At 35.5% G+C, this 53,695-nt stretch overlaps 7 protein-coding genes across 10 annotated transcripts in view; 2 read left to right on the top strand and 5 right to left on the bottom strand.

Moving 5' to 3' along the window:
• Nucleotides 1–472, top strand: part of Doa (CDC like kinase darkener of apricot) — a 117,716-nt gene extending 117,244 nt beyond the window's left edge. The window contains exon 15 of the mRNA XM_017612130.1: nt 24–472. The gene's annotated coding sequence lies outside the window, so the exon portion shown is untranslated. The remainder of the gene's footprint in view (nt 1–23) is intronic.
• Nucleotides 473–7,502: 7,030 nt separating this feature from the next.
• Nucleotides 7,503–10,226, bottom strand: LOC108359995 (protein MLP1 homolog). The gene is made up of 4 exons (XM_017612115.1): nt 8,687–10,226; nt 8,194–8,634; nt 7,853–8,125; nt 7,503–7,791 (listed from the first exon to the last, which is right to left on the bottom strand). The coding sequence occupies exons 1-4, from the start codon at nt 10,224–10,226 to the stop codon at nt 7,571–7,573; spliced, it is 2,475 nt and encodes an 824-aa protein (XP_017467604.1). The 3' UTR covers nt 7,503–7,570.
• A 124-nt stretch (nt 10,227–10,350) lies between these two features.
• Nucleotides 10,351–15,383, bottom strand: LOC108359999 (venom carboxylesterase-6-like). The gene is made up of 5 exons (XM_017612126.1): nt 13,582–15,383; nt 12,636–12,846; nt 12,243–12,560; nt 12,034–12,166; nt 10,351–10,625 (listed from the first exon to the last, which is right to left on the bottom strand). Exons 1-5 carry the CDS (start codon nt 14,389–14,391, stop codon nt 10,448–10,450), a joined length of 1,650 nt encoding a protein of 549 aa, XP_017467615.1. The 5' UTR covers nt 14,392–15,383; the 3' UTR covers nt 10,351–10,447.
• A 214-nt stretch (nt 15,384–15,597) lies between these two features.
• LOC108360000 (venom carboxylesterase-6-like) lies at nt 15,598–19,628 on the bottom strand. The gene is made up of 5 exons (XM_017612129.1): nt 18,779–19,628; nt 18,465–18,675; nt 18,080–18,397; nt 17,868–18,000; nt 15,598–16,144 (listed from the first exon to the last, which is right to left on the bottom strand). The coding sequence occupies exons 1-5, from the start codon at nt 19,586–19,588 to the stop codon at nt 15,970–15,972; spliced, it is 1,647 nt and encodes a 548-aa protein (XP_017467618.1). The 5' UTR covers nt 19,589–19,628; the 3' UTR covers nt 15,598–15,969.
• A 5,548-nt stretch (nt 19,629–25,176) lies between these two features.
• LOC108360002 (delta-1-Pyrroline-5-carboxylate dehydrogenase 2) lies at nt 25,177–28,217 on the bottom strand. The gene is made up of 3 exons (XM_017612131.1): nt 28,108–28,217; nt 27,148–28,041; nt 25,177–27,070 (listed from the first exon to the last, which is right to left on the bottom strand). The coding sequence occupies exons 2-3, from the start codon at nt 28,025–28,027 to the stop codon at nt 26,163–26,165; spliced, it is 1,788 nt and encodes a 595-aa protein (XP_017467620.1). The 5' UTR covers nt 28,028–28,041; nt 28,108–28,217; the 3' UTR covers nt 25,177–26,162.
• Nucleotides 28,218–28,457: 240 nt separating this feature from the next.
• LOC108360004 (uncharacterized protein C15orf61 homolog) lies at nt 28,458–29,987 on the top strand. Of its 3 annotated transcripts, XM_017612136.1 has the most exons (4): nt 28,493–28,944; nt 29,000–29,186; nt 29,256–29,416; nt 29,508–29,987. In XM_017612136.1, the coding sequence occupies exons 1-3, from the start codon at nt 28,843–28,845 to the stop codon at nt 29,384–29,386; spliced, it is 420 nt and encodes a 139-aa protein (XP_017467625.1). In that variant the 5' UTR covers nt 28,493–28,842; the 3' UTR covers nt 29,387–29,416; nt 29,508–29,987. The 3 variants fall into 3 exon arrangements, with proteins under 3 accessions (XP_017467626.1, XP_017467625.1, XP_017467624.1); XM_017612137.1 differs by lacking the exon at nt 29,508–29,987 and having other exon boundaries at nt 28,458–28,938; nt 29,256–29,497; XM_017612135.1 differs by lacking the exon at nt 29,508–29,987 and having other exon boundaries at nt 28,499–28,944; nt 29,256–29,497.
• A 1,894-nt stretch (nt 29,988–31,881) lies between these two features.
• Nucleotides 31,882–44,077, bottom strand: LOC108360003 (acyl-CoA Delta(11) desaturase-like). Of its 2 annotated transcripts, none has more exons than XM_017612134.1 (5): nt 43,946–44,077; nt 33,962–34,260; nt 33,195–33,531; nt 32,945–33,130; nt 31,882–32,886 (listed from the first exon to the last, which is right to left on the bottom strand). In XM_017612134.1, the coding sequence occupies exons 2-5, from the start codon at nt 34,251–34,253 to the stop codon at nt 32,568–32,570; spliced, it is 1,134 nt and encodes a 377-aa protein (XP_017467623.1). In that variant the 5' UTR covers nt 34,254–34,260; nt 43,946–44,077; the 3' UTR covers nt 31,882–32,567. The 2 variants fall into 2 exon arrangements, with proteins under 2 accessions (XP_017467623.1, XP_017467622.1); XM_017612133.1 differs by lacking the exon at nt 43,946–44,077 and adding an exon at nt 42,879–43,228 and having other exon boundaries at nt 32,465–32,886.
• Between the last annotated feature and the right edge of the window lie 9,618 nt (nt 44,078–53,695).

Consider the following 53,695-nt stretch of genomic DNA (forward strand, 5'->3'; position numbering starts at 1 on the left):
TAGGCGCAACCAGCAAACAACAGGTGATGATGACAATGGTGCAGCGCAACAACCACCGTACCAGAATCAAACTTTGGTGAAGAGAAAAAGACAAGACTTCTTCATCATCACACAATGTCAACCACAATTAGGTAGCAGTGAAAATAGCAACAACACACTTCCATAAACTAACTAAATTATAGAAAAAAAAAATTCGCAAGCATACAATAACAATAGTAAGGAACACAAATAACTTATATACAGCAACAATTAGAAGCAGACAGACATACATACAAGTTCAAGGTTGTACTATATAACATAGGTACAAGCGCAATTAATATTGCAGGTACTTTTTATAAAAGTATAATTTCCTTTTTTGCATGCAACTCAACATCTTTGCTATGCTAAAGAAATCGTAGAAACTGCGAAAAGAGCTGAGCAATTTAAAGCGCTACACATGCACAACCAAATTTGGCGAAAATAGAAAAAAAAACACATACACACACACAAACAGTAACGCATCCGTGTTTGCTTTTTTCGCTTTTGCGAAATGGATGTTTTACTTAAAACTTTTATGTGAAACTTAATTCTTCTAATTTGAAGTTACTACCCGTGCGCCATACTTTGGAGCGTCACTTGCAGCATACATTCATATACACTGCATGTACTATCATCACTATTTTGCGCGTACATACGCATGCATATGTACGCTTACTTTGTACTTTACACAGATACATATATATTTTGTATTTTTTGCCCCCTCACTTTACCACAGGCAAATTTCAATGAAATTTGCTGTCTTTGCTTTTAATGTGCGCGAGCTTGTGTGTGTGCGTGTGCAAATAAATATGTAATCACTCAACGCCCGTCCCCGTGGAAAAGCCTACGAAAATTTTTAAACAATAAACACTAGCAGGGCAATTATTTTTAAAACCATTATTTGTAAATTTTATTACAAAAAATTGAGATAAATAGAAGGCTATACAGCATATCCCATTGAGTTTGGTTATTTTTTTGTGTGCTCATCTGACGCAAATCTAGATTTTTTATCAAGAAAGAAAATAAAGGAAAATTAAGCTTTAATTGCATGCGTCACCAACTTTTCATTTGAAGAAGTTATTTTATTATTTATATTGGCTTTACAACTAATTTCGGTTTGTTNATACATTCATATACACTGCATGTACTATCATCACTATTTTGCGCGTACATACGCATACATATGTACGCTTACTTTGTACTTTACACAGATACATATATATTTTGTATTTTTTGCCCCCTCACTTTACCACAGGCAAATTTCAATGAAATTTCAATGAAATTTGCTGCCTTTGCTTTTAATGTGCGCGAGCTTGTGTGTGTGCGTGTGCAAATAAATATGTAATCATTCAACGCCCGTCCCCGTGGAGAAGCCTACGAAAATTTTTAAACAATAAACACTAGCAGGGCAATTATTTTTAAAACCATTATTTGTAAATTTTATTACAAGAAATTGAGATAAATAGAAGGCTAAAAAGCATATCCCATTGAGTTTGTTTATTTTTCTGTACTCATCTGACGCAAATCTTGATTTTTTTTTATCAAGAAAGAAAATAAAGGAAAATTAAGCTTTAATTGCATGCGTCACCAACTTTTCATTTGAACAAGTTATTTTATTATTTATATTGGCTTTCCAACTAATTTCGTATTGTGTATGTAGATGTTATTTTAAGTAATTGTGCTGCTAATTTTTACTAGGGAGAAATTTCAGTTTAAGATTTCATAACAAACTAGAGCTACACTAGACACATACAGTGAATCAAGTTTGTTCAGGTGCAAAGGCAATTTCACTGATTAAACTGGTAATTCTTCATCAAAGCCCTATCTTGTATATTCAGGTTTTTTTTAAAGCTCTTTATAGGTACGTCTACGAACGTTATGCTCAGCGCCATCTGTAAATGTAACAAATATATATCTCTACCCGGAATGTCAAAGCATTGGTTCTCTCTGTTCTCCGCTAGTACGTTGAAATCCATTGATTTTAGATTTTATAGACACTGGAGTAGCTTCTTAAATTTGCCCATTTCTCAGAAATAAAAAAATTAATTTCTTGCAATACATGACGAATTTTTTGAAATTGAATATGTAGAGCTGCTGGGAAAATTGAAAATTTTAAAGGACGTTTACATATAAAAAAAAAAAAAAAATCACTACGATACTACCAAATGAGGATGATCTCTGCATATGTACATAAGTTAACGTACTTTTATTGTCTCTAAACTTTATTGATTCACTATACATATGTATGTATTTGGTTAAAGCTTTTGCTCAAGATTTCATACAAACTGTTTGTGAATGATTTGAGTGAGTGTTGTATTACCATTAATAAACGAAAACGACACGTTGCCCTGGAGTATACGATCGCTAAAATGCATCGTCGTGTTGTTGCATGTAGGTACATAAATATGTTTGTATTAACAATTGTAGCTCTGCGCATTAAATCAGTTCGTATGTATGTAAATATATTCCTAATATATCGTTCGATCAATGCATGCCTGCATACGCACATCCACAATCACACTTATGTACATACACAAACATTTACTTGTCGTCATTTGTGTCACATGCCGTTTAAAGGGTTCTATGTTGTATTACAATTATAATTAAGAGTAACCAAATCCAGAGTCGTTCGTAATTCGAACTAAATTATATCCCATTTTATTTGTATGTTTCTTTATGTTTGCGTATTGATTGTAAATGTGCATACATATACATAATTACATGGCAAAGCTCCAAACTAAACTAAAACTGTACTGTATCAAGATCGAAATGGGAGTGAATGGGAGTAGAAACTTTATTTGCAATATTGCAGAAGAATCTATGGAATCGAATTGCAGCACTACGGCTATGTGGGTATATAGGTATGTATGTATATGCAAACTCAAGTACAAGACCATCACCTATATGTACATATGTTTCAAACAATTTGAGCTTAAAATTTTATTTAAGAAAACACGCAATCTAAAACTTATGTAATTTGTTTGAAGCCGAGCGTGTTAGGTACTTGTGTTTGCGTTTTTTTTTTTTTTTGCATATGTACGTATGTATTCATGTAAGTCATATTTTGTAAACTTAAGCAATAGATAAGACAAATATGTATAAGAACAGGACACGCACACATAATAAATTACGCATATACCCGTACGTATAATGTATGTATAAAACTACATATACACACACAGCGTGCGTTTAAAACGCGTACATATGTATATGCGATGTGTATGCGCATATCGTTTGCATATATTCAAGAGATACCCTCTATTTGCAATTTTCACGAAAACTAATCTGCGATGTTAGAACCCATCTGGAGCTTAACCGTCACCACTAAGGTCATCATCGATAATGATAAAACTCGTTTTGAGCAAATTGCAGATAAGAGGGTATTGAATATAAAGCCTCCTCGATATGTTTATGAATGAATTGACTTTTAAAGAGTTTTTGGTTTGGCTTAAATTGCCTTTTGAACATTTCTCTATATTGATTGCACTGAAAATTAGTGCAATTGTTGGTTACAGTAGCACGCGTCGTAAATTTGAGTTTCGTTTGAGTTGAACTGCACTTTCGTTTTTAGATAAAAGAAAATATAACAATTGCACTTAAGTTAAAAGCAGAGCGTGTGTTCAATAATGGATTTATATAATATTTAAATATGAATAATAAAATCAAATAGCAGAACTGAGCGTACCGTACTGTAACATTTTAAGTAAACTAGTAAAATCTAACAAACAAAAGTGGAATAAAGTTTAACAAAATACAATTACAATGAGTAGTTAAATGTAAAGTCGTAAAACGAAGGTGATGCGCTATGCGCTTGCGCGTGTTTTAAGTAAATAAATACATGTGCACATAAAAGCAAGTGAAATATTTTCATAAATATGTATGTAGATCACTGTTTGGTACAGTTTATAAATAGAATTTCAGTTATCGCAAAATGAAAATATTTAAATGCTATTCAAANACATTTTAAGTAAACTAGTAAAATCTAACAAACAAAAGTGGAATAAAGTTTAACAAAATACAATTACAATGAGTAGTTAAATGTAAAGTCGTAAAACGAAGGTGATGCGCTATGCGCTTGCGCGTGTTTTAAGTAAATACATGTGCACATAAAAGCAAGCGAAATATTTTCATAAATATATACATACATATGTATGTATGTAGATCACTGTTTGGTACAGTTTATAAATAGAATTTCAGCTATCGCAAAATGAAAATATTTAAATGCTATTCAAAATATTTAATTCTTACAGATAAAAGAACTTGACTTGCGTTTTTTTTTTTTAATCAAAAAGTGGAAAGAAAATTGGCATATAAATCGTCATATGTACATATATAATGAATTGTGGTTATATAACAATTTATATCTGAAATTTTAATAATCACAACAATTGTTTTATTTCGCATTTTTGTGATAAACTAAAGCATACAAGTTTATTAAAATTACCTCTTGCAGCGAGAAAGTGCTCGCAGTATGGCACCAGTGTACATACACACCACCCTAAATGAAAGATCCAAAAAAAAAAAATTAACTATTTGCCAATTTAAATGCAAATTTTGTATGTAAAACAAAAGAGAAAAGAAAGAAAAATGAGTAATGAGTCAACTAGAAATCGTTCATTATTCTACAATGGAGCGAAGCGCAAATACCCTCTCCAGACACACTCACATACATATATTATACACACACAAAAAACAAAAAACTTGCATACATAGTCGTTTCTAGTTTAGTTTGTTTTTTAATGTTTATTATTTAATATGTCATTAAGTCATAAACAACTGAATAAATAGCACATACTATCGAAAAGTACGCGTGCAACCATTTAAGTCCAAAATGTAAAATAATTTAACTATATTTTATCTAATGTGCTTATGGAAAAATGTATGAAACAAAAAGTAAGCAACCGCCAAATCAGACAAGAAATTGCTTATGCTAATGTCATATGAAAATGGTATAATGTATGCAAATATATTGCAATGCAAAAAAAAAATTTTACTAATAAAAAACATAAATATTGACATTTTGATTCTCAATTCAAATTTGACTTTAGTTTTTAGCTGCATACGTATGTTCTAATTTCATATAAACATTAAACATTATAAACAACACATACACAGTTAAATATACTATATCTATATTTAATAATACGGAAAATCTTATTATTAAAGTTTATGATTATAAAATGAATAATTATTAAAAATAAAGAATTGACAATGAGAAATTGTATATCGCTGATTTATTTATTGCATAACTACATACCTACTACGAGTATATTGATTGGTTAGTGAGCAGTATTAAGCGATTAATACCAAATGACATGAAATTCAAAGTTTTTGTTACACAACGCTCCTTTCTTGCCTTGCCTAATCTATATATTAATACGCTAATATTAATTTTGGCGGCCCTACTGGACTGATTTTGAAGTCGAAAACACCACTGGAAAGATATGACGAGCTTTTATGGTCCCAAAGTTGATTACGGCTACAATCGCCATGTCAAAACCCGCCGTATTTGGGCATCGTTGTTGTTGCAAGCTCTTCAAGTTGTTGCATTTTGTTTTGCTTCGTAGTTGTGAACACGTAGAGCAACCGCAGACAAAGACGAATACGAATATATCACAGTCGGTCTCCCGAGGTACACAAAGGTGCTACAATAACTGTAACAGACTTCAGAGCAAGATCGAGGAGATAACCGTCTGCATTACGCACCACACCGTGCAGTATCGTCTTATCGAAGCAGACATCGGCCGCAGAAATACCATCTTAGAATGTCGGGGTATTGCTATCCGGTCAGGCGATTTCGAGCTCGAAATATTTAATGTATATATACGCCCTGTCAGTAGCTGCCCGGCAGGATGTCACCCTGAAATAGGTGCATGGTAGTTGGTAACTTTAGCCCGCACCACGATCTTTGGCACCCAAGCCTGTCGGAACTATCGTACAGGAAGACACTTGGCTGAGCAGATAGACGATTCCGGCATTCTGCACAATGATCGACGACGCACCCACCAGGATTATGGGTAGCTGCTGTTATTAGGGACCTAGGCCAACTTTTCAAAAGCTGATTGGAAAGGCTTCGCGGAATTTACTGAAAGCGCCTTACCCACACCAACCGACGTTCACTCAGGTAAGCGTAAGTACCGCGGGGTTGTCACAGCTTCTGCAGCCCGCTTCATCCCAGCGGGATGCATTTCGGACCCCTGTCCGAATTTTCTAGCTGAAGCGGCTGTTCTCACCCATAAGAGTGAAAACCTGTGTCAGGTCGATCGCGGAAATCGCCGCATAAGGGATCTCAACATGGATATGGATGGCAACTTGTGAACGTGCATAAGTGGAAGAAGTGGGAAGAGCATCTGAAGACCTGCAACTTCTCTGTTGTGAGCAAGCTTTGGTAAACCGTGAGGTCACTGTCCAATCCGACGAAGCGTGACGACAGAGTCAAAATCTCTTTCGGTGACCGCGCCTTGTCGGATCCGGAGCGATGCGCGAGCGATTTTAGCCGACAGTTCACACCGTATCCTCTGGCGGGCAAAGCCAAACGTCGAGTGACCGGAAGGCTGCACAAACTGCCAACGCCTAGTGCGCCTCTTGTTTTCACGGCGAAGTGAGGGTAGCCATATGGAAGACGAAAGCGATAGGACTATTCAAACCGTCCAACAAAGAAGACTATTATCCTCCGATAACCCTCTTTTCCTCGGTTGCGAAGACACCAGAGGACCTTGTACTCCCGCACTACACTAACCACCTAACCCCAGCGAGGCATTAGCATGGGTTCCATAAAGTGCACAGCACAACAACTTAACGCCATAAACATCCAGATAACTCGTGGCCGTGGTCGACATTTGTCAATAGGTTTTAGGGGCAAAATTAGGAAAACGAGAAAAATTTAACAGGGGCACCACGGGGTGGTGTCCTATCCCCACTATTGTTTAATTGCTGTATTTCAAAGCTCTCTAACCACCAGAAGGAGTCACTATTGTCTCTGAAGCTGACGATTACTCGATAATGGCATCAAGGAATGGAATTGATGACCTGTGCTCGAAAGTATACGATTACCTTGCCGAGCTTTCTCGCTTCTTTACAGTCCTCCGCAACCTTGTTCACCACCTGAACGAAGGAGGTCAGGCTGCAGCTGGGTATTCACGTCGATGGCGAACCAATTCCGACGGTGAATAACCAAAAATCCTCGGAGTTACCTTCGACAGTATGCTATCCTTTTCGGCGCACACAACCGCAATTGTCGACAAAGTAAAGAGCCGCAACAAGGTCTTCAAGACAAAGAAACGTTGTTGGCAACATACAAGACAAATTGACCGGCCGGTTCTAAATTATGCAGCCGTCTCCAAGTGTCTTAAAAACTAGAGATAGTAAGTAACTGGCAGTCCTAGTCTCCGGTTAATATTAAGAATGCGGCAAAACCAAATATGGTGGTATGTAAAGACATATGTATGTGTGTATACTTATGTACAAAATTTTAATCACACGCTTAAAATAAAGTATCAGAAAATAAATTAAAATTGCTAGAACCATAAGCACAAATAATTAGCATAACAATTTATCCATTTTTATTGTCCTTGCACTCTGGTTTGGAGTATTTGCTTTTTTCAAATAGCATATCCTTGAAATGCTTATTCCGTTTACTTTCCATATTGTAACGTCGAAAAATGTCGCGCCTATTCTCCAGTGATGTCGTAACATCTTGGCAATCCTTAGATGGTTCCATAATTGTCCATGAACCGAAAATTGTATCGATGCCATCGCAGACACGACAATAGCCTGGAAGCCACGGACACAATATTGTACAAATCTCCCATGATTTAAAAAAAAAAAAACCTACCTATGAAAGTCGCCACAGTGTTAAGCTCGCGATTTTGCGTATAAAAATAGAACGGACCACCTTGCTGATTCAGTGCGCTGCCCATAAATTTCCAACTGGTATCAAGAATGTGATGTGCCTTCGGCGGTACACGTTCGCCAACATCAATCGTTAGCAGTTGGTTGTTCTTCTCAGCCATGCCCAGTCGCCTGTCTGCTGCCTTGCTTAGCGCAATATCGAAACGTAAGCCCATCGCGTAGGAGTTCCAGGAGCCCACAACATCGCAGGTTATACCTGGTATAAAATAAATACTCGCATAAAACCGAAGGCCTATCAGGTGCGTTGAAGTCTCATAGCATTACCATCTGGTTCACAGTTATCGTCTGCTGGTTCAGCACTAACACCCGTTCTGCATTGTTGCATGTGCTCCAGCTTACCCAGCACCTTGTCTAGTACACCCGCTATACGCATGGCCTCAGCTTCACTCGACTGGGCTGCACCGCTTACAGCCACTGGCGGAGATTTTGTTGCTGGCTTAGGCTGAGATGGATCTTGTGGCTGTGCTGAGGCAGCAGTCGATGCAGGCGAAACTGAAGATGTGGGCGCTGGTGCGGGTGCGGGAGCAGGCGCAGGTACGGACGCAGGTGCTAGTGCGGGAATGGCACCGAATAAGGCATCTTGCATCATAAGCGGTGTAGGCACTCCTGATGAGTCCGGGCCAAGTAAAGGTAAGCCCGCGACTACTGATACTTCATGTACTGGTGATTTTTTCGCAGTTGGATTTTGGTTGAGCTTATTGCTGACTGAAAGTAAGAAATTAATTTTTCATTCTTTGATTACACTATTCGAGCTTACTGCTGAAATCGATCAATTTTTGTATTTCTTCGCCCAGCTGCGGATCCCTTTTGGCTACATAATCTAACGGATTAGACATGGTCGCCAGCTTCTTGGCCAAATCCAGCGTAGTCATATTCATTTTTGAGGCAACCGTTGCAAGCATATTCTTCGGCGCTGTACCCAACAGTCCCAAATTTGCGTCCACCGTTTTAGTCAGCACCGCCGGATAGGAGGCGGCAGCTGTTGCACCAACTCCATTTGACGCGCCTGTAATAAAATTTAAGGAATCGGCACCGAAAATGGTGGTACCTAAATCGTAAGCACCCAAACTGCGCTTCTCCTCTTGCTTGTCGAAATTGTCAATAGCTTTGTCGATTTTAAGTAGAATATTTGATCCTTCAAAACTGCCCGGTGCGTCACGCGTGTCTGCCTTCATACTTTTCGCTTCATCTAGTTGCACTGCTTCGACTAANTCCTCTTGCTTGTCCAAATTGTCAATAGCTTTGTCGATTTTAAGTAGAATATTTGATCCTTCAAAACTGCCCGGTGCGTCACGCGTGTCTCCCTTCATACTTTTCGCTTCATCTAGTTGCACTGCTTCGACTAAGCGCTGCAATGTGGGCGAGGTAAGATCCTCCGCGGTCAGTTGGGTGTATGTGCGACAAATGCGTTCGTTGCTCTTCTGGTATAGTTCTCGCGTCAATTGATCTAGTTTTTTCTTGTACTCTTCATAGAAATCTTGCTGTGCAGCCTTGTCCGTTTCACTGCGCTTTGGTTTGTATTCAGGCTTCGTGTTTATAAATGGCAGCTTACCAGGAGCCTCACGCCCACTGCGGTCAAACACTTTTTCGCCATCAAACCAAAGCTCATTGCCAAGCTTATCGAGACGTCTCTTATACTCCTCGTATAAGTTCTCTTGTACAGTTGAGCGTTTTCCGGACCCACTAACCCCCGTGCTCTCGCTGCTGGTGCGCTTAATGGCTTTAGCCGGCTCCATAAATTCGTTGTTGAATTTATCTAAACGACGCTTGAACTCCTCATAGAGGCAATTGCTAACAGCTGAACGTTTCTTAGGTTTATCAGTTTCGTATTCGATTTGTGGTGGCGGTGCTGTAACCCCCGGACTATTTACGTTGTAGTAGAGCTCTCGAAAAACTTGGTCTAACCGTTTCTTGAACACATCATACAAGTTACCATGGTAACCCAACTCCGCCTCTTCGCGGGACTGATCCGGCTGGCCGGGTGAGTTCGAGTCAGTTGGTAAGCCAAACTCTTTGGGATAACTAAAGTCAGTGGGCAGGTTAAAGCGACCGGTTTGTGTGGCATTTGTTTGCTTCGTCTTATCGTCCTCTTTTATTGCATCGTCTGCACTAGGCAGGTCGTAGGGGACATTTTCCTGAGTATCGCTAGCTTCTTTGGGTTTTGTGACTTCGTTCGTCGGACTGTCCTGACTTGTTATGTTGTTCTTTTTTATTCCTTGTGTTTCCTTTGATTTATCCGCTGCTTGCTTACTTACTTGTCCCTTCTTCCTGCATTTAGCATTTCCCAAAATGTTCATTTGCATGAACGCGAATATCAAGAAACAAACAGTTAAATAATTCATTGAAACTAAATTTATTTCTTATCAAATATTTTTTTTTTGTTTTCATTTTTTCTCTAAAATCAAAATATTTTCAATAAAAAGAAACAACCAAAAAATTTGTGCACATGTTTCGTAACTGCCGGGAATTTGCTAAAGCTCCACTTCAAATGATTACTTAGGTGCATAAGAGATTTTACTTAGTTGAACGTCTTCGGTACGGGAAATAGCTCATCCCAGATTTGGTATCTTTCAGTGTAAATGCCACCTTCTGAAACAACCAAATCCTTTCCTATTACTAGGTAAGGCTTCTTATCTCTGGAATACAGTGGCCATGTCAAATTTTTCAAGTATTGATCGCTCTCATTATTGGGATCTCTGAAAAAAAAAAAACAGAACGAATTTAATAAATTTAGAAAATTGTTTCAAAATACACAAAAACTGTACCGTTAAATAAGTCAACGGATTCACCATCCGTATAGCGTTAAAACTTCAAAATTAAATTTAACTTTTAAAAATGTGGCAACCATCTTAAAACCCAAAAAACTCCAAATTAAGTTTACGATTAAAGTTTTAAACTAAACTCGGCAAACCATTTTTTCAGAGTATTCTGAACTGTAGAGATTTTTTTTTTGCCAAATTTTCTAAAATCAAATAAACTGTGCACACTTCGATTCTTTTACGAAATTTCGGAAGAAAATCGGTAAAGGAATCAAAATAGTGCTGCTATGAGAAGAATTTCTTGCAGAATTTTTTTCAGAATTTTATTTATTTTTCCTACAGAAATTTCTTTACGAGTTCGTGTCTTTGAACATTCGTAAAAAAATCGTTACAGAAATGGTATACTCCTAAAGATTTCGGGAACTTTGGTTTGCCGGGAAATTCTTGTCACCGTTTTTTTTTTTTTTTGTTTATGGAAAACTCTATGAAAATGTTTAAATTTGTCAGTTATAAAAGTTTTGTCACCGATACAGAATGGGGATATTAATTAAAATTTAATATGATATTTTAAACATGTGGTAACCCTTGTAAACATAGTTCAATTTCAAAAATTTTCAATATCGCGCTTAAAGGTCTATAAATCCCCTTTTCAAAACCTTTTCAAAACATGTTTGAATCGGATTTAAAATAGTCAAGCGGTTAATTGATAAGTGCATCAATTAAGAAAACAATATTTTTTTGGTTAAATAAAAAAAAGGAAGGAGTTTATTCGTACTTAAAACTGTCCAAAGGTTGAGAAAACTATCACAGCTTTTTCGTTATCGTACCCAAAAATAACTTGCAAAGTAGAGGAAATTGAGAGAGCAAACAGTCATTGAGAGCTGGAAAAATTCTGACTTGCGAAAACTTGCAAGTAGAAATTCAGCTGATCGCAAACATATATATAAATACAAGAAAATATATGATTTTTTGCAAATTTTGCGCTCTCTTACTTCTGTGGATAGTTTGCCTCTTTAAGAGCGAATGCTACTAAATTCTCAGAATTGTTGCTGCTGATTTATTTTGTCATTTGGATAATACGAGCACACACCTTATGTTGTACTCGACCCTACCTAAAATTTACACACTATTTAAAATTTTACCAAATTATAACCCTCAACAGTGACAGTGGTTACCTAGATGCGCATGCACTGACTGCTTGTTTTATGACAGGATAAACTTCGCTTTGTCCCTGTTCATCACCGAATTAATTAATAGAGGCTCGAGTTGGATATAAGTTTACTTGGAGTTTTGGATAATCCCAAATTAATAAAAATTAAGATAAACTTCACTTCAAGTGCCTTACCCCTTTTTAGCGAATTCCGTCCACATACGCGTTAAATTTTCAATAACCACGTTTTCGGGATCACTTTGCGTGAAAAGAGGCGTCATACCAGGTACCCGTAACAAATAGAGCAATTCGTCGTGATGTACGGCACCTTCAATTATAAATTGTAAAATGTTTTTGTTTTTACGATATTTTACATTGGATGCAAGTATTTATAAACAGCTTACCGTAAACTTCACCATTATACAGGAAATGGCTGTAACGCCCTTTGTAGGTGAAGAGGTACGTATAGACGGGCGTAAGTCGTGACATTAAATCCAGGAAACGATTATACGCAAAGATAGTGATACCATCAGAATACAGTTTTCCAAATGGGTCTAAAGATTCAGGCAGCGTCAAGGTAGAATTTCCTAGATATTTTGAGTGCAACGTATGGGTTATATTTTTCGAACGCGTGGTGTTACGTTCATACATAAGTGTAATTGGTGCATATTTTTCGAAATCCTCGTTCAACCAGTTCCTTGCGGTCTCATTATTGAGGAGGTCTAAAGAGACGAAACGAAATGAGTAGCCATGAAAGCCAAATTGTTTTTTAATCGAGATTTTGAAGAGGTTCTTACTGTATGCACCACCGATAAACTCATACTCCGTTATACCGATTATAAGTGGTACTGTGTAAAGATTTTCGCTTTGGATGGTCTCGAATGGGTCCTCCACCAAGAAACGCTCTTGTCCAAAATCGTCCTCAATCACGGGCATCCAATTTATAATAGGATTCCAGTTTAAATCAAACATTTGAGCTTCTGTGTTCACAAAGTCCAACATTGATTTCTATACAAAAATAATTTAAAACAAGTAAGAAGTTACATATATGTTTTTCACCTTTCCGAAAACTACTGCTACATGGTAAGCAGGGTTGGTTTTAACCCCTATTTTAAACATCTCCGATAGAACTTTCAGTTAGCAATAATGAGATAAACTTATATAGTCATATGTGGGCGGAATCACGCCATCATTTTCCGAAATTCCAACTTCAAGAGATTGTTATTAGTATCAGTTTGAGTAAAATTAGCATTCAAAGCCAATAGCTGTGCCAAGTTTGGGAGAAATCGGTGGAGCAGTTACCAAGACATACACAAGTGACCATTTTCCATTCTTTTTTTTGTCTAAAAGTTATCGTAAGTATAAATTTTGAGTGAATAATCGTCAGTAGTTACTGACATATCGCAGTTTTCGTATATCTGAAAACTACCGTTATCTGGGAGGTAGGCGTGGTTATTGCCCATTTTCAATACCATCCGTCCTACGTCCGAATGAAGTACACGTACCAAGTTTCGTTAAGATTTCTTAATTTTGACTGAGTTATCGTATACACAGACGGACGGACAGACGGATGGACGGACAGTCACCGCTTAATCGATTTCTCTTTTCATTCTGATCATTTATGTATACATAACCCTTATGTGAACAAGGTTATAATGCCCTTGTGCACTAGTGCGCTCGGGTATACAAAAAATATACATGAAAAATAGAAACAATGCTGCCGTTATCGTCTTGTCGTCCTACCTTCTTCAGACACTTCACCAACTCGGTTTCTGGCTCTTGGGGACAGTTTAACAAATCTGCCTGTCGATCGCTCAGTCTCTTCTGTTTGTTTTCGTATCCAAATTGCGCCAACGGTGAATCACTCATCATTATGCCGCGATGGAATAATCCTTTAGACATAGGCGACATCATGTGCAGACCAATACTAAAGCTGCCCGCACTGTAGCCCAGCAATGTCACTGAATTTGGATCGCCACCGAAATCACTAATATGATCCCGCACCCAACGTAAAGCTTCAACCTGATCTTTCAATCCCGCATTTCCAGGTGCTTCAGCACTGCCAGTGGCCAAAAAACCCAGTGTACCTAAGCGATAGTTTAAGGTCACCAAAACTATATCACGATCCATTAAATGCTGTGGACCAGCATAGTTCTTGCTCTGGCCCGACACACTGTAAAATCCCCCCGGATGCAGGTACACCAAAACTGGCTTCTTTGCTCCCACTAGTTCCTTGGAGTAAACATTCAAACGTAAACAATCCTCCGATGCATCGGTGATATTATCTGTGACTTGCGGGCACATCGGCCCATCTTGTGTAGCATCTAAAATGTTCGGTTTCCATGATGGGTAGGGCTTAGGATTTTGGAATCGTAATTCTCCAATTGGTGGTTGTGCATAACGTATGCCACGGAATGCATAGAAGTCGGCACCCAAACGGGATTTCAATGTTGTGCCAAGTATTTCACCCAATGAAGTGGTCACCTGGATTGCCGCTACGCAATCTAACACAACTAAGGTGAGAACAACACAAACTACAATGAGGCGCTGCATTTTTTAGTGCGATCACAAAGCAAATGCGAATGCCAACTGATTAGAGTAAAGCACGGCTTGGAGTATTTATGGCTGCGGAATATTAAGACAACATAATATTCACCCGCGCGAGCAATTATCTGTAGACACCGAAAAATAATTAAACATCGTGTGCAAACAAATGGCGGTAGTTAGAAACTTAATTAGGCAGTGCGGTTTGTCAGCACCTGCGACTTATACCCGGCTTCATAAACATACATGTGCGTAGGTGTGTATGTTTTAAAGAGTATGGGAAATACAAACACAGTTTGAAAAGTCAGTTCCTACATATATCAGCTCAAACTTCTGTTAGCTTGATACAGTAATACCGGTTTTTTAACCATTTGTATATCTCGCCCAGATAATAGTATTTCCTTAGGTTCTATATAGACGTTTTTTTTTTAATGATGAGTCAATCAATGATAAGGACTCAATCAAAATTGTGGTAAAAGCCGGGGCTTGCTCCTGCAAAGATGAAGACGGAAATTTGATAACACATGTCCAGAGTACACTTGAGATATGGAGGGAACGCTTGAGTGGCGCTTAAATGGCGACTGGGAAGGCGCGCTTGATGAAGAAGAACCCGAACCAATGCATAGGGACGAAACCCATGGCCCCAAAACGAGGTGAGAACAGCAATATGGCGGCTTCAGAACAACAAGGCCCCCGTAGCTGACGGTATACTGGTTGAGTTTTTCAAAGTGAAGTGTTGGTGGGGCGCATGTACCAGCTTTTAAGAAGAATCTGGCCTGATGAATACATGCCCGAAGACTGGAATCTCAGTTTCCTAACTAACTGAACGATTTTCCATTCATTGTATATTTTAACGATGAGTCTCCGCCTTATCTATAAGCCTGATTCTCCGTGCTATAGGTGGGTTGTTAAGACTTGACGCAAAATCCTTTTGGAAATAAATAAATACACTACTACTAAAATCGCAAAAAAAAAAATTAGAAAAAAGGTGTTTTCTTAACAGCGGTCGTCCCTCGGTAGGCTAAGGCAAACGTCCGAGTGTATTTCTGCCATGATCAATCGCCGTTCGTAAAACTATAGGTCCCTCCGCTTTGTGTGAAAACACGAAGGCAGACGCGACAAATCGGAGAAGCTCGGCTAAAAATTAACATATGTGTAAGCGCCAATCTAATATTATTATTATTAAATTTTTCATTGTTCTTTATTTTTTTTTGCATTAAAAATATATTTTAATTTTTTTTTCTTTTTCTTTTTTTTTTCTAAGTATATCGGGGGCTTATACTCAATACCCTCTATGTGCAATTTTCACAAAAACTACTTTGTGATGATAAAACCCATCTGGGACTTGCCTGTCATCACTGATGCTAATTCCGATTTTACAATTTAATAGTGAATTCTTCTGCCAAGCGTTATACAAGGTCAGCATTAATATTACCGATGACAGTTAAGTCTTAGGTGGGTTTTTAAATCAGAATCTCATTTTTGTGAAAATTGCAGTTGGGCGGTATTGAATATAGGCCCCCGATATTCTTATCAATAGAATAGGAACCTTCAAAAAAAAAGTCCGCTTGTATAAGATGTACATACTTAGTTGAAATTTGGCACGGGGAATAACTCATCCCAGATTTGGAATCTTTCAGTGTAAATGCCACCTTCTGAAACGGTGAAATCCTTTCCGATTACCAAGTAAGGCTTCTTATCTTTGGAATACAGCGGCCATTTTAAATTCTTTAAGAACTTGTCGCTTACATTATTTGGATCTCTGAAAAAATTATATAAAAATATTCGTATACGAAATTAATAAATTGAGAATAGATTCAAGACCATGCACTTAATAAAATTTATTTTGCAATACCCTCGGCAAAAAAATATCCAAAGTTAACTGTAAATTTTAGAGAACTGAATCGGCTAAAAACTGCATACTCGAAAATTCTCTAAAAATTCTGAATAAAAAGTTGCAATTTTTAAGACAATTGTGAATTTTGTGTAAGCTTTGGAACTTTTATTTAAGTGATTTCTATTATGGATTGAACTAGTTTAAAATGGAAATTATTAAAAATAAATAAATAAATAAACATAAATTTTGCCTGTCTCCAAACCAAATTCGACAAGTGATGACGGAAAATCGTTCCGCCGCATTACATCATACATTTTGACCTTTGAAACTTGCACATTATACTACTAAAATTTAATTGACTACAAAGTAACATACCTAAATTTTTGAAGCCATAAATTTGTATGCAAAATTTTTGTTGGTATTTCTAATTAAATGCTCATAGCTTCTACATTTATCATTCAATTTGGATAAACAGTAGTAGAATTCTGTTTATTCGTTATGTCTAGCGTAAGTTTAATTGGATGAGGGTGTGATTGTTGTTGCAACTGTATTTATTATACCACTAACAACAACAAATCACACGCTAATTACGTTACACTTTCGCAAGATGCATCTAATACACAGAAGCTTCTTCCATATATAGTACAAAGGAAAGTCGAAACCCCGAAAACTACTGAACGGATTTTGACGAGATTTTCTCTAGTATTGTATAAATAAAAGATCATACTTCTCGAAGTCTAAAAAAAATCGGAAGAAAGCAATGTTTATTACGGTGATATTTTTTATCGAAAGTAGACTTTCTCGGAAATTTTGTTAAAAATTTGGCAAACTTGTCGAATATCAAATTGCTTATAGGGTTGAAAATGTTTTTAACGCAGATGAAAGCAAGCTTTAAAGCCTTAACTAATGCGATAAGAAATTTAAGACTAGCCAACAACATCCAAAGAACATTGCAATTAAGTGAGAGCCCTTTTATCAGGTATAAAAACCCGATATTTCCACTTTCTTCTCCTAAAAATTCATATAGGTAAAATTGTGGCAAATGGCCCACGGTGTTTTAGGCTGAAATATTGGCAATCTTAAAATGCGCAAAATTAAACCTTGAAAATTTGAAAGGCACCTTTCTGGGCCCTTTCCAACCGGACGATGAAATCCAAGGTGTTTAGAGATTAATTTGACCCGCTTAGGAGCCAAAAACGAGGTAACACTTTGCTGGGTACCAGGCCATTGTGGAATCGAATGAAATGAGGACGCCGATGAGTTGGCACAAGAATAACGAGTTGACGATAACTGTCTTTTCGGGACCTGTGCCAATCTGGGGTGTCAGTTGGTCCTCTTTGAGAGTCATAACAACTGAGTGGCTAGACTCTGAACGCAGTAAGTACCAAAGGTATTTTGAGCGACTTGCATCTAACTCTGGTTTGTTGGATGCTTAGTTAACCCTCTATACATTTCGAGCTCTTTTCACTTCGAAAGTCTATTGGTAATGTTGAAAAAGCATTGTATGTTTATCGAGACATATTTATGTTTATAGGGTGCAGATGCACCTCAAGAAAATGACGATTGAGTTGGCTCGAAATTTCTTAGCACTTTAGATAATTTCAAACCTTTAAAAACTAAAATAATATCCTTCTTCAAAATATCTTACCCTTTTTTGGCGAACTCCGTCCACATACGAGTTAAATTTTCAATAACCACATTTTCGGGATCACTTTGCGTGAAAAGAGGCGTCATAACAGGTACTCGTAACAAATATAGCAATTCGTCGTGATGTACCGCACCTTTCAATTATAAATTGTAATTTTTTTTTGTTTTTGTGTGATGGTTTACTTTGAATGCAACTATTTATCAATAGCTTACCGTAAACTTCACCATTATACTGGAAATGACTATAACGTCCTTTGTAGGTGAATAGGTACGTATAGACGGGCGTAGCCCGTGACACCAAATCCAGGAAACGATGATATTCAAAGTTAATGATGCCATCAGAATACAGCTTCCCAAATGAGTCCAAAGATTCGGGAAACGTCAAGGTAGAATTTCCTAGGTATTTTGAGCGCAACGTCTGAGTTATATGTTTCGAACGCGCCGTGTCACGTTCGTACATAAGTGTAATTGGTGCATATTTTTCGAAATCTTCATTCAACCATTTCCTTGTAGTCTCATTTTTCAGGATATCTAAAGGGCAACCATACTTTATGAAATTCGAAATCTTATATGTAGAGGATGTTATGGATGTTCTTACAATAGGCACCACCAACGAATTCATACTCCGTTATACCGATTATAAGTGGTACTTTGTAGAGCCTTTCGCTTTGTATGGTCTTATATGGATCCTCCACCAAAAAGCGCTCTTGTCCAAAATCATCTTCGATCACTGGCATCCAATTTAAGACAGGATTCCAATTGAAATCAAACATTTGAGCTGAGCTGTTCACAAAGTCCAACATTGGTTTCTATATAAATATTAATACACAATAAGATCAAGCATCGAATGCTATGAAGAACTAATCACTGTCTAAGCGAAGCACAACACTAACGGCAATATTGTCGTCCTACCTTCTTCAGACACTTCACCAACTCGGCAGCTGGCTCTTGGGGACAGTTTAATAAATCTGCTTGTCTATCACTCAGTCTTTTCTGTCGTCTCTCGTATCCGAACTGTCCCAGCGGTGAAGCACTCATCATTATGCCGCGATGGAATAATCCTTTCGACATAGGCGACATCATATGCAGACCAATACTAAAGCTGCCCGCACTGTAGCCAAGCAATGTCACTGAATTTGGATCGCCACCGAAATCACTAATATGATCCCGCACCCAACGTAAAGCTTCAACCTGATCTTTCAATCCCGCATTTCCAGGTGCTTCAGCACTGCCAGTGGCCAAAAAACCCAGTGTACCTAAGCGATAGTTTAAGGTCACCAAAACTACATCACGATCCATTAAATGCTCTGCGCCAGCAAAGTTCTTGCTCTGTGCAGATACACCATAAAATCCACCCGGATGCAGGTACACCACAACTGGCTTCCTCGCTCCTACTATTTCCTTGGTATAAACATTTAAACGTAAACAATCCTCCGATGCATCGGTAACATTTTCCGTAACTTGCGGGCACATGGGCCCATCTTGTGTAGCATCGAAAACGATCGGTTTCCATGATGGGTAGGGCTTAGGATTTTGGAATCGTAATTCTCCAACTGGTGGTTGTGCATAACGTATGCCACGGAATGCATAGAAGTCGGCACCCAAACGGGATTTCAATGTTGTGCCAAGTATTTCACCCAATGAAGTGGTCACCTGGATTGCCGCTACGTAATCTAACACAACTAAGGTGAGAACAACACAAACTGCTATGTGGCACTGCATTTTTTAGTTCGACCACAAAGCAAATGCGAATGCCAACTGATTAGAGTAAAGCACGGCTTGGAGTATTTATGGCTGCGGACTGTGGGTTGTCAGTAGCTGCAACCAACACCGTAGTTGTATGTATATGTATAGGCCTGTAATAATGTTCATACAAGTATGGGAAACAGTTTACGAAAAACCCCATCAAGTTATGTATACACGTATGTTTGTATATATGTAAAAACATTATGAAACGGGTCAACGAAACAATGAGTGCAGATACCCTGCACGCATTAGGAACAAGCTTGCAGGATGAAGTCATGTTAAAAAGTAATAGTTGGCAAGTGTAGCTGTAAAGCTTCTATGGAATGTTACAAAAGCTTGTTGAGACGGCAGGTATGACACCAAACGTTTTTTTAAATCTGTACCATATATTTTGTAGGAATACTTCTAATTATGTAGAGGGTATATTTACGAGTGGAAAATTGTTGTAAAATCAAGTAGATTCCCCAAGAATCAGAACGTACAATACAATGACGTTCGTTTCGCTGGAAAATGCATTGCAGTTCATAAGAACTTGCTTGCATCCATATGTGCATAAATTCATATGTATGTATGTATGTATATTTGCAACATATGAATAGGATGGGAGTTCAAGATTTGTAGCATTTTAGGTGTAAGGTTACTACGCAACAATCTAGCATGTTGCTTTTGCAACAACAACAAAACGAGTGTTATATTGCTACGTACTTTACATCAAAAATAAATATGCAAGCTCATACGATGTTGTTACAAGTGTGTAAATACATAAATAAAATTAAAAAAAAAAAACAAAAAAAAACAAATGTAATATACCTAAGCGAAAGGAAGAATTAATTCCGTTTCTAAGTTCCAATGTTGTACACAAAAAAATGAACGAAGTATTAAAAATAATAAAATTAATCCAAATATCGCCTGAAGCGATAAGAAAACGTCGCATTCGGGTAATAAGAAAACGACTCCTCAGGCGAGTTGCCTTCGGCGGACGTTTTAGAGCAACTGGCAATAAGAAATCGATACGATGGCGATATTACCGACGATAAATTTGTTTCCGAGCCCACGTTTTCTTATTTCCGGCAACAAAAATTTTTTGGTGGGGTGTATTTCATGATGTTTTTTTTTTTTTGTAACACCGGGGTTTTTTTGTTGCAACTAGGCACAAAACAACGCGTGCTGGAACCAATACTTAGACTCAGGGTTCGTATTTGCACACACATGCGCAGCACATCCTAACATTTTACGCTCACACACGTGTGCTGTGCATATAAAAAATTAAAAACTTGCTCACATCACATGTGTGTGCTGTTTGGTAAAAAGCACGGGCTCATGTGTGTACTTTATTTTTATTAATATAAAGCACACGCACATGTGGGTGCTTTGCGTAGAGAAACTTATACACTTCGATTTCTATCTCAAATCTTAAAATAATTTTTATACCCGAGCGCACTTGTGCACAAGGGTATTATAACTTTGTTCACATAACGGTTGTTTGTAACAGGCAAAACGAATCGAGATAGATATAGACAAATGTATACATAAATGATCAGGATGAAAAGAGAAATCGATTAAGCGGTGACTGTCTGTCCGTCCGTCCGTCCGTCCGTCCGTCTGTCCGTCTGTGCACACGATAACTCGAGTAAAAATTAAGATATCTTAACGAAACTTGGTACGTGTACTTCTTTCGGGCGTAGGACGGATGGTATTGAAAATGGGCAAAATCGGACAATAACCACGCCTACCTCCCATATAACGGTAATTTTCAGAAATACGAAAACTGCGATATTTTAGTAACTACTGAAGATTATTCACTCAAAATTGATATTTGCAATAACTTTTAGACGAAAAATAAGAATATTATAAATTTTTGAAAAATGGGCGTAGCCACGCCCACTTATGGTTACATGTGTATATCTTGGCAACCGCTGCACCGATTTCTTCCAAACTTGGCACAGTTATTGACCTTGGTACAGGATACCAAATGGCTGAAAATTTTAAATATCGGACAATAACCACGCCTACATCCCATATAACGGTAATTTGGAGAAATACGAAATCTTCGATAAATCAGTAAATATTAAAGCTAATTTATTAAAAATTGATGCTTGCAACAATTCTTTACCAGGAAATACGCTTATCATAACATTTTGGAAAATGGGCGTGGCACCGCCCACTTATGATCACATATATGTATCTCGGTAACCGTTCCACCAATTTGTATCCAAACTCGGTATGGTTATTGTGCTTGCCACATAAAAGCAAAACGTTCAAAATTATTGAAATCGGACTAAAATTACGGCTTTTCATATAACGGTAAATTTAAAAAATGCTTGAAACGTCAATATTTCGAAATTTAAGGACGCTAATTTATTCAAAATTGATACACCCCGGCTTACCATGTAGCGGTAGCTTTCGGAAAGGTGAAAAGCCATATATGTAATACTTGCGCCGGGTATTTAATGTTCGGCCCCGCCCGAACTTAGACTTTCTTACTTGTTTAATATGTTTTCTGTCATATAAAAAACAAACAACATCTCACTTTTTATTGAATTGTCTTTCAAAAAATAACGTTTAATAAACAAATTCTTTTAAAAATATATTATGTGCACGTGCATGGGCTGAAATTTGGACAAAAATCGGCTCACACACATGTGCATGCTAATAACAAACAGCACACACTTTTCTGTGAGCAGAGTTTGTTTTCCACTTATGCACACACATGTGTATGAGCAGTGAGTACAAGTTGAATGTGTTTCTGGCGTGTGTGTGAGCAGAGCATGTGTGTGCAAATACGAACCCTGCTTAAGGTGTTCTTACACGATATGTATTTGCATGTGTACATGCCACTTTTTACATATGGAAATGTCAACATATCGTGTAAAGGCAAATTAGATTTGTTTCTGTACAAAGCAGATACAGGTACATACGAAATAGAAATGTTTCTGTTTTCATCTGACATACAGATAGAATCATCTGAGTTTAGTTTATGTATTTCGTTTTCAAAGAACGTATTTTTAAATAGTTAAATAAAGACTGTGAATTTAGACATACGCAATTACATATGTATTGAAATAGTCACATTTACAGATGCAAATACATATCGTGTAAGAACACCTTTAGACTACATGCCGTACATTGTAAAGTTTTCATGTCCCTTTTAATCTGTTTTAAATCTGGACGATTTACGAATAAACCCAAGCGTATTGTTGGGTGTCAAAGAGCTCAGGTGTTCGTCCTCTACACATCGCGGCCGAATGTCTCACACCTCATTCTTGCAAAGGCGAGACAAAAGCACAAAAAGTGTTCCACCGTCTCCTCCTCTGCAAGGTAGGATGGGCAAAAGGAGTTGTCATGTACGGCTATCACAGTCAGGTGTTTGGCCCACCTGCAGTCCCTCGATGCCTTCCAGTCATTGCTAAGCGAAGCATTCACGCAGTTTCTGATGGTGGTTTCAATGGCCGAAGGTTACGGACCGAGGAACACCTGGTCTGAGCCAGTTCTGGCCAAATGGTTAAATGTCGCAATACCAGGTACTCCCGAGTGACCTGGCGCCTAGTCGAGACCTGCGCTGCCGAACTAGTTTGGAAGTAGTTACGAGGGCTGGACAATGCCGTAAGTGCAGGTTGGCTATCACTATTTTCCACAACGTAGTCCATGGCCCTGAGGATTGGAAATACCTCAGCCTGGAAGACCGAATCATAATCCCCAAGAGAAAGGTGAAGAATATCCCCATTAACTTCGACGAAAACTCCAGAATCAGACACAGAGTCAGTTTTGAAGCCATCAGTGAAGATTCGATAATGTGTGAGTCCGGGCTCAGTGCTGGTATTAAACCAACATTAAGCCTCAGGGAATTCAACATTATAGAAACTCTTCAATAAAAGTAATGGTGGCCTAGTATCCTGTGGCATTGAAAAGACACAAGTGCTCAGATCTCTGCCGTCAGCAATTTCCGCCTCACCCCACTCAGTCTGTTATACCAACATCCGTTTCTTTTTAATCCACAGGTGGCCTTTAAGGCTTCCCCACATATGAAGACGCAAAGTGACGATAAGTGCAGCAGTTTTAAGACTGCAACTGTTTTAAGAGAACTATGAAGTTAATGCAAATTCGTATACAAATCATTTTTATTGCAAAATATTTTGTATATACCTGTGCCGTTTAATAAAAGCAGCCTAAGTCGGGGTAGAAGCTTAGTAAAGAAGTAAAAATAACAAATAAGGTCTTAAACTTTTTCGATAAGAGTTGCCACCTTTAATAACTTATATTCAAATTATTGAAAAAAAAATCAATTGTTATAAAATGGGTTTTGAAAAGCTTTGGTTCTTTAGCTGAACTATAGGAGGGTTGCCACCTGTTTAAAAATCATATAAGGAAAAAAAATATGTATCACCATAAAGGTAACAAACGAAAGGCGTTTCAGAAAGTAGTAGTTTGAAAGTATTTTGAAGAGGGTTGCCACCTGCTTGAAATGTCGAACTTAGTTTACTTATACACAAGTTATTTGAAACATCAAAATATGGATATCAAACGAAGGAGCGTTAAGAAATATCTAGTTTGAACGCTAGAATATTTTTAAGGTGTTGAAAAGTTAAATTCAAATTATTTAATAAGTTAAATGAATTATTAAAATATGGATATCAGTCGAAGGGATTTTGCAAAACTTTTATTTCTAAACTGTACTTAGCGTGGTCGCCGCACGTTAAAAAAATCAAATTCCATTTCATTCATCAGTTAATTAAAATATGTCTCGCAATGTCAGGCGAAGGAGAGTTAACAAGGATTTAGCTTCAAAATAGTTTTGAAGAGGGCTGCCACCTGTTTGAAAGGTCTAACTCAAATAACTAATACAAAAAGTATATGAAATATAAAAATACCGTAGTCAAACGAAAGAATGTTAAGAAATCTTTAGCTTGACCATTTGGAATGTTTGAAGGGGGTTGCTGCATGTTTGAAAAGATACATTAAAAATTTCCAATTATTTAGGAGTGTTGCCATTTGTTCGAACAATCAAATTCAAATTAGTTCTTCAGCTAAGATGTGTACATATCGCAATGTCGGGCGAAAGAGCTTTAAGACGATTTTTTTACGGTTTCTGAGCTACACATCCTAAATCTGAACGGAATGTCTAAATTGTATATACATATGTATATCTTAAAAACAATATGACTTTATCTGCAAAAGGTATCTGAATTTGAGAAATTTTATCGAGGTCGTTCCATATAAATCCTTATACCTCGTAACAAAACGGTATGTAAAATAAATAAAAATTGCGCATTAATAGCGGACGGATTGCTCCCTTAGATGGGCTAAAATGTACGACGATTTTGAAGGAACAAAAAAATTTACACCTTCCTAAGTATAATTGATGATTAATTCTTAATTTTTTGGGTACATTAAACTTTGAACGCAAACAAACTTGACTACGACGCAGTAGGTTATTGCAGTATCATCCGGCAAGTTGTTAAAAATTTATTAGCAGTGAGATTTATCACCCACGATGATAAGTCAACTCAACATAACTTTGCAATTTCATCTTTATCTTCAACGTTAATGCACTGAAAACCTTAAAATGACTTCTCATCTACCAGTACATTTTATTGCAATGAGCTTAAACAAATTAGTACACATACACAAAGTACATAGAATATGGTTATAAATAAATATAAGTATTAGAAGATACAATCATAGCATTCCAAAAGATTACTGCGTCAGCATATTTAAATGTTTGGACAAGCTTTACTTTTCATTTGTGACAAATGTTTTGATGCTCCACAAATGCATAATCACACAAGTTGTATGCCTCCCCAAAGGATGTAAACTTATAACGGTAATCTAGGACTAGCCGCTTGTTGATCACTCCGGATCGGTTTTTTTTTTGTAGTTTATCTGCCAATATGTATTTTCCCACTTAGAATACAAATACTCCACTTTATATGTATGTATGTAAGTATATATTATTTTTATTTAAAAGATTTGAATATTGTCCAATTATGTATGTAATTTGCAGACACAGAACTAATTCAAAATATATACTTTTATCAGTATTTATTCTGTGACTGCAATTATAGACACGCTTATGACTAGGCCTGACCTCTAAACAATTAATGATTATAAAAACAAACAAACAAAAAAACCATCGCTTATCGCAGATCTGTGTTCATTTTATTATATGTATGTACATACATACATGCATAGGTATGTGTAAACTGTGCCACCAACGAACCAGAGTTAATACAACTGATAACAAATGGAGGGCTTGACTTCCAATGCTAATAGTATATGTATGCTCAGGAGAGTTAAGCTTTCCAAACAGATATTCTATGTAATCTGTAAATATTCAAGTTCATTTTTCATTTAGGAGATTTCATCACATATATGTAAATACAATACACTGTGAAAATCGAGATTCATAATTTCGTAATTCATTCAGTAGACTTGTATTTCTGTATCCGCGGAATAAATTAGTTAGTAGCCACATAATTAAAAGCTTCTAATTTTTAACTGCCATTCGAGATTCGTTTAGTTTTAGTTACAGAGGAATATCATAATTAGTAATTTAATTGTTTGTTTTGTTCATATAAGGATAATAAATATCTGGTATTGGGACAAATGTCTCTTTTACGGCCTGCAATGAAGCCCAACGCAACAGATAAAATGGGCAACCGGCTTTATCGTTTGTTCCCGATTGGCGTGCACCACCGAATGGCTGTTGGCCAACAACTGCACCAGTCGATTTATCATTGATATAGAAGTTGCCGGCGGCGTCCTTGAACTCGTCTAACGCTTGTTTCAAAAATGATTCATCCGTGGCAAAAACGCTACCAGTTAATGCATATTTGGTGGTGTTCCTAACCAAATCAATAGTCTTCTTCAAATCGCCATCCTTATAAACATATACCGACAACACTGGCCCAAAGATTTCATCGCGTATAACACGCTTGTGCGGATCTTTGACTTCAACAATGGTTGGTTCCACAAAGAACCCTTTTACATTCGACAAATTACCACCAGCCAATACAGTGCATTCAGGATCTTCCTTAACCTCGTTAATAAATCCCGAAATTCGTTGGAACGAGTTGTCATCAATAACAGCCGAATAAAATGTATCAACTTCGCAGGCGTCACCCACTTTCAACTTCTTTACTTTTTCAATCAACGGCCCTTTGAACTGCGATTCCCATAGTGATTCAGGGACATATAGGCGAGAGCAAGCCGAACACTTCTGTCCACCATATTCGAAAGCCGAACGAATAGTTTGTGCAACGGCTGTCTCCACATGCGCTGATGGATGAATAAAATGGAAATTCTTGCCACCGCACTCACCAACCAAGCGTGGGTAATTTTTGTAATCATCAATTTTGTTACCCACCAACTTCCACAGAGTTTTGAAAGTCGCCGTGGATCCTGTGAAATTGATGCCAGCCAAATCGGGAGAACTTGTTATCGCATCACCGAAGTTCTTACCTATCAAATAGAGCAGATATTACAACAATACACAATACAAATTATAGGTAAAAATTAATTTTTTTTTATCAAATTACCAATGGCTGGCACGAAGTTTACTACACCATCGGGTACACCGGCTTCACGCATTATCTTGAACACCGTCCAGCTGGAGAGCATCGCCGTATCGGACGGTTTCCACAACACGCTGCAACCCATTAGTGCTGGGGTGTAGGCCAAATTTCCACCGATTGCAGTGAAATTAAAGGGAGTTATAGCTGCTACAAAACCCTCTAACCCACGGAAACGTAAATGGTTTTTGGTGACATCTGGAGTGGGGCTAAGCGGTTGATCATTGGCCAGCTGCTTCAAGTAACCAGCATTCATGCGCGTGAAATCGATTAATTCAGCACCAGAATCAATTTCGGCCTGTATAACAGTTTTTGATTGGCCCAACATGGTAGTTGCTAGAAGATCTGCACGGTATTTTTTGGACATAAGATCAGCTGCCCGCTCCCATATTTCGATACGCTTTGTGAGAGGAGTCCTATCCCATTCCTTTTGCTTTTTAACTGAAGCTTGAATTGCCTCCTTTATGGTGGCATCATCAGCATAGTAATACTTGGCAAGTTTATGACTTTTCCTGTGGGGAATAACCTGATATACCTCCTTGCCCTTCCTTATTTCCTTACCATTTATAACAATGGGGATGTCTTCGCAGTTATTTTGGTATCGCTCAAGAGCGTTCTCCAATTTTTTAATGTCATCGGAACCGGATAGGTATTGCGGAATTGGTTCATTATATATGCGAATGTCAGCAAATTTTTCTGACGATAATACTGAGTTTGTCAATTTAGCCTCCGAAATTTCCGCTTGCCTCGCTTGGCTTGATGAAGCACGGGAAGAGATTTTTAACGCATTTTCGATATTTATTTGAACTGCACTACGTCTAGCAGTAAACAATAAGCGGGGCCACATATTGAAGCTGTTGTCTAAAAGATTGTAATTTGATAAATGAATAAATTAACTGGCAAATTTGTATAAAGAAAAAAACCAACTTGAGTATTATCACGTAATCCGTAAGCAAACACTGCAGAACAATAGATATGAACAACGAATTAAGAACGATATGTATCTACTATTCTTTACTATTCGCAAATAATCTACAAAGAAAACACTAACAAAAAGTGGGCAATTGGCACTGGCAATGCTTTGCGACAACAGCTGAGTTGGCAGTCAGTGATGTGTAAATGCAACCGTAAAAATGGTTACAAATTTCTTGTTTGATGTTCGACTTGATAAAACATTTCTACTGACTTTATAGACTATATTTTATAGTGTGTTACGTCAATATTAAACATATAGAAATTATTTTGTTGAAAAAAGGTTATTTTAGTTGAAATTCTTCAGAAATTACATAGAAATGGCTTTAAATTTTTTATAACACTTTGTCGGTGTAGTAACAATTACATTGGACGCCACTGTCGTCAGCTGTTGCAAGGTCATCTGATTCACTTCAAGGTAGATATATGTGCTTGTGCTTATTAGAATTTGACCAAACATAAATAAAACAAAACCCAATTGGAAGTGAAAAATCAATGTTTTCGGCTTAAAAAGAACAGGTAAAAAAAAACACATTCGAAGGATGCAGACAGAACATCAAAGGAATGAGAGTATTGTTTTCCATTCTGCAACATCACGTGACCTTATCAACTGGCAAGTGGCTATTGGAAAACAAACCAAAACAAAAACTTACAAAAATGTTGAGAAGTGACGCAATGAGATAGTGAAAAATGCGTTTGACTGCAATTTTATTAAAGCCCAAAGCGTCGGAGGTCTTAACGGCTTACCTTAAACAATGCAGCGAACCCCCGTGGACGTCTTATTTTGTAAAGGTATTTGCCGCACACTGGTGTACATATGATATATTCGTTGTTACTGTATTTGCAGTTTAAAGATGTTGAGAATGATCAGCGCGGTTGGTCACACTTCAATTGGACGCTTGATACTGGAACTAATTATCACATACTTCGTACAGGATGCTATCCATATATGAAATACCACTGTAGTAAACGGGCTATTCAAGATCTCTCTTTGGAGGATCGATTTTTCCGGGTTCTGAAAGTTATAAATTTAGGTACATAAAAAAGATTGCAAGCCTATTGTTTTCTCCTAATATTTTTTTGTTTTAATATTCATTTTTTAGGATTGCCAATGTTGTTTTATGGGCTTGCTGCGATTCATCTTATAACTCACGAGGAATTAGTTCATTTACCAAATGGTTCTCGAATCCCTATATACTTTCTTTATGCAGAAGATAAAGGATCAATGCACTGATGCGATTGGCGTTGTTACTGTTTATGTAAAGTTAGTAGTGCTCTTAATATATTTACGCCGCTATTGATAAAAATATACATTTTTTAATTTTGAATACCTATGTACATACGTTTTATTTTAGAATGACTATACCACATTGCACCATTTTTACTTCCCTTTTTATTAGCTCGGGATGTATCTATGTAATATTGATGCGCCTAAAAGGTGCAGCGATTTCTATTCTCAAGTTACATACCTGATTACAGTACGAATGGAAATTATAATAGCGAGGTTTTAGTTTTTTAAACTAAAATTTTATTAATTAACTGCTACAAATAACAATAAAAAGTAACAGAGGAGTTGAACTGTTAAAATGATTTACGGATAAATTGTTCGTTAAAATTTAGAAAAAAAACAAAACTTTTACACTTTAAATAGATATTAAAATGCAGTGGCTCCGCTGGCTAGGAAATGTCGTTCGAATTGACGGAAACGCTCCAGCTCTGAAAGTATTCAACGCAGGTCTGCGTTGGAAAGACCAGGTGGAGAACGACTTGGCTTCACTTGGCTTTTAGACAAGCTTTTATTCGTAAAATAAATAAAAATCTTTCCAATTGAGTAATATATAAATGAACTATCCCATTGTGACTAGTGGGAAATTTTTCTCCTGAATGTGATCAGTTGTGGAACAACGACAACGGTGAAATATATTTTTTGACATAGAACTTTAGATTGTGTATAAAATCGCTTTAACAAAAACACCAAACGATTTCTTAGTTTTATGTAACTAACATTTGAGTGAATGTGACTAGTGGGACACTGAACTCTATTTTACTTTTCTGCACGCAGAGAAGAACATGCGAACTATACGCTTTCGTTTTCAATACAAATTAGGCATCATAGGAATATTAAAAGATATTTAAATTTGTGATTATTGGGACATATCCTTGTGACTGGTGTCAAGTAATTATGCATGAAGTAAAAGTTTGCACAGAGAAAAATTACAACTTCTTTTTAACCGACTTCCAAAAAAGGAGGAGGTTATCAGTTCGTCGGAATATATATATATTTTTTTTATGTATGTTACCGCATAACTTTGGACCACGTCAACCACTTTCGGAAAGGTAGTGTATCGGAGGTGGTCCCATACTAATCTGGTAAGATCCGATCAGTGGATCATGAGATATATATGTGGGATTAGTTTACGGACAGTACTTATGATGCTAGGACTAATTGGCCATTAAGAGTTAGTAACATAGAAATGCAGCCCTACATAACGAATAAAGGAATAGAACTGGTCTAATGATTTGACGAAAGGGACATCGCGTTAGAAGACGGACAAGACAAACAAGCATTCGCGTACTTACGATCGAACGCGTCGGACCACATAGACGGGCTTCAACCCTATTAAGTTGCAATTCATAAGTAAAAATGTAAACGGTTAATGTGAATAAAGTTTGTTATTATACTTAAACATTAAAAATGACTATAATTCTGAAGAGCCATCCTACATATCGTTGCCTTAATATAGAAACGCCCTATCTCACATCGTCGCTGAAATACACAAAGCCGTAACTAACTAAAATCTTTTATTGCATAAAACGATTTGGGGCCATATAATGCGATCAAATGCATCATAATCAATTAAAACGTAAATTTTCGATTTTTAGTTAGTTACGGCTTTTTGTATATCAGCGACGATGTCAGATAGGGCCTTTCTATATTAAGGCAGCGATATATATATATATTTTTTTGTATATTAGAGTTGAAGTAGGTTTGTTTTTTGCTAAAAATTACTTGTTATTTTTTAATATCGTGCAACTGGTTAATGAAATGTGGTAATTTTAAAAGAAGTTACTACTGAAATAAAGATAATTAGGGCATTTCAAAATTTATGTCGTTTTCCTCTTAACATGGAATAACCCAAATACGAATTTTCCAAATATCTCGACACCTGTGTGATGATGTGGGTTCTGAGATAAGTTGGAAGTTTCAAGTCTAGCTCATCGTGAAGTTGGTTAAAAATTGCTTGCAAGATTAGATTACACACAGGTGAAAAATAATAAATACTTGTAAAAATAAAATACGTTTAAAGAGCTCTACAAAGTGACGTTTCCACAAAAATTTGCGATTTCTAAATCAGTCAAAGTATTCTTTATTTTTTATGAATTTGGGTGTACATTATTACATGTTTGTATGTACATTTTTTTTCGTAATTTGATTAATTGTGATAATGCCACATAAACTTATAATAGAACTACTCCAAATTTCCTTTAAGGCCTTTAATGCACTCACCTTTAATAGGATGACTTCTTATAATCCGTGGCGATAGTAGAACTCTTCTTGATTTCCCCTATGCCCTAAAATGGTTGTACGACGTTGAAATTTATGAGATTGCATGTAACTCAACTGACTAAATAGACTAGATACTCACACCTTGCTGGTAATTGGGATACCTTGTAAAAAATTTCTGTGTAGGACTTTTATGACGATTGCATTTGAAATTATGTATTTAGTAAAGTCGTATAATCTGGTATTTAAAAATATACTACTTACATTTGCTTATAATTTCGCTAATAGTCCTTAAAGCAAAGCGCGAAAAAGATCAAAGGTATTTCCCTTTTGGACTACGTATAGCAAATGAGATTTATTTTTGATTTGTTTGTATATATAGGTAAGTATATTCATATTAAGAAATTTTTTTCCAGGATTAAACGTATGTATTAATATAACTAAATATGCATTCATATGCAACGTTTATATGTAAGTATGTACAAAATGAATATAAATTAATAAATACAATATCTCTTGGAGCTACACAAATTAATTTCTTCGCGCTTAGTGGCAAGGTAGCAAGGGAACGGGTGCCCAATTAGCATTTCTATAGTCTTATGTACATATATCAGAAATTTAGCTAAATGTTCCTACTTTTTAATAAATGAACTTAATGTATATTTTTCTTTGATAAGTATGTTTAATGATATTTGCATAAACCATCATTTTACAATTTTGCAAAAGACAGTAAAAAGACTATGCAAGTTCAGACTACTAAAGGTTTTACAATAATCACACTTCTAATTTTTATTGCTTTTTGCTTTTCCCTGACTTAATGACAGATTCGTTTTATGCTCAGGTAAGACAAATGTATATCAGATTCATACAAGTTATGTTGAATAATTTTTTATGTAGATTAACTAACACATTATTCAGATTTCTTATTTATTGTAATAATGCCTTGTTCATCTTCTTTGGTTATGTCCTTGTCACCATAGCCCCAAAGCTCGTGTGAGCCATCACCAGTACGGGCGACACGCTTCTCAATGATTTCCGAAGATACAGATTTTAAGTCGTATGCCCAACCGATTTTAGCAAAGAAATCAATGAAAGCCGTGGTTAAATTCATGGAATAGTTGCCCCATTCGGCGGTTTTGTAATCCCAGGGGAAAACGTGATGGTAATTGTGCCAGCCCTCGCCGAAGGCAAACAGCGCGACACCGGGATTTTCAGATGGGTTAATGTTCCTGCAAAATTAAATTGAATTAAAGATGTAATTTTGTGTTTGTTATATTTACTACTCACTTATCATAGGGACGACCGCCAAATTTATGCGCAGCACTGTTGACACACCAGGTGACGTTCAACAAAAAGCACCAACGGAACATGGTCGCAACGAACCACGAGTTAATGAAGGACTCATCCCAAAAGTACATGGGAATAACGGTGGGCAGAATAAAGCATGCCAATGGCATCAACAACATGTAGTGTCTAATAAAGAATAAATTAACAAATTTCTCTTTATATATATATAACCTTAGTCGAAGAAACTTACTTCAACTGGAACATCAAAATGCGATCGGCGTGTAAATCAGTCAAATCTAAGCTCTTGCCCTTGGCAATCACATCCGGATGTTTCTTGCATAGCAACCAGCCAACATGCGAGAAGAAGAAGCCGCGTGTAGCATTGTGTGGATCGGCATCTGTTTCGGAGAATTTGTGATGCACGCGGTGATCACGCGCCCAGTGGTAGGCAGCGTCTTGGAAAGCGCATGTATTGAAAGCAATCAAGATAAGACGCAATGGCCATTTAGCTTTGTAAGAGCGATGGGCCCACAAACGATGTGCGCCAGCCGTGATGCCCAAGACACCAATGGAATAGAGGAAAATCGCTGAAATATAAAAAACATAAATGGAGTTATAAATAAACATCGAATCAAGATAGCAGTTCATTGAATAAAAAATTGATGTGACAGTCAACTTTTGTGAGAATTTTTATTAAAATGCACCAACTACATATTCTCAACGTATTTTTATGGTAATTATGGCTGAGTTTGTAGCAGTGCATTAAACTTCCGGCAATTAGCTACCTTTACACTCGTGTGCCGCTCAGTAATTAAATCAATTGCAATACATTAGGAAATAGGGTTTTAAACCAACAGGTGTTGGAAAAAATTTACACGCAAGCAGCTTGCATGCAAATGTGCGGCTACTAAAAGTGAAATTAACACCTGGAACATTTTTTTTTTTTGCTGATATGTAGTAAATATTGAATTAACACTACCGTAACTAACTATTAATACTTAATAAAAAAATACTTACAAAAGAAAACTGTTGGCCATTTCGCAGAGGTGAAGAGTAGCCAAGCTCCATATAATGCCGCAACATGCAGGTATCCGAAGAGAATTATATTTCGCCAAACCAATTTTAGTTTACGTTTTTCTGCGCGCTTACGTAGATTCACATCAATGGCCAGCGCTCCATCGGCCGTGTCGGCATCACATTCAAACAAGACGCCAGTTTGCTTAGATGGACCCAAATTATTGCCATCGGCATTCTCAGCGGATAAAGTACCCAGAGTATTGTGATTTATTGATGCATCCCTTGGTGCCATGTTGATACTAAAAACGAAAGAAACAATTCGAGAAAAGTTTGTTAATTTTTTTTACAATGTCTGTGTATTTTTTTTTGTATATTTTTAATTAAAATTTTTTTGAATTATATTTTGCTTAAATTTAATTCGAAGCTTACGGCTTTTTCACTCAATATTTATTAAATATATATGTATGNAGTATTGTGATTTATTGATGCATCCCTTGGTGCCATGTTGATACTAAAAATGAAAGAAACAATTCGTGAAAAGTTTGTTAAATTTTTTTTTTACAATGTCTGTATTTTTTTTTGTATATTTTTAATTTTATTTATTTTTAATTATATTTTATTTTACTACGTTTCATTTAAAACATACTTAAATTTAATTCGAACGTTACAGCTGTTTTCACTCAATATTTATTTAATATATGTACATACATACATACATACATATGTATGCATATATGTATGTACATATCATTATCAACAAATTTGCAGTATTGTCCATTTTTTCTATGCATTATTGTGATATTTTGCCTAGATTAGCTGAAGGCATGACTTTTACTACCAAACAGCCACTTTTCTAATAAATCTGTATTTTTTTTTGTTTATATAGCAGAAGTAGACGACTGATCACGTGTGAATTGTTGCATATTGCATGCACATACATGCCTATCTTTCTTGCTAATGAAATATTTTTTGAAAAATTCCATGACAGCACAAATACTGCTCCATAAGAATGTGTAATGTTTATTAAACACACCCTGCAGGAAAATAAGCAATTTAGCGCACGTATACCGCCGCTGTGACTAAAACTGATTATTGAATACATATGGGACAAATATGGGACATTAAATTACGAACATTTTGCACCCCGTATAAACCAAATAAATAAACAGAAAATTGGTTAAAAGAGGACCGTTCCGAATAATATCGGACGGATCATCACCGTACTCGTTACGCTTACATAATCATTCTAAATCTGTAATATTTACATAGATATGTATGTATGTACATTAGGGTGATCATTAATATCAAATGAACGATTTTTTTCAGTCTCCCCTCCTCAATCACTAATACCACGGTTACAGATATCACATATAAATTTTGTTCAGATTCCTCTATAGAGACTCAAAAAATTAAAATTAATTTTTTTTCGACTAATACCCAAAACTACCTATACGAAGATATTACATATAAATTTTGATTCCGATTGGAGTCGGTTATGACGTCTTCATAGGGTAATCTGAACTTTGAGCCCTGTGCGACAAGCCTTAAACGATTTTAATCGGGATACAAATTTATATGTGATATCTTCGGCAATAGTAGCATCGACATAGGGGGGGAGGCTTAGGAAATCTGATGTAAAAATTTGCTTCCTACATTTAAGGCCCACCCTAATGTACACATCTACTAATATACGTAAATGCATTCAACGGATGAACTTAAGCTGATGACACAATGCTCTACATATGTATGTATGTATGTAAGAATGCTTTTAAATATGCACATATTTCAATTTCCAGCGTTTTGAGGGATTAGAAGTGATAAAGATAGTTTAGTGCAAAGGCAATGAAAGGGTGTGAATTAATATAAATTGAATGACCCTACGAAACCTATTTACATATATGTATAACTTTAAGCAGTGTTAATGCAAAGTGATTATATTAACTCATCTCATAAAGCGGTTTTGCCTCCCAGGTATAGTGCCGACGTACCAGTTGGAAATTTATCGCTATGTTTTTTTTGTTTAATAATATGTAACTATTTTCTTAAAATAAAACAACTTAACAGTATCCAATAACCCAAAAGTGAAGTTTTATGTTACAATTAACAATGGTTTCACCTGTTTTTCTTCATAAACCATGCTCGAATTCTAAAAGACTCTTTTGGGCGGTTGGTTTATAAAAACCTTCTGAGCTGATGAAGGGTTAAATTTTATTTTTATTTTTTTCCAGCTGTGATTTCTCGTTTATAAAGCATGTCTGTCGATTTGTATGTGACAATTCTAAGCACTCAATATATCTACATATCTGTCCATTTTTTCTGGAGCATACCTTGTTCATATGCCAACAATCTCAGAGGTCAAAAGTGTGCACCCGAATAGACACAAATTTTAATGAGCACCCAAATTCATGCGAGCAATGTTTTTGTTTACATATATAAAGAAATCCACGCGCCACCAGCGAAATTGAGGGTTTTAATCTACATTTTATGCGTACATATGTAAATAAGTACTTATTGGCAAGCCAAGTCGCACTTTATTTTACGTTGTTTTTGTTTTTCCATATAAGTATGTACATACAATTGTGTAAATGAGTGTGTGCATATTTTTAAGATCGGACTACTTTATCAGCATGAACCGAAATTTTATTATCTCCATAAACTTGGCAAGAGTGTTGGAGGGATTCTCCAGTGACATTTATTTGACATTTGTTGATAATTTTCAGAATATTAGGTGCAATCCCGTATTCCTTGGACTAATACTAGTAAAAAAAAATTTTAATTCGCTCAGAGCGAGAGAGTAACAAGTACGGAATCGCTTTCTAGTAAAAAATGGTAACGTCTGTCAACTTCAACATAACCTCATCGCGAGTCTTCCGAGTTTACTCTGCCACGAAAAATCTTTTAATAAAAAACCAGCTGTAATTTGAAGGCGGCACAAAACTGTCAATTTTCCAACCTCAGGTCGTACATAAAAAAGTTTTTAGTTAGAAGAACTCTTCAAACAATTTTCTGAGTGCTGAGAATCTATTAGTCTAAAATGAGTCTTTCATTTGTCATCCTGAGATCCGTCAACCAGTCGGACTCTTTCGCTCTCATAAATTACGAGTTAAACTTTACGTAGCGGAAAAGTATATTAATAACCAGAATTATAAAGAATACTTGTTTTTAAGAGCCTATTTCCACCAAAGGCTTAACTGCTGTTATTTTAACATGTGTTCATAAAAAAGGTTTATTTCTTAATGTTTGCTATTTTCCTTTCGTTTGCTTCTGCTTAATAGGTGGAACTACTCCCTTCGAGTTGTAATCTCCATTTTCCAATAGGCTTAAACTGCAGTTAAGGCTTGGTGGAAATCAACTATAAGTTATGCGGTAACATATATAAAAAAAATATTCGGACGAATTGATTACCCCCGTTGGTTAATAAAATGTCTAAAGTTTGTGCAAAACTCAGGAAAATTTTATATGTGGAAGGATATTTTCTTTCATGCAAAAAATATTGTCTAACATATTTTGCGTGGAAGAAGCGTTAAAAAATTGCTAAAAATCAACGCTATTTTTTAGCAACTTCAAACTTTCACTTTGTTATACTAAAATTGAATGGGCGAAAAAAATGCATATTTATCAGAATTTTTCTAAACAATCTGATTAGAAAGTTGCAAACTAGTACGCAAGTTTATTGAATTTTTCGGACTTTTGCACAAAGTTTGGAGATCTAATTTTTTATGTTTTTTGTTGTAGTATGCACTATCTATATTTTTATAAAAAAAAATAGCGAAAAGAACTTAGAATAAAAAGCTTTGCAAACATTGTGAAAAATTCTCTATGCCGATACTTTTGTCCGGCACTGTATGTACATATGTATGTATGTCATTAGGACAATTCCGGCATTACATAAGTTGTAACATAAGATTTGTTCAGTTTCCGTATGCAACTTACTAGACGTGCTGTTTAGTAAAACAGTGAACGGATTCGACCCATTTTCAGCATAATTAGTCGAAAAGTATCTACATTACAGCGCCTCCCCGTACTTTAAATTTGCCATAACATACATCCATATTTACTAAATGTTTTACGTATGTATGTGCTACTTTCAGTCATCCAACAATTAAATTTAATGGAGCACAATAGACCTACCGGTCGCAAAGCTATATCTAAATATCTACTGCATTACTGCATTTAATAAAGCGCAGTCACTAAAAAAAAATATGTGTATGTATGTATGTACATACATTTTAATATTAATGTGTTTTACTTACACGCATACATAGGCAAACTTTAATTGAAAATTCACATTAAAAAGTGTCATATAAAATAAATTTATGCAAAAGGCCACGTGCACTTGAATCACCGGCCGGTCGCAATTGAACGAAAGCCCTAGACTTTATTAGAATCGCTGCGAAATGCAGGACACGATTTCAATTGTTGCATGCCGATGCACATATTTGTATGTGAGTGGGTGACTAAGCTCTCACATATATGTACGTGTATATTTACATGAGGGTGTACCTTAACGGCAACGAAGTCAACTTTATCGAGTTTGCTTAATTAAATGAACTTTTTACCAAACTATTTTGTACGCTTATCACTATGATGTGATGCGAACTGTTATCGTCACATTAGCGAATTCGAACGTTAGGTAACTAGACGCCTTCATAAATATTAATGCTTAACAATCTTTTAATCATTTAATTATTATTCGCATTGATTAAAACAATGATTTATGGCTTACCGCATACTAGACAGACCTTCATATTACTAACATTAGGTTCTTTGTTATTATTTCGTCTTGAGGTGAGGTGAGTCACGAAAGAACAACGGCTTTAGGAGAAACCAGAGGCCAGATTTGGATTTCCCACGACAGTCTGGTCTACATTACTGGAACGATTTGGCTAAGGATTGTAAATTTGGCTGCATTTCCAAAAATTGTTTGTGTAATCTTTATGATGCTACAATAATATCAACAGATAAATACTTTTGCCATTGTTTAAAGAAAATCATTTTAATTAGACATTAAAGTTAGTGAAATGTAAACAAAATATTTTTTTTTTAGATTTCAGCCCATTCTAGCCCCCTATTAATGTTTTTATTCGTCCAAAACTTTATTTTATAGGGGGCTAGACCGAGAATATGGGCATTTTCTATTAAGTATATCCATTTTGTTTTTAACGAAGATTACTGCATTCACATCAATTTTTTGGGCGATTTACTTTCAGTGGCAAGAATAATTTTTCAAAACAGTATCTTCAAGCCTTGGCCTAGTTAATTGTTTTTAAATTTTTAAATTGCCTTCAACTTGACGAAAGTTGATCAACTTACCTACATATGACTTATTAACAACCAACATCAACTAGTTCTTCAACTGCTTGAAAGATAAATGAGCGTGTGTACACCGCGCTTAATGTACACATATTAAATACATTAAAATGTTAATTGTATTCGTACTTGCATATAATAAAATTACTATAATTCATTGCCAAACTAACTTAAATAAGTCTAAAAGGTCGTTCACAGCAAAACGCATTTGCCGAACCGCCAACCAATGAACCTCCAAAGTGACGAAATTGGTGTGAATACCATTATTATACATATTTATGTAAGTACGGACAATCGACTTTCCACTTTTTACGTGTGAATAATTTAATAACACATGTACTGCTTTATTAAATATAAATACTATACATGTATGCACATTAGGGTGATCAAAAAAAAAAAACCTAACGAATTTATGGCCTTAAAAGGGCCTATTTACTGAGAAGGAAATTCACCCACTTGGACATATTTGTATTCCAATTTTAAACGGTGTCGGTGGGCATTTGAAATTTTCCATGTAAATAACATGTAAACATATTTGTTTTCATTAAAAATGTTATAAGTACCGATTGAGAAGAATTTTTTTCTTCTAGGGCATTTAATTCTCCAAAAAATGACTCTAAATTTGATTGTCTAGACGCAACAATGAATGTCAAAAGAAAAGAGAAATGTGCAGTTTTGGGGCTTTATGATGGGAAAAATTCATGCTAAATGAAAAAACTTAAACTAAAATGATACAGAATGTTTAGAAAATGTTGATTATGAACTAGATTTGTCAGAGAAGAGAAAGTTTTAATCAATTTATTTATTTATTATTGCCTTTTTAAACATTAATATTCATTTTAATTGTTAATAAAAGTCAGTAGTGGAATAGTTTCGTAATAAAAATGAATGCAAGGCATACTAGAGTGTGCCACAATTTTTTTTAAATCTCTTCCTTTAACATGTTTTTGTTATTCTCGCGTCGCGAACTAGGAAGCTTAAAAATTTTCGAGAATACTCTCGAGAGAGCGAAAATGACAGCACATTTGCAGGGGAAGTTGCAAGTTGCAAGCTTAACTGGATTTTTGTTGGAAAAATTTTTAGTTGTAACTATTTTCCAGTAAGCTGATGGTATGATTTTTGGGGGCAATTCAAACTAATAAAAGAATTGTTTCTGGAGCTTTTATAGTTGAAATTGACAAAGTAAGCCTATTTAAAGATACTGGATACTTTTTTTTTCTTTACGAATACGAAAACAGAGCTAGTTATTCGCGTGATAAATTACATAGAAATTGAATAAACAACTTATGTAACGTACGTTCAATGGACTTAAAAAATTCTTTTTGAGAACTTAAAAAAAAGTGGACTTAGCACCTTGGCATCTTTAGGTTGCGTTAAGTTGTTTTGGCCGCAAACACTTTACTGTTGGCACACCCTAATGCCTCACATATGTATGTAAGTACTGCGCTGACACAATATACATACAAACATACATATGTATGCACATATGTAATTTCGATATTAAAGTCCGACTGTACTTTCTCTAAAATTATTTTTTGCACAATTGAAATGAGTAGAAGTGGTCACTGTTGACATACATAAATAGCTTATTTATACCTACACGTGATGTGTTGAGTAAGGCGAACTGGTTTTTGCATTACTTTTTTTTCAAATTTGATATGTCATACATATGTATGTAGGTGTGTAACTCAATTTGTTGGGTAAGCTAAAGGTTATTTATTACCAGTTATGGAAAGTTAAATTTCCAAATTGTATCGAAATTCCGAAAAAAATTTACCAAAATTAGGTAAGTGTATCTAAAAAGTAAATATGTATGTATATGTTTTTATATGCAAAAATTTTTTGTTGTAGTAGGAGAGCCTCTCTTTTCGACACGTTATCAACTTGTTGACGCACATTAAACAAATTTTGGCTATGAAAAATTTCTTTGGAAGAAAATTTCTCGAGCATTACGAGACCAAACTATCAGCCTCACTGCGAGTGTCGTGTCGTGTCGAGTACAATGCGTTGTTCGATAGTCGAGTCGTATACTTTCAAATTCAAAAAGGTGTAAAAAAAGTAAAATTGTATCTAGTATTCCATCACCGGTTATTACTGTTCCGATTCCCTCTTTATCTATGTATTAGGGTGGTCCTTAAAACGATCAACAGAAACGGCCCGCCTTTACTTGTATCTACGTTCGAAATAAAAACATCCACGAAAATTTCAAAATTAAAAACATAAATTTAGGGGCCGCTACGAGTGTTTCAAACATGATTGAAGGGTATCGCCAATCTAAATAGGGGTTAGGTCGCCGAAACAATAGCCCTTGGTTGGGTAAAACCCCCCGAGTCATTCCGATACGTAGAACTGGCTGTCGTGGGAATGACACCCCTATCACAGCCAGCCAGCTCCATCCCACTCAACTAACACCCCTCTCCCCGTTTCCGGGGCCTATCGTTAGTTGGGCTTGACGACAATAATTGAAGCCTGAACCGAAATAGGCGGGGCTTAGTAGTGTCGCTACAACAAAAACAACAGGGGTTGAAAAAATTAAAATTTTCCCAATTGCAACAATTCGATCAAATTTTGGCTTTGATCAGCTATAACGCTACGCTTAGAAAATAAGTTTAAATAATATGACAAATATATCAGATTTCGAGAAATTTTTTTTTGAAATTTTTGAGGAAAAAAAAAAAATTATTTATCGTCGATGTCTTTATTTTGTGCGCAGAACATAACAAAGGGGTGTCCCACACTAAACTTAGTTGTTAACATCATTGTGTCCACCCTAGTATGTAGATATGTACATATATTCTAATTTTCTTCGTTAAAGTTTGCACTGATGAGCATATCGCTGATGGGACACGTAATACCTGCATTACAAAACCGCGTAACTGACATTTGCTGCCAAAAATTGGATTTGATCACCGAAGCTCTACGCTCAAGCCTTATCCATTCGTCCTGAAGTATACTAGCCAGAAATGCGATTTTGCGTTATCTTGATACCTATGCGGTTTTGCATTTTGCTGATACGCGGTTTAGCACTTTAAACGACGATATGTATTATGCATATACAGATGTTTGAATTTAAGTACATTCCTATATGGAATATATTTTGTTTGCATATACTAATTCACATATAAATACATATGTACATGCATACATGGACGCAGGCGGATGCGGCGTTAATCGATATGTCTACATGTCAATATACACAAANTTATCCATTCGTCCTGAAGTATACTAGCCAGAAATGCGATTTTGCGTTATCTTGATACCTATGCGGTTTTGCATTTTGCTGATACGCGGTTTAGCACTTTAAACGACGATATGTATTATGCATATACAGATGTTTGAATTTAAGTACATTCCTATATGGAATATATTTTGTTTGCATATACTAATTCATATATAAATACATACATGCATACATGGACGCAGGCGGATGCGGCGTTAATCGATATGTCTACATGTCAATATACACAAACAGGCAAATACATAGCAACAACAGAAAGTCGTAGCCACCAAAAAATACGACGCAATTTCGGCTTTTACCACTAAACGGAAAATTTACTAATCTTGGTACAAGTTACTTTTTTTTTTTTAATTTAACCACTTCACTTACCACTAGTTTTTTGCTTCAATCTACAAAATTAAATAAACCTACGCGAATTTTCGCTATGCTAGGAAAATGAAAAGCGAAACAAAAATTTGTCAGCTTATTTGGCACGTCAACCACTTTGCGCAAAAACTCTAATTTGGCACTTTTATCAACAAAAAATGAAATAACACAACCGTTTATAAAATGAAAGAAAATCAGAATAGCAGCACGAGCACTGAAAAGCCCGCTTTAGATCAGTGTCGATTGGAGAGGCGCCTTCCGACCGTTGCACGACCGTTTCGCTTGACGTTGCCCGGCAAATTGCTGATTGCGCTCACAATTCGCCAACTACTACTGGCGGCGGCTGCTGGTTGGTGCTCTTCGGACGCGCTGTGTCCACGTATGTATGTAGCGCTCTAAGTTGGCTGATTCGTTAACCGATCGTGGGATCACCTTCGCATTTAGAAGTATGTATTTGACTTTGCGAAATAGTTGCCCTTGCACACCCGCCCTTTTGTCTCGACTCACCTTATCGGGACGGGAGTTATTTTCGTACAGTTTTGTGTGCTTACAAATATATTCGTACAACGTAACTTTGTATACATTGCCGTTCATTTGCCGGGAGAACGTTATAACCCAAAAATTGTCGGTCGTCAAGCTTTCTACGTCAAAAAAATTCATAACGACATCTATCTGTAAATTGCCTCTCATAAAAAGGGCGAATATTTTCTTACAACTTTACTCATTTTCACTTTACTTAGCAACTATAACAAGAAAAGAGTCACTCAGTGCTCAAAATAAATAAAATAAAACCAAAATACGGCTTAGNTTTACTTAGCAACTATAACAAGAAAAGAGTCACTCAGTGCTCAAAATAAAAAATAAAAACAAAATACGGCAACAAAATTTAAGGCATTACCCTCTCGTTTAAATTTTGACTTGTCGCATTTTACCGTTATACGGGCTAATTTTGTTTAATGCGAAAATCTAATTTTAAAGTAGTTTTTCTCGCGCTTTTATTTGTCATTTATTTGTTTATTTTTTATTTTTTTTTTAGTTACGACTTTCTTGCACAAATGTTTCAATTTTACCTTTGCTCTCGTCGTCGCTTATTCCACTAGCGTAGCTCTAATGGTGCTTATTTTTGAGCACTTAATAGTGAAACCGTTAAATGCTCGTTTACTACTGGCAATCAGAGCGTTGTGTCCAGCGCCTTATATTAAAGTGAAGAATGCTTTCTTCGAAGAATTGATTAATCTTATTTTTAATATGTATATATATTTTATTTTTAAAGTATATAGGGAGTAGATGATAAGTTCTAGAATTGTGATTGGCCATTTTGCCAATATTTAAAATTGTGCAAAATTGCAAAAAGCTTATCTGGTTGAGNCAAAAAGCTTATCCGGTTGAGCAAAATAAAGCATAAGTGATAACAAGAATCTCCCTTAATTCAAAATAAATAAATTACGAGATGAAGAATCATTTATTGAAATGTGTATGTACATGTATGTTAGGGCGGGTCGATTCCCAACCCCCCCCCCCATAAAATCGCATATGCGGAAAATGCTCTTCGCATCGTTCTGAACCACTTTGCTTAAGAAACTATGGGTCTAAAACCAATTTCGAGCCAGCGAGTTTTAAGGGAATTTTCATATAAGGTAGTACCAAATTTTGTCGGAAAAACTTAAATAAATAGCTGATTTTTTTTAATTACTTCAATAACTAAGTTTTTAAGTCCTGCGTGCTTTCCAAGCGTGGTAATTTTGTTCTCGACTATAACCTGTCACAACCATAACACTTTCACAATTTTTTTTCCGTTCCGTTACTGGTTAGCAGTTGAACGTATCGTTCAGTTCCTTGTATTTGACATAGAACTTGTGGGTTAGGAAGTGATGGGTCTTCAAATTCTAAATATTCCTTCAAATGGTTATGCGGAATGTAGTAATTGGCGGTTCTTTTAAAATATTGTCATCATCCAAATCTATCATACAGAAATAATTGGAGCAGTCAAAATTAATTTTACATTTCTTGTACTCTCTAAATTCTTTTATTGCCTTTCGCGTACTGATTTATGATCATTAGTATTCTTCTAGAGTTTTTAAGTTACAAGGTGGTGAACTTGTTACAACGTACAATCGTTAAAATTCGATCGGCCTTGGTTAGCCAACGGGAGTGCGCTACAGGTCCATGTTTTATGTTAGCTATTTTTTTTGTCGGGAGCCAGCAAGGCGTACTTTTAGACCGATTTCAATAATTTTCAATGGTTTGCTTTTATTTGGCAAGCCCAATAACCATACCAATTGATCGAACGGCTACCGAGATTCGCATATATGGTCATATATGGTGGGCGGTGCCACGCCCATTTTCCAAAACTTTATCATAAACCTATTTTTTGCTAAATAATTATTGCAAACATCAATTTTGAATAAATTAGCTACAGTATTTAGTGATTTATCGGAGAGTTCGTATTTCTCTAAATAACCGTTATATGGGTTGTGGGCGTGGTTATAATTCGATTTTATGTGTAATCAAGGTAATCATAAGTGGGCGTGGCTACGCTTATTTTCCAAAAATTTATAGTATTCTTCTTTGTTGTTTTTTATTAGCTATTTGTTTAAGTTTTTCCCACAAGATTTTGTATTACCTGATATGAAAATTCGCTGGCTCGAAATTCGTTTCAGACCCATAGTTTCTTAAGCAAAATTGCTCAGAATGATCCGTAGAGCATTTTCCGCATATGCGATTTTTCCGTTTTTCTGATCCCCTACAAATCGACCCGCTCTAATACGTAGATATGTAGACAGACTTAAAACTTAACAAGTTGTACGGCAATGCTGACCAGCGAGGTGAATAAGAACAATAATAACAACTCCCTATACTGATATATATGATATACTGAGGGAAATTGACGAGTACACCATAGCCTTGACTTATAGACCAATCGAGAGACGAGTGGGAAGTCTCATGGTCTTTATGGCCGATGTTTAATAAGAAACGAATAGAAAAAGTTTTGACGTTAGGAATTAAGTGAGAATTTTTACCAGCGTTATCACAGGACACTGTCCTACGTATTGAACCAATGCTCCAAGACATATATCGACAAGTTTTGTTTGCTGAAGAAGGAATGAGGAATGTATTGACCATTTCCAATACCAATTTCCAACTCTTCGATTTTTCATAAGCGGACTTCTACAATATATATATGCCCACGTATGTGTAGTTACACTTCGGAATAGCTATAGGAATTTTTGGACAATGAGCTGATCGCAATTCCATTTAGGAGGCCGTACAGTGGTAATGAGTATGTGCGCTCGTCTAAGAGTGCAGCAAGAATTATCCAGCAATGAAATTCATGAGAATTTTGAAACATTGTCTATCAACGTGAACGCAAAATTTGCAGACATTTTGACAAAAAAAAAAAAAATTGGAAAAAAAAAGTTTTACAAAAATAAGCCGGAAAAAAAACATTTTAAAAAAAAAAACGAAAAAGTTGAATGTTTGAAAAAAAATATAAATTAAACGTCTTCTGAGTAGCTTTTCAATAAATCTAGAGTTTCCGAAAGGGAAAAAAATAGTTCTGCTAAATTACTCCGAAAAACAAGTATCAGGCGATTATATATAAATATTTATTATCTTATAAGTTCTTTTTACTATTATTTGCTAATTTAAATAAATATATTAAGTAAACAAATATTTACTCTCATTATTAATAAGAAAAAATTATTTATAAATTTTCAAATGTAAGGAATTTTTTTTTCAAATTACTGTCTATCGAAAGGCAACCCTATGCCAGAATTGGGTTTGGAGAATTTGGTTCTCCCAATTTTCACTTCCTTGCAAGTTTTTGGGCATTACGAAAGCGATTTGACAAAAATCAGGATAATTCCTAACAATTCGTAACAATTATTTGCATCACGAACCGAACTAATAACCCACTATCAATTAGAGCTCTAGATACCCGGGTATCGAGCAATGCGAGTAGCTCGATACTCGCTCGAAACTCGTTCATTGCTCAACTGCTCAAATGTTTGTTCAAAATTTTCGAGTTTTTGAACAATTTCATAAACAAAAGAAAATTTGTAAATTGTATTTGTCAGCAGCTGCTTTCTAATTCATGTTAAATAAATTATATTATTAAATATCAATGTAACAATCCTTGCAAAATATAACAATAATTGAAAAATTTAAAAAGTTTCTACCAAAAATGTCAATATAATAAAAAAAAACATTGTTCAAATTACTCGAAAAAACTCGAATTGCTCGAGCTCATGCTCGAAAATTTTCGAGTAATGAGCATTGAACAAGTGTGCGAGTACTCGCTGCTCATATACCCGGGCTGTTTGAAAATGTGCGAACATAATCGAGAGCTCTACTATCAATAAAAAAAAATATGTTTATATTTTCTAATTATTATTTTTATTAAATTAATGTGGAAAAACAACAATAATTTATAAATGGTAGAAGCTATGGCTGCTATTTCGGAGATCCCCATATCTCCTCATCAGACTTCTTCACTGGGATTCGATCCAACGAGCCCAGCTGCCTAAGTCAGTGATCTGCTTTTTCCACTTTTTCCAATTAAAAAAAAAAAAATCCATAAATCACCTTGAGTGGTATAGAGAATGAAAATTTTAAGTGAAGATGTGAAAAAATGTGTCACTTCGTATTTTTTATTTATTTTTAAACGTGTGGTGGTATACGGATTTACTTCCCAACTGGGTTAATGCAGGGCGTGTGAGTGACTTCAACGGCAATGCCATTGATGCTGGCGTTTGCGGTTTATTCTTTTAATCAGGGAAATATCAGGCGATTATATAAAGATTTATTATCTTATAAGTTTTTTGTTTACTATTCTTTGCTAATTATTTATTATGCATTTTACTATCAATAAGTTCATGACTTATAAAATTACTAATTGGCAGGCTAGTCAGTAAATAAGTACATCAATCGCAATAGTTGTTATCCCGTATGAGTCCGATGTTACCATTTTTTTTTACCAGAAATTACCAGATTTTACTGGACATTGATCCCCGTACTCGCTTCTCTGGCAACTGAGCGGACAAAGCAGAGAGTAAAAAAGGTCCTCTCTGTGACAGAAGTTATTAGTTTTATTCCGAAGATTTTTCGCTGGTAAATGTGTCAAACGATCAGCTGTAGTGTGCTTGACAACCAAATTTTATACAAAAGAAAAGTGCACTTTGCCAATGCATATTATAAAATATTTAATCACTGGTTTAGGTGAATTCTAATGAATTTGTAAGTATTTCTGGCTATTTACATGTGTGAGCTGAGTATGTTTACTTACAAAATAAACAAAATTTGGAGGTTATGTTGAAGCTGTCAGAAGTTATAATTTTTTACTAGAAAGCGATATCGTACTTTTCCGTGCTACTCTCTCGCTCTGAGCGAATTTTATTTTTTGACAGTTTTACTAGTTTTAGCCCGAGGAATACGGGATTGGACCTAATAAAAAGGCGAAGCGTTTTTGACACTGTGGGTGTTCACACTTGCCTGGCTACCAGGTTGCCTGGTTATGCAAATATATTTTTTATTCAGTTTACAACAATAAAATACACTACAGAGTAATAATTTTTGACCCCAGAGTTATAGCCAAAATAAAGTTATTTGTGCTTTTTGACATATTTTCCAATGTCAATGTCTACCAAAAAAGCTCCAACTAACTTTAGAGTCTACTTTATTTTCCTATAACCACGGGCCAATGTTTTTAGTACAAAAACAAATTAAAAGAGATAAATAATGAAATAAAAACAAAGTACTTTTTATCTTCAAATTGTAATAAATCCACCATGGCACCCAATACCAAATAACCTAATAAGCTTCCAGCTCATAATGTTGTGCTATATTAATTGAACAAATTTAATAATTACCGAACACCGACCGCTTTCAAAAGCACGCTTATTTTTTATCCGACTTCACAAAAAGGAGAAGGTTATCAGTTCGTCAGAATATTTATTTATTTTTTATTTTTGTATGTATGCATAACTTTAGACCACGTTAACCGATTTCGATAGTTTTTTTTAGAACCGGTAATTGGATCGTGAAGAAATTAAAGATAATTTTAAATTTTTATACGAGAGTTGAAGTCGGTTTTGTTTTTTTGCTTAAAAATTACTTGTTTACATTAAATTAAATTCAATTTTTTAAGTCTATAGCTTTAAAAATATTACAGACTATGAAGATACAAAGCAAAAATAATAAAAAAAATTACAAAAAAACACACTTTGATTCCCCATCCGTTCCACACTTGTATAGCAAAAAAAGTTATCAAAATCAACGGGATTTTTAGCGACTTAAAATTTACACTTTATTATATGTTTTAAAATTTAATAGCCTACGCCTGCATACAAAAATTTCTTCTGTCGATTTATATTTTTCATTTGCAGGCAAAAATGATTAGTATCGTAAAATACTTTAATTTTGAAAGGGAAGGAAACTGCTTCTTCGTGAAAAGTTGCTAAGTCCGCTTTTTATGAAAACTCATATTTTGATACAGGCGGCTGCAGAAATTAGAAATGCATCGTATCGAAAAGGGTTCTTGCTTTATGTTTTCTCGTTTATATTGAATGAAAGGAAAGTTTGCTAAGTCCAAAAAACGGCCCGAAAATTCGGTAAAGCCAAAATAGTACAAAATCTTCAAATAAAGTTCGAATCTCTCTGATTCGTAAGGAGTTTTGCTTTGCTTTAAATAGGAAAAATGTTGTATTAAAAGTTTTGCGAAATGCTTGAGGAAAATGGCTATCCGAATATTTTTACTCTCCTATACAATTTTTAAATTGGGACTTAGCAACTTTTTACTCTAAGCTAGCGATATGTAAGTTTTGAAAATTAATGACACATCTGGAACAGCTCATAAAGTTTTCCCTTTACAAATTTAAAGAAGTATTTTTGCTCCCGCTGTAAATGTCAAATTTGTTATTTGAACAATTATTATTTATGGTGAAATTATAATTGAATGATCGAAATTATAAAATGTGGATTTTGAATTTCAATGGCACTTGAGTCCCTAATACCAATCGCGTTATCTACACATACATACATGTGTACGCATGTACGAATCAATTAACGAATTAACGGTATCACATAATTGTACCTCATTGGTTGGACACCTGCAGTTTTAGATAAGATTGCTTACGTCTCGAAGGAATTTTTGGTAGGTATTTAAAAATAGATTTATTGAACAGAGAGAATCCTAATTGGTAGTTCTTTTTATTTTAAAAATGTGTAGAAGGGTAACAAAAACTTTGAAAAGTGATGATAAATGAGTTGGTTATTTTGAAAGTGGCATAAATCACTTCGTACCTCATGTACTTTAATGATCGGCTACTTGTCATCGAATGCACCTTTGGTTGATGAAATTGAGCGAATAACCGACCCGTCCATATACAAGTTACCGGCCATTTAAGCATAAGAGGTGTGACGTCACTTATGCTACTTTATTTTATGCACATGCATAGAGTTTATCGCAAGTATTCGAATGAAATCTAAAAAATTTAGTCTTATTTAGTAGTTCTTGGCTAATGCAGAAATCTTTGTACACAGGGCTGCCAACTATCCTTAGCAATGGAGTGCCAAATAGAAAAATAAAGGTGCCATTCTTTTTAGTTCTTGCCATTTAGCATTAAAATAAAACAAATCTTGAAATTTGAGAATACAGGACTGCAGCGGAGCTGGAGCAAAGAGCCAAAAATATTAATTTGCTCACTTTTTTATTTTTGCCACTGAAAATAACCGCGTTAAATAAGTTTCTCTTGCTTTCTTTATCAAAATATGAGCTTGCGCTCCTAGCTTGCGATATGCAATTTGATTTACAAGACAAAATATATCGGGATCATATAAATATCTGTACATATGTACATACATCGTTAAATTTTAAGGATTACAATTAAAGTATTCGCAATCAAGCATGTTATAATTACAATTACAATAATCGCAATGCTGAAATTTTTCGGGATTACAATTACAGTAATCGTAATCCAAAGTAATCAAAATGTCATCGTAATCATAAAGTGCCCAGCTCTGATACCTACATACATATCGCACACCGTCTTCAAAAGAGTCACAACTCAAATTTTGGCATTTTTGAGATTATGCGCTAAAAATGTAAACAGAGCTTTTCAGCAAAATCGAGAGCAATTTTGTGTTTTAATTTGTTTAAAAAAATTAAGGTAAAGCCGCCTATCAAAAATAGCTTGAACATTTGCCGCATAAATTTTTTTCCATTGTATATTAGATTCATCTTACAGTGGAGAAAAACTAGCTGGGATTTGTGACGTGCTATCTGTTTATGTAACAAACATTAATTATTCCTTGAATTTTTTTTAACAGGCTTGACCTCTAAAACGTTTTCATTAAATGATAGCTTGTTGTTTTCAGAGTGAAATGATTAGAGCTTGAAGAAATGACGCCAAACTTATGTAGGTATTTAATAAAATAATTAATTGCAATTAAAAAAGCAAAGTATATGCCAGTTGGAGGAATTAGAGATTAGCAGTTTGGAAAAATAAGATGCCGGGGTTTAATCTAATTGATTGTTTCGGTGTAAACTACGTAGGTATATCGCGAATCGAAATGTCTTTATCTTTATTAGCTTTGCGCCATTAAAAGTACACAAAACGCGACGTTTAAAGTCCAAAGAAGCAACGTGTCTGCTGCAACGTTTGCTATTTATTATTTGTTATTAGAATTTACTTCAGTAATAACAATTTGAATCATCCAAGTATTTCATCATATTTGACAAAATTGAGATTTTACACGTTTTGCCTATGCGAACAAACTAAAGTAATATTAGGAAAACAAAAATATTTTAAATATATATATAATTTAACTGCGAAACTTATTGCATTAAAAAGCACAAAATATGCGCATATGTATTAAATGACCCTTGAATAGTTTTGTACATCTTCACTTCTGTTAGATTATTCATCGAATTACTAGCTGCTCGTATATTTAATTATTTGAACTTTAATCTGTAAATATTGAGTGGCGTGCACTTTATTTCAGTACAACAAAAGTCCGAATTCAAGAAAAAATACAAATAAATACACATATTTGTTTGTACATACATACATATGAACATACATGCACGCGTAGTGTATGTTTACACATGGAAACACAAACATATTGACATTGACTTCGTATTCGCATAAAATTAGCACATTTAACTCTCCATACGATATTTACTAAATGCGATAAATGCCATTAGCCGTATGTTCAACTACATATTTCTCAAACCCAAAACATGTATATGTAAACGAATTCTTTTATTAAGAAGTCACAGTGGAGCTTAATCGAAGATCTGGTCATGCATATGTATGTATGTATATAATAAGAGGCCATGCGAGCCAGGGGAGTCTACGTAATTTTAATTTTTGTTTTAGTAATATAGAAAATCTATAAATAATAAATATGGTATTTTACTGAAAAGTTTATTGCACCTACGTGATGCTGTCTATTATAGTGAAAGAAAACTAAAAGAGTATGCCTCAAGCTATTACCGTTTCGATGCTAGTAATGCATTTAAGCTGTACCTCAATTTATTTTGAAATGTCAATTAGGCTTATCTGGATCTCAAGGTCTCATATGGGTGTTTCCAGCGGAAGGTCCACCACGACAAAAAAAAAATAAAAGTTTTATATCTAACGTATTTACGGGCCGATTTGTCTGCTTTTTAAAATATATACTGGCTATGTAAGTAGAATCATGTTTGCATAAAATGGTCTTCCTAGGTGGTGCCAAGGTCGAGATATTTCGAAAAACCGTATTTATGGTCCGATTTGGTTCGAATTTGGCGTATGTGGTTGAAACATAATAAATCATAGATTTCTAATAAATTGACCCTGAATTGGCGCTGAAGTCAAAATATAAAGTATATTCTACATAAAATACATGTTTTATTTGCGTTGAAAATTCATTTAAAAGCAATATGAACAAAAATATAACGATGGAAATTTATGTCACGTGACGCTACGTCACGTCACGTTTCACACTTGGGGTTGTAAAAGAGAATTGAAACAATTTGCATTAATTCAAAAAACTCTAAAAACAACTAGAATTGCTCCAAATCATATTAAAATAAGTTTCATGAAAATAGCCATCCACAATTCGCAGAGTTTTGCGATTTTGTAAGAAAAGAAAAAATCAACTTCCATTTTTTGTCACGTAACGACACTCTCTTTAAATGCTTATATTTCAGGACCAAGCAGTTCGATTGATTTCATTTTTCGGTTAAATATAGAGCTAATTATGTGCTATACAATGGCCCAAAAAAGTTAAAGAAAACAAATGGTATTCCTTTTTTGTATCACATTGAAATCGTACGACTGTCACGTGCGCCACCATGGGAATGCCCATATGTGCATAGATGATATATGTAGTACATATGTATGCAAATGGTAACTGAAAATGCTTGCCAATGAATAGCGCAAGTAATGGCATCTCGTACCCACAACAGTCGGATATATGTACCTAACCGGAACGGTCTAGAAACTTTTGGAAATTTTTTTGATGCTAACAGCAGCATTTCTAAAGGGCCGTTTTCTCAAGTAACCTGTAATCTAAAGCTGGTTTACAACCAAGAAACATAATACGTCAAGAACAGATAATGTAAATGCCGAACTTCAGGCATAGCTTTATTTATATTTAAAGGTTGCATTAAATTTTATGATTGTGTCTAAATAAAGCATTTTACTACCCATTTTAAATTGGTTTACAACCAAGAAACATAATACGTCAAGAACAGATAATGTAAATGCCTAACTTCAGGCATAGCTTTATTTATATTTAAAGGTTGCATTAAATTTTATGATTGTGTCTAAATAAAG

The sequence above is a fragment of the Rhagoletis zephyria genome, unplaced genomic scaffold (genome assembly GCF_001687245.7).
Source record: "Rhagoletis zephyria isolate East Lansing unplaced genomic scaffold, Rhagoletis_zephyria_1.1 Rzeph_scaffold_00503, whole genome shotgun sequence".
NCBI lineage: Eukaryota > Metazoa > Arthropoda > Insecta > Diptera > Tephritidae > Rhagoletis > Rhagoletis zephyria.

Coding starts and splice junctions, on each gene's coding strand:
- LOC108360002 (XM_017612131.1), bottom strand. CDS start 28,027: ATGTGGCCCCGCTTATTGTTTACTGCTAGACGTAGTGCAGTTCAAATA. Junction 27,071..27,147: donor AAACTTCGTGCCAGCCATTG/GTAATTTGATAA, acceptor TCTATTTGATAG/GTAAGAACTTCGGTGATGCG.
- LOC108359999 (XM_017612126.1), bottom strand. CDS start 14,391: ATGCAGCGCCTCATTGTAGTTTGTGTTGTTCTCACCTTAGTTGTGTTA. Junction 12,167..12,242: donor GTATAATGGTGAAGTTTACG/GTAAGCTGTTTA, acceptor TTATAATTGAAG/GTGCCGTACATCACGACGAA. Junction 10,626..12,033: donor ACGGAATTCGCTAAAAAGGG/GTAAGGCACTTG, acceptor TTTTTTTTTCAG/AGATCCCAATAATGAGAGCG.
- LOC108360004 (XM_017612136.1), top strand. CDS start 28,843: ATGCGTTTGACTGCAATTTTATTAAAGCCCAAAGCGTCGGAGGTCTTA. Junction 28,945..28,999: donor GGACGTCTTATTTTGTAAAG/GTATTTGCCGCA, acceptor CTGTATTTGCAG/TTTAAAGATGTTGAGAATGA. Junction 29,187..29,255: donor TCTGAAAGTTATAAATTTAG/GTACATAAAAAA, acceptor TTCATTTTTTAG/GATTGCCAATGTTGTTTTAT.
- LOC108360000 (XM_017612129.1), bottom strand. CDS start 19,588: ATGCAGTGCCACATAGCAGTTTGTGTTGTTCTCACCTTAGTTGTGTTA. Junction 18,676..18,778: donor TGGTGAAGTGTCTGAAGAAG/GTAGGACGACAA, acceptor ATATTTATATAG/AAACCAATGTTGGACTTTGT. Junction 16,145..17,867: donor ACGGAGTTCGCCAAAAAAGG/GTAAGATATTTT, acceptor TAATTTTTTCAG/AGATCCAAATAATGTAAGCG.
- LOC108360003 (XM_017612134.1), bottom strand. CDS start 34,253: ATGGCACCAAGGGATGCATCAATAAATCACAATACTCTGGGTACTTTA. Junction 33,131..33,194: donor ATTTTGATGTTCCAGTTGAA/GTAAGTTTCTTC, acceptor ATTCTTTATTAG/ACACTACATGTTGTTGATGC. Junction 32,887..32,944: donor GGCGGTCGTCCCTATGATAA/GTGAGTAGTAAA, acceptor TTAATTTTGCAG/GAACATTAACCCATCTGAAA.